The sequence below is a fragment of the Notamacropus eugenii genome, chromosome 7, assembly GCF_028372415.1.
Source record: "Notamacropus eugenii isolate mMacEug1 chromosome 7, mMacEug1.pri_v2, whole genome shotgun sequence".
Classification (NCBI taxonomy): domain Eukaryota; kingdom Metazoa; phylum Chordata; class Mammalia; order Diprotodontia; family Macropodidae; genus Notamacropus; species Notamacropus eugenii.
This window is the reverse complement of record NC_092878.1, coordinates 137,353,659-137,425,747: the sequence shown is the minus strand read 5'-3', so window position 1 is coordinate 137,425,747 and position 72,089 is coordinate 137,353,659. Positions and strand designations below refer to the sequence as shown.

The following is a 72,089-nucleotide window of genomic DNA, read 5'->3' as shown; positions in this document are numbered from 1 at the left end:
CTTTTGTTATCTTTGCTAAGAGAATAATAGATAAGCTTACCACTGACCTCTGGTACTTATGGGTTATAGTCCATATTTAGACTATTTGCAGATAAGTATTTCATGATGAGAGGCATGATGATGGCAAGGAAAGCATTTAGTTTGATTTTTCCTCTTTGCTCCAGGATTTAGACTTGAAAAACCCACCCAGAGACCCCAAAGCCTGATGTAGCTATGCATATGGAATCATTACTTTGACATTATTTTCAGGTATGAGTATAGCTGCTCATTATCATCATGGATACTATCTCCTCTCCTAACTGATTCTTAGATTCATAAAATGTTAGACTGGCAAGGAACATCGGATATTATTTAGTCTAAAACCCTCTCCAGATCATAAATTCTATCCAGTCTTTTCTTGAAGACTCCAGTGGTAGGGAGTTCACAATGCCATTCCCACCTTTCTCTCCCTCCTCTGAAACCTTCAGTTTACTGCCATTTCTCTTTCCTTCCTTCTTTTTCTTTTTGAGGTAATCAGGATTACGTAATTTGTCTAGGGTCACACAGCTAGTAAGTGACTGAGGTCAAATTTGAACTCAGGTCCTCCTGACTCCAGGGCCGATGCTCTATCCACTGTACCACCCAGCTGTTCTAACTGTCATTTTCAGTAGCTCTGATTTTTAAGAGAAAAGCACTGGAGTATGGCGAAAAGAACCAGCCTCAGCTTCAGGAAAACCTTAGTTCACAAATCCTGCTTTTGACCCAGGCAACTCGCCGAGACCGGAAGTCTCCAAAACAGATGTCAATCTACATTAGTAGAAGTTTTATCACTAGGAATTCTCCACACCAATGAAATCACAAGTTAGGTCCAAAGAATAGATTAGGAAACCTCCCTCCCTCCCTCCCTTCCTTCCTTCCTTCCTTTCTTCCTCCCTCCCCCCCTCAGTTTTTACTATCTGATTTCATGTTTGTCTTCTTGAGAACCCACCAGAACTTGAGAGGAAATTAAAGGAAAGAGTGCTGGATCTGAGACAACATAGGTTCAGATATCACCTGTGTTATATTTATGACCTTGGGCAGGTAACTTAATTCCTTCTGGGCCTCAGTTTCCTCATCTATTAAATGTCAAGGTTGGATTTATTGATGTAACATTACGCTGCATCTATGCTCCAGGGTTCCTAGTTCCATAGTATGATCCAATGATTCTAACACTAATCTTTCTTCCAACATATAAGCCTTTTACATATTTGAAGGCTGCTGCATTGCTTTCCCCTTCGCCTCTCCTCAATCCCTCTCAACTTTCTCTTTTCCAAGACAAATAGCACTAATTCCTTTCACATGTGACAATCTGGTGTGAATTGAATAGTAAGAGCACTGGTCTTGGAATCAGAAGAAATGAGTTCAAGTTCTATTATACTTAATAGCTGTGTAACTTTGGGCGAGTCATTTAATATCTCTAAGTTTATTTGCTCGCCTATAAAACTGAGATAATAACACTTTTATTGCTTACTTTGAAGGATTTTGGAAAGGAAAATGTTTTGGAAACCATTACAAGAGATATAGATTTGAATTATAATGTACCCTTTACAAATTATTAATAAATTTTGTTTCACACATTACAAAAAAACCCCCAGTATACTGCTAATTGACTCTTACAACAATATGTTCTCTCTCAAAATGGATAATTAAAAGAATATTAAAAAGTTATTGTGACTGATAGTACAGGTAATCTTAAGCTTTAATAGTTTTCCATCCCTTAAAAGGTTGTTCATTGTCCTTCCTTCTTGAAGAGGACCATGACATCAGGAAGGTGATGTCATGACTTGCAAGTGAATTGGATTTAAGTGAGGAAGGGAGGACTGTGCAAAGTCACCAGCCTCACTTCCTCCTCTGGAGCCATCTGGGTTCAGTGGTCAGATATAATCAAGATGACTGGAGATAACGGGAGAATTGGGCCTTTTTTAAGCTAAGGCCTTTCCCAGGTCTCATTTTGACTGAGGCAGCACCCATTCAGTGATTGACTATATAAGAAAATGAGAGAGAAAATGACCCCTTTTACGTAGTCAAAAAAAAAAAAAAATCAATCTGGGAGGGGAAGACTCTCAGGATTTCTGGCCAAAACAGAAATAATTGTTAGTTACACTCACTGAGCCATTAAACCCCAAATGATGACCAAGTGAGGCTTGGGCTGGGGACTATTGTTGGCCAATCAATGAGAGCCAAAGTGCAGGAGTGTTTTGGGTTTAAGGAATGACTGAGTAGCCAGGAGATCTGGGTTATACAGCCTGGGTTCCAATATTAAAACATTAAGACAGTGGTGTCAAACTGAAATAGAAATAGATACCTACAAGTAGCATATTAGTAAAATTAATATTATCTATCAATAAAATAATTAAATGTATTAATTAAAATAATTTTATTAATTAATTCACTGAAATTAATATGTATTAACAAATTAATATTATCCATTTTATTTATTTTGTGAAACAGTTCTTCTTTACATTTTCATCTGGATCTGTTCAAACCAAGGAGTATTAGTATCAATTTGACACCTCTGAAATAAGAGCTCTTAGCCAAGTCATTTATTGCTTTAGGCCTCAGATTCCTCATCTGTAGTATGAAAAGATGAGACTATTTCTAAGGTCCTTGCCACTTTAAATTTCTCACTACAGGAAAACGTGGACTATATGGAAGACTCAGGGAATTAGAATGTTCTATTTATCTCAACTTTCTTACTAATTGACTAAAGAATAATTTTATATAGGCAAATATAGGATCATAGAAAGTCACATCTATAAAAAAGAACTTAGAATAGGAGTTCTTAATGAGTCTATGGAGAGATTTCAGGAAATCCATGATCTTGGATGGAAAAAAATTGCATTTTTATTTTTTCACTAATCTCTATCTGAAATTTAACATTTCCTTCACTTATTTAAAAGCATTGCTCTGAGGAGGGGTCCAAATAGTGAAAAAAAAAAAAAAAGGTTGGGCACTCCAAGCTAAGAGGTTACCAATTCCAACACTCCCATTATATATATGAAGAAACTGAGATCCAGAAAAGTTAAAGCTCAAACGAATTTCATGATATCAGGTCTTGTAGTGCCCTAGAGTGGCCAATGAAAACAGCCCTCAGTTTTTAGGATTGTATATATGTACAATGTAATTGAATTGCATATGCCTACAAGTTCTCTTTTCTTTTGTTTTATTAAAATGGCTAACCTCAATTTATCTTATAATTTGTTCCTCTTTTCCTGAAATTTTATTAATGTCAATAAACATTTGTGAAAGAGGAAAAATATGAATAACTTAAGACTCAAATTAGCTGGAAATTTTATTTGCTCACAAGATGTAAAAAAATATTTACAATGGAAATTAAGCTTTAAAAAGTGCCACACATTTGCATCAATCCAGTCTATGTCTGCCGCTATTGGCTAAATTTTCTGCACATGTACTTTTATTTGAAATTGTATTAATGGAGAGAATTTGATCTTAGAGTGAGATTCCCATGGAAAAATAATTTTATTTTTGCAGCTATGGGAAGATAAAAAGGAAGCAGTTAGTTAAACCAGTCTCAGTAATTTTTTGAATAATATTGCCTCTTAGAAAAACCATGGTGGTATCTTCTGCATTTCTCATGCATAAAAAATAACACAGAAGACTCCTTATATACCTAAAATTTGCTATTTTATGATTCAGACATGTAGAGAAATATTTCGAGGTTTACATTTCACTTAGGTCAGAAAAATAAAATAAACCTTAGCATATCAGATACTCCTTGTGCTACAGATGACAGTATATTTATATGTATGTTTGTAATTCTTTGAAATGTTTCCATTTTTCAAAGAATAGTTCTTAATTCTTAGAAGCTAATAATTTCATCACGAAATGAGCAAAGAAATTTCCAATCCAAAACACTTGTTTTGGATAAATTATGAGTAGGAATATCCCTGTTTTATAGAGAAACTGATTTGTGTTAATTCTATTACAAAGTGACTACTCTTTTATACTCCCTTACATAAATCTTTTCCACATATTCCTTGAGATTTTGTTTTGTTTTATTTGAAGAGTGAAGAATCAGTTTTCAAAGAAACATAACGAAAGATATGAGAAGCATAATTTTATTGTAAGCAGAAATTTGCTGAATTTTATCCCTAAAAAGAAAGGATGACTGGTTGTTTTATCTGAATTTTGCTGCAATTTAAAGTTGTTTACATTTATTTCAATGGCACCTAGGAGGCATGGTGGATAGAGGGCCAGACCTGGAATCAGCAAGACTCTTCTTCTTTAGTTCAAATTTGACCTCAGACAATACTAACTTTGTGATGCTGAGCAAGTCACTTAAGCCTCAGTTTCCTCATCTGTAAAATGAGCTGGAGAAGAAATGATCTGGGGCAGCTAGGTCTGTGTTCATCCTTTGTTTTTGAAGTATACCATGACATTAGAGAAATGATGACATGACTTGTACTTGACTTGGCTTTGAGTGAGGGAGGGCTGTGCAAGGTCACCAACCTCACTTTCTCTTCCTGAGCCATCTGGGTCCACTGACCAGATAATCATCAGGAAGACTGGAGACGGCCCAGGATGCAATGGGAGACCTTGGCCTATTCAGGTACTCACTTAGAGTGAGGTAAGGCCATTCAGTGAATCAGCCTCTCGAAGAAGTAATCAGGGAATGACCCCTTTAATGAGGAAAAGAAAAAAATAAGTACATTAAGCTGGGAGGGAAAGAGCAACAGTTACTATTGATAATCACTCTGAAGTCAGGAGCGTCTGAGTCATTAAGTGGCGTTTGGGCAGGGACCTATTGGTGTGCAATCTATAGACTTCAGAGTGCAATGGGCTTAAGGTTTTGGAAAAGACGAGAAAGAAAAAGAGAAAGAGAGAGAAAGAGACAGAGGAAAAGGAAGGAAGGAAGGAAGGAAGCAAGGAAGGAAGGAAGGAAGGAAGGAAGGAAGGAAAGAAGGAAGGAAGGAAGGAAAGGAAGGAAATTTACCTTCCTTTGGAGAGGAGAAGGAAGGGGGGCTGGACAGAAGGGAGTGGATGAGCTGAGTTACCCAGGTAGCAGGGGCCCCATTCAGGCAGCTCAGTCTACTCACAGGTCTGTGTTCGTGCTTCTTTTTCAAAGAAGATCATGACATCAGAGAAATGATGACATGACTTGCACTTGACTAGGTGGTGTGGTGGATAGAGTGCTGGGCCTGGAGTCAAGCAGACCTGAGTTCAAATCCAGTTTCAGACATTTACTAGCTGTGTGATCCTGGGTTAAGTCACTTAATCCTGTTTGCCTCAGGTTCCTCATCTGTAAAATGAACTAGAGAAGGAAATAGCAAACTACTCCCGTATTTTTTGTCAAGAAAACCCCAAATGTGATCACATGACTGAAATGACTGAACTAACATTTATTTCATTTTAATAATTCTTTATATTGTTCCTTCAATTCTGCTTTTGAATGAATGAAGAAATGGGGAAAAAAAATTTATTAAATGCTTACCAGCATTGGGCTAAGTGCTAAGCATACAAATAGATAGCAAAGATAGTATACCATCTCAAAGAGCTTATAACATGCAAATGAAGAAAGATTATCAGGGAGGAATCCTTTGATATGGAAAGGTGTGTGTGTGTGTGTGTGTGTGTGTGTGTGCGGCGCGCGCGTGCACATGTGTATAAGAGTAAACTGACTCACCCCACCAATTGAAAGAGTTGTAGGCCAGGGAGAATAAGGAATGATGGGCAGCACAAGGGTTACCAAGGAAGGCATGGTCATAACATAGGGAGTGGAGTGAAGGCTGACTGAGACTTTTTTTTTTGTATTTAAATTTATTTATTTAAGTTTTCAACATTCATTTCTACAAAATTTTGGGTTCCAAATTTTCTCCCTATTTCTCCCCTCCCCCCACTCCAAAACACCAAGCATTCTAATTACTCCTATCACCAATCTGTTCTCCCTTCTAACATCCCTCCCTTCCCTTATCCCCATCTTCTCTTTTGTCCTGCAGGGCAAGATAAATTTCTATACCCCATTATCTGTATTTCTTCTTTCCTAGTTGCAAGAACAATACTCAACAGTTGTTCCTAAAACTTTGAGTTCCAGTTTCTCTTCCTCCCTCCCTCCCCACCCATTGCCTTTGGGAAGGCAAGCAATTCAATATAGGCCATATCTGTGTAGTTTTGCAAATAACTTCCATAATAGTCATGTTATGTAAGACTAACTATATTTCTCTCCATCCTATCCTGCCCCCTGTTTCTTCTATTCTCTCTTTTGATCCTATCCCTCCCCAAGAGTGCTACCTCCTCTCACTGCCCTCCCTTCCCTTATCCTCCCCACCCTGCTTATCCCCTTCTCCCCCACTATCCTGTATTGTAAGTTAGGTTTTCCTACCAAAATGAGTGTGCATTTTATTTCTTCCTTTAGTTGAATGTGATGAGAGTAAGCTTCATGTTTTTTCTCTCACCTCCCCCCTTTTTCCCTCTGCTGAAAAGTCTTTTACTTGCCTCTTTTATGAGAGATAATTTGCCCCATTCCATTTCTCCCTTTCTCTTCCCAATATATTTCTCTCTCACTGTTTAATTTCATTATTTTAAGATATGATCCCATCCTATTCAATTCACCCTGTGCTCTCTGTCTCCGTGTATGTGTGTGTGTGTGTGTGTGTGTGTGTGTTGTGTAATCTCACCAACTACTCAGATACTGAAAAAATTTTCAAGAGTTACAAATATTGTCTTTCCATGTAGGAATGTAAACAGTTCAACTTTTGTAAGTCCCTTATGACTTCTCTTTGCTGTTTACCTTTTCATTCTTCTCTTCATTCTTGTGTTTAAAAGTCAAATTTTCTTTTCAGCTCTGGTTTTTTCATCAAGAATGCTTGAAAGTCCTCTATTTCATTGAAAGACCATTCTTTCCCCTGATGTATTATACTCAGTTTTGCTGGGTAGGTGATTCTTGGTTTTAGTCCTAGTTCCTTTGACGTCTGGAATATCCTATTCCATGCCCTTCGATCCCTTGATGTAGAAGCTGCTAGATCTTGTGTTATCCTGATTGTATTTCCACAATACTTGAATTGTTTCTTTCTAGCTGCTTGCAATATTTTCTCCTTGACCAGGAAACTCTGGAATTTGGCCACAATGTTCCTAGGAGTTTCTCTTTTTGGATCTCTTTCAGGAAGTGATCGGTGGATTCTTTCAATATTTATTTTGCCCCCTGGTTCTAGAATACCAGGGCAGTTTTCCTTGATAATTTCATGAAGGATGATGTCTAGGCTCTTTTTTTGATCAAAGCTTTCAGATAGTCCCATAATTTTTAAATTGTCTCTCCTGGATCTATTTTCCAGGTCAGTCGTTTTTCCAATGAGATATTTCACATTATCTTCCATTTTGTCATTCTTTTGGTTTTGTTTTGTGATTTCTTGGTTTCTCATAAAGTCATTAGGCTCCATCTGTTCCATTCTAATTTTTAAAGAACTATTTTCTTCAGTGAGCTTTTGAACCTCCTTTTTCCATTTGGCTAATTCTAGTTTTTAAAGCATTCTTCTCCTCATTGTCTTTTTGAACCTCTTTTGCCATTGAGTTAGCCTATTAGGTTATTTTCTTCAGCATTTTTGGGGGTCTCCTTTAGAAAGGTGTTGACCTGCTTTTCATGCTTTTCTTGCATCTCTCTCATTTCTCTTCCCAATTTTTCCTCCACATCTCTTACTTGATTTTCAAAATCCTTTTTGAACTCTTCCATGGCCTGAACCCATTGAATATTTATTTTGGATGTTTGAGATACAGAAGCCTTGACTTTTATGTCTTTCCCTGATGGTAAGCATTGTTCTTCCTCATCAGAAAGGATGGGAGAAGATATCTGTTCACCAAGAAAATAACCTTCTATAGTCTTATTTTTTTCCCTGTTTTGGGCATATTCCCAACCAGTTACTTGACTTTTGGATCCTTTGTCAAGAGTAGGGTATACTCTGGGAATCTGTAAGATTTCAGTTCCTTCAAGGTGGCACAATCAAGTGTGTACTGGTCTGGGCGCAGAAAGGAATTTTTGTGCCCAGAATTTTAGCAAAGTTTCCTTTTCACATCCACCTGGCCTCCAGTTTTACCAAGTCAGCACTGGGGGTTGATTTTCAGATAAGCTGGATGGGCAAGGCCGCCATTCAGTGAGGGACAAAGACCAGCTCCCCCAGGGCCTCCACACAGGACCCAGGCAAGAGTCAGTTCCTCAGTGACCCCAGGACTTTTATGCTCCAACAATGGATCAGCTGCTGCGCCTGCCAATGTGGCCTCTTCGATGGCTACCTAAGGCCCGAGCTATGGGAAGGCCCTTCTCCCTTACTGGCTAGCTGAAAAGACCCCGTCACTGATCTTTGGCACCTGTGGGTTGAGGGATCTGTGAATCCACTGCTGCTGGGACTGGGGATTCCACGACTGGAGATTCTGCCCCCAAGGAATGTTCACTGAGTTGTGCACCATGGGGCCAAGGCTGGGCTGGGCTGCACTCTGCATCCAGTGCAACGTCATTTCCCATGGGCCTGTCAGGTCAGCCTGGGCTGGAAATCTCCTCCATTCTGTTGTTCTCCACTTCTGCTGCTCCAGAATTTGTTGAGAGTTCCTCTCTACAGGTATTTTATGGGCTGTGTGGGGAGACCCTGCGTATGTGTATCTTTCTACTCCACCATCTTGGCTTCGCCTCCCCTAAAACTTTCTTGAAACCAAAGTTCAGAAGAGATAGTCACATCTTTTCATGCAAATCTTCTCCTATTTCTTTGATTTCTTCACATTGTCATCTTTGATGGCACAATGATATGCTGCTGCACTAATGTAACTCCTTTTTTGTAGCTATTTTTCAGTTGTTGGGCTTTCTGGATCCTTGTCCTCTTCAGTATCTTTAAAAAAAAATAAACATTACCTAAGTTACCATCCCTTTACCCTTTCTGTTCTTCTGATATATAGTATAATATGATATATGATATAGTGTGATACAATTTAATGCAGTACAATTATAATATGATATAGATATGATATGACATGATATACTATAACACAACATAATATAGTAATATCATACAGGGCCTGAATATATACTAATATAATTACATTATGTTATATATTCTTTATGTTATATCATGTCATGTTTTATTTATATCATACTATATTATGTTGTTTTATATATATTATATATATATGTATATGTTATTCTTGTACATGAATATAAAGATTCTGTCAAAATGACCTATGGCTTATGATTGGCCCTAGCATTCTCTAGGCTTGTTCTCCCAACTCCCACAGAGAAAGGTTGGGATTAAAGGGACAGAAAATGAATCTTGTTTTGCCTTATGATGGGGATGATGGGCCAAAAGAGGGCCTTCCTTCAGTGGAACAGATTTATAATTAGGTGATATGTCCTGAAATTCTTCTAGTGAGTTCATCTACCCCTCCCACGTTATATAGCTGTTTCATAACATCCCACCTGCTTTGACCATTTTCCAGTAACGCTGCCTACAATTTTTTTTGGCATGATCTGACATGGAGATTGTTACATAGTCTTCTTTCCAAAATATTTTCCTTTCTTCCTTTCAGGTAAGCCTCTATCTTCTCCCACACCATCTTAGATAGGCTCTATTTACTCCAGTATCCTGGTCCCAGTCTATGCTCCTTGTTTCTCATCCCTGAATGCTACTCCTGTCCAACAGAAGTAAGAAGAACATTCAATCAGTCAGTCAATCATTGAGAATGTATTTAGCTCCACTAGCCAGCGCTCCTCCTCACTCCAGGTCCACCACTCAAGGCTGAGGTCCTTAAGCTCTAAAAACAGATGCTGCCACTACAGTGGTTGCTACTGACGGGGCCAAACCACGTTTGCTTCTCATCCAGGTGAAAGAACTTTTTCACTGACCTTTGAAGCTGTCTTTGACATTTGTGGGTTGAGCAGTCTGGGAACTGCTGATTGCAGTGGTGCACTGAAGTCTGTTCTGGTCCTGTCCCTGAAGCGTGGTCAAGGCCAGGCTGCACTCTGCTCCCAGCCTGGTGTGATAGACCTTTCCTGTTGGCCTTCCATGCTGTCTAGGGCTGGATATCTCTTCCATTCTGTTGTTTTGTGGCTTCTGCTGCTCTAGAATTTGTTTAGTCATTTTTACAGGTATTTTATGGGCTATGGGGGGAAGCTTCTACAGGTCATCCTTCTACTCCACCATCTTGGCTCTGCCCCTCAACTCTTGGCTTTTTCACTGGTTTTTCCCCATGCCTGTAATTCTCTTCCTTCTTGTCTCTGCTTCCTTGGCTTCTTTCAAGTCCCAGTTAAAATCCTACCTTCCCCAGGAAGCTTTTCCCAGTTTACTTTAAATCTTCATTTCTGCCCTCTGAGATCATCTCCAATTTACCCTGCATATATCTTGTTTGAACATAGCTGTTTTTATGTTCCTTAGACTGTGAGTTCCTTGAGAGCAAGGACTATCTTTTGCCTTTTTTTGTATCCCTAGCACTTATTATGCTTCCTGGCATATGGTATGTGGTTAATAAATGTTTGACTGACTTAATAGTATATTTGTTAGCCTTGACATCCACAATCAATAACAATGTCTTTGATTCTTCTTCATGGTAGACTCAGTGGTTCAGGAGAGCTTAATAATGCCATACTGATCAAGTGAGGAGACATAATGACTACCAGAATATGGGTTGGGCAATAAATTTGAATTTCATGAAGCCCAAAGTCAAGTTGTTGAAAGATCACAATATAGGGAAAGTCTGTACATTGCAATGGGGAAGAAAACATATTCTATCTTCCCCAAAGAGATCTGTAAGTCAGGATGCACCCAGTGCTGGAAAGGGTGACTAGGAATGTTGGGAGGGAGGGAATCTCAGCAAGTGTCACAACATGGAAAGAGGAAGAGAGAAAATGGTACAATTACCATTTAATATGAGAAATATTACTCTTAATATGAGAAGTTTGTAAATTATGAAGCAGATATTCCAGGGGGCATAGTGGGAGAGATGGGTAGAACCAAAGTGGCACATTGTGAGGGTGGGGTGAGGTGGATAGGAATAAGGGAGTGGGATGAAAGGAATAATCACAAAAAGAGAGTCAAAATCTTGTTATCCTGTCCTTTTTTTCACAGAGAAATTAGAGCACTCTAGGAGTATTTTAATTTTGTGGAGATGGTTTCCAAATCTTCTCCACCTGCCCCTTCTTGAATCACTTCTGGTCTTCGGAAAAATTTAAAGGAACAGGAAAATAAAGTTGAGTCCTGCCATGTTAGACTTCCAATAAGGGGGAACCTACCACCTCTCACAGCGCTCCATTCCACTTTTTTTAGAATATTTTACTTTTTCCCATGTCACAATTTTTTACATTCATCTTCAAAAATTTTGAGTTCCAAATTCTCTCACATGAGAATTTCCCCTCCATGAGATGGTAAGCAATTTGATATAGGTTGTACATGTATAATCATGCAAAACATACTTCTATATTAGTCATGTTGTGAAAAGAAACACCCTCCCCAAAACAAGCACCAAGAAAAAAATAAAATGAACAATAAAATGCTTCAATCTATGTTCAGACTTCTCTGGAGGTAGACTGCATTTTGTTTTTCATTATGAGCCCTTCATTATTGACTTGGATCATTGTGTTCATGAGAATAACTAAGTCAAAATGAGGCAGACTATTTTCCTTTGTATTATGTTTTGTTTTGTTTTCTGGTTTCTCCCATTCATTTTAATTCTTCTATTCAACATGACTAAGGTGAAAATGTATTTAATAAGAATGTATGTTTACTATATAAGATTGTATGCCATCTCAGGGAGGAAGTGGGGAGGGAGGGGGGAAGCCAGGGAGGGAGGAGAAAAAATCTAAGATATGTGGAAGTGATTGTAGAACACTGAAAACAAAGAAAATATTTTTTTTAAAAAAAGAGAATAACTAAGTCATTCATAGTTGATCATCATACAATCTTGCTGTTACTGTGCATAGGGTTACAACAGTTACAGCAAATGGAGAAGTTTTGAATGCTGTGGATAAGTTCACTTACCTTGGTAGTGTACTTTCCAGGGATGTATACATTGACAATGAGGTTGATGCATGCATTGCCAGAGCTAGATCAGTGTTTGGGAGACTCCAAAGAAAGGTTTGGGAGAGAAGAGGTATTAGACTGACTTGAAGGTCTACAGAACTGTTGTGCTGACCTCATTATTATATGTCTGTGAAACATGGACTATCTACGAGCGCCATGCCAGGAAACTGAATCGCTTCCATGTGAACTGTCTTAGGAAGATTCTGAGGATTTCCTGGCAGGATAAGGTACCAGACACTAAAGTTCTTGCTTGAGCTGAACTGCCAAGTATTCAAACTACGCTTCAGAGAGTGCAGCTCTGATGGGCTGGCCACATTGTTTGAATGCAAAATGTTTGCCTGCCAAAAAGACTGTTTTATAGAGAACTCACATAGGGCAGGTGATTACATGGTGGCCAGAAGAAGTGATACAAGGACACTCTCAAGGTCTCTCTTAAGAGCTTTGGATTTGACTGTGCAACATGAGAGACACTGGCACAGAACCACTCAACATACATAAGAAAAGATTCTGTACTCTTTGAGCAAAGCAGAATTGAGACAGCACAAAGTAAATGCAGGATGCACAAATTTGGCATATCCACCCCAAATATTCATATGGACTCTCTGTGCCCAACTTGTGGTAGAGCATTCTGAGATTATATTGGTCTCATTAGCCAGTCAGACACACTGAAATTTCACTTTACAAAGGTAATGTAGTTTTGGTCCTCTTTGAAGACAAAGGACAACAACCAATTAACAACCAACTACTGTGTACAATATTGTTCTGGTCCTGCTCACTTCACTTTGTATCAATTCATGTAAGTCATTCCAGGTTTTTCTGCAATCATCCTACTTGTCGTTTCTTATAGCTCAATAGTATTCCATTACATTACATTCATATACCACAACTTGTTCAGCCATTCCCCAGCTGATGGGCATCCCCTCAATTTTCAATTCTTGGCCACCACAAAAAGAGCTGCTATATTTATTTTTGTATATATGGGTTCTGTTCCTCTTTCTTTTGGATCTCTTTGGGATACAGACCTAGTAGTGGTATTGCTGGATCAAAGAGTATTCACAGTTTTTTAACTCTTTGGGTATAGTTCCAAATTACTCTCCAGAATAGTTGCATCAGTTCACAATTCCATCAAAGTGTATTAATGTCCCACTTTTCCCACATCCCTTCTCACATCTATCATCTTGTTTTTCTGTATATTAAGCAATCTCATAGGTGTGAGGTTGCACCTCAGAGTTGTTTTAATTTACATCTCTAATCAATAGTGATTTAGAATATTTTTTCCCATGTTACTATAGATAGCTGTGATTTCTTCATTTGAAAACTACCTGTTTAAATTTTTTGACCATTTATCAACTGGGGAATGAGTTTATTTTTATAAATTTGACTCAGTTCTGTATATATTTGAGAAATTAGGCCTTTACCAGAGAGATTTGCTGTAAAATTATTTCCCAGATTTCTATTTTCCTTCCAATCTTGATTGTGTTGGTCTTGTTTGTACAAAACCTCTTTAATTTAATATGACCATTCAATATATTATATGTAGTGTCAGCATAATTATATATTATATCATAATATAATAAAATTATCCACACTATTTGTAGTGCTTTCTATCTCTTGTTTGGTCATAAATTCTTCACTTCTCCATGGATCTGACAAGTAAACTATTAAATGCTCCCCTAATTTGCTTATGGTATCACCCTTTATGTCATGTACCCATTTTGACCTTATCTTGGTATATGGTGTAAGGTGCTGGTCTATAACTGTTTTCCAGTTTTCCTTGCAGTTTTTGTCAAATATTGAATTTTTATCTCAAAGTCTTTGGATTTATCGAACACTAGATAGTCATCTACTACTGCGTATTAATCACCTAATCTATTCCACCAATCTTAGCCGGTACCAGATTGCTTTTATAATTCTCGCTTTATAATACAATTTGAAAGCTGGTACAGCCCTATTCCACTTTTGAATAGCTTTCATTGTCAGAAAGGTTTTCCTTGCCTAACTCTTCCTCTCTTCAACATCTAATGATCCTAATTCTGCCCACTTGAGATGAACAGAACATGGTGAATCTTATTTTCTTATGACAACTGAGAACTTGACCACTGCTGTTATGCCCCTGAGTCTTCTCATCTTTAAGCTAAATATCCCCATTTCTTCTGGTCAATCCCAACGTTGCATGGACTCTACACCTTTCCCTATGCTGGTTGTCCTTTACTGGATTACCTTCAGATAATCAATGTCCTTCTTAAAATGAGCAGTTAGAACAGAACACAATCCTCTGAAAAGATATGGTCTGACCTTAGGAGAGTACAGAGAGACTATCATTTTTTTTTTAATTTCTGAAAGTTATGTCTCTTTGAATGACTGATCCAAAGAAGTCACATTTATTTGCTTTTATTTAGCTTCTCTTTCTATGACAAGGAAGTTGATAATTAAGTGGGTAGAAGAAAAATGACACATAGGAATTAAAGATAAGTAAAAAGAAGATAACAACCAACTTCTCCATAGGGATAGAATTAGATTTTCTTAGGCAGCAACACTTAGGGAAGGAACATTCCTTTACCTCCCAACCCAGAAGGGTGACAGATCCAACCTCTATCTTCCCTTGTTTCTGAAGCTGCTGTCGTGTGATGCTTTGTTACTTTCAGGACTTTCTTTTGAATTTCTTCTCAGTTAGGTCCCCAGGAATCCACACCAAGTAGCAGACATTCTCTTATTCCCCATGAATACCATTATGGCACCTGTACTCCAAAAGTTGACCTGTGAAGCAGCTCCTCCCTAGAGCACATCCTTCCTGAAATCTTCAATCATATTTTAAAGTAGTAGCTTTCAGAGTCAGGGTCATACACTGAAATGGTCCATGGTGTGATTCTAAGGAGCCCTGAGATCAATGAATCAGAGAATAGAAAGATGGGTTGCATCCTACCCTGCCCACAGCACCAAAAAGCCAGTCACGTGGCTTGACTCCAACACAGCCACACTCTTCCTTCACCCACTTCCTCCAATTCTCTCCCACTTCTCCCTCTCCCTGTTACTGTTCAGCCTCAGTCCTTTTGACTTAGAATGATTCCCTCAGGATAATTACAGCCTTATTATTGCCTGAACATCAACAGCAGCAGCTGCACATGCACCATTGGGAAATTTTCCTTTCCTACTGTATAGAACCCCAATGTCTGGATCACCTTGCAGTCTAGAGACAATAATTTTGGGGCCCTATGTTCCTGAATTGTGACCAGTGAGGCAGAGCTTTCCTTTTTCATTTTGGAAGGAACAAAGTGATTCACACAAGATAAACAGACATGAAGAGATTGTGATCTATCTGCAATAGAAGATATCATTACATTATCTTTCCTCCCCAAACTCAGCCTCCTTCTAAACACCATTTCTGTTTCTTTATTATCACCATGCTACTTGGTACCAAAGCTTAAAACCTCAGTGTCATTCTCAACTTCTCACTTTTACTCACCCAAAATATTCAAGTAGATGCTAAATTTTGTTATTTATATGTCTACCACATTTCTCAAATACATCCCTTTCTGTCCACTCGTGTCACCAGTCTGGCTGGTAGGCTAGTATAATGTCTCCACTGGATTATTGTCCTAGCCTCCTATTCTGTCTTCCTGGCTAACATCTTTTCCATCCTACCTCTACAATGTATTCTCTACCCAATTGCCCAACAGATTTTCCTTGAGTGTGAACCTATTAATTTATTTATTTATATTTCAAACTAAGTATGAAATCTCTTTAATTTTTTTAGATACATGTTTTCTTTTTTTTAATTATTTTTTAATGTTTAACAATCACTGCCATACAATTGAGATTTTATCCCCCCCACACCTATCCCCCACTACCCCCCTCCCTCCCCACAACTGCATACAGTTCTGTATAGGTTCTACATATACTTTCCTATTGAGTACATTTTCACTATAGTCATGCTATGTAGTTGGACTAAAATAAATGGAAGAAATCTTATAACAAATCAAAACATGATACACAAAAACATACACATACACAAACATGATCTGCTACATTCTGCGAATGACTTCCATATTTCTTTCTCTGAGTGTGGAAGGCATTTTGCCTTAGAGAACCACCATTGGGATTTTATTATTTTTTTAAAAGAAGTTCTTGCGTTATTACAAAATTCCAAGTCTACCAGAAAAAACTCTTGCACACTGTGGTCGTTGCTGTGCACAGAGTTCTCCTGGTTCTGCTCCTTTCACTCAGCATCAGGTCATATAAGTCCTTCCAGGCCTCTCTGAAGTCTTCTTGTTCATCATTTCTTATGGCACAATAGTACTCCATTACATTCTTATACCATAATTTATTCAGCCATTCCCCAATTGATGGACATCCCCTTGACTTCCAGTTTTTGGCAACTACAAAAAGTGCTGCTATAAATATTTTTGTACATGTGGGACCCTTTCCCATTTTTATGATCTCTTGGGGATACAGTCCTAGTAGCGATATTGCTGGGTCAAAGGGTATGCACATTTTTGTAGCCCTTTGGGCATAGTTCCAAATTGCTCTCCAGAATGGTTGGATGTGCTCGCAGCTCCACCAACAATGAATTAGTGTTCCAACTCTCCCACATTCTCTCCAGCATTTATCATTTTCTTGTTCTGTCATGTTTGCCAATCTTATAGGTGTGATGTGGTACCTCAGAGTTGTTTTGATTTGCATCTCTCTAATCAACAGTGATTTAGAGCATTTTTTCATATGATTGTAGATATCTTAAATTTCTTCTTCCGAAAATTGCCTGTTCATATCCTTTGACCATTTATCAATTGCAGAATGACTTATAAGATTATACATTTGAGTCAGTTCTCTACATATTCTAGAAATGAGGCCTTTATCCCCGAGCTTAGCTGTAAAAATTCTTTCCCAATTTACTACATCCCTCCGGATTTTGGTTGCATTGGGTTTGGTTGTGCAAAAACTTCTCAGTTTAATGTAATCAAAATTATCCATTTTGCATTTCATAATGCTTTCTATCTCTTCTTTAGTAAAAAATTCTTCCCTTCTCCATAAATCTGATAAATACACTATTCCTTGCTTCTCCAGTTTATTCATGGTATCAATCTTTATATCTGAATCATGTACCCATTTGGACTTTATTCTTGTGTGCGGTGTCAGGTATGGGTCTATGCTTAATTTCCGCCACACTGTTATCCAGTTTTCCCAGCAATTTTTGTCAAACAGTGAGTTCTTATCCCAGAAGCTGGGGTCCTTGGGTTTATCAAACAGAAGGTTGCTCTATTCCTTGCCTACTGCGTCTTGAGTGCCAAGTCTATTCCACTTGTCTACTTCTCTGTTTCTTAGCCAATACCAAATGGTTTGATAACTGCTGCTTTATAGTACAATTTGAGGTCTGGTAGGGCTAGGCCACCTTCCCAAGCATTTCTTTTCATTAGTCCCTTTGATATTCTGGACCTTTTGTTTTTCCAAACAAATTTTGATATTATTTTATCCAGCTCTAGAAAATAATTGTCTGATAGTTTAATTGGTATGGCACTAAATAAGTAAATCAATTTAGGTAGAATTGTCATTTTTATTATATTAGCATGGCCTACCCATGAGCAACTAATGTTTTTCCACTTACTTAAATCTGACTTTATTTGTGCAAAAAGTGTCTTGTAATTGTGTTCATATAATCCCTGGGTTTGTTTTGGCAGGTAAACTCCTAAGTATTTTACACTGTCTGCCCTAGCTTTAAATGGGATTTCTCTTTCTATCTCTTGCTGTTGGACTTTGTTGCTAATATGTAGGAATGAAGAAGATTTGTGTGGGTTTATTTCGTAACCTGCAACTTTGCCAAAGTTGTTTATTATTTCAAGTAATTTTTTACTTGAATCTCTGGGATTCTCTAAATAAATCATCATATCATCTGCAAAGAGTGATAACTTAGTTTCTTCTTTGGCTATTCTTATTACTTCAATATCTTTATCTTGTCTAATTGCTACAGCTAACATTTCTAGTACCATATTGAATAATAGTGGTGATAATGGGCATCTGTTGGGATTGGAAGTTCAAATCCGTGTGGACGGTCTCGGGCGGGTAAAAGTGGGACTTCTAAATCTTAGAGTCTTACGAGGCCCTCCATGAACAGCAGGGATTCGAGAAGGTCAGACTGAGCTAGCTCGGCCCCGGGAGATACGTGATGGGTGGAGTCTCCCTGCCCTCGAGGTCGTCCCGGATCTGGGCACACTATTGTTACCTAACAGCACGGTATTTAGATGCAAGCTGTGTGGCTGAAGGTTAAGTAGGATTGAGGAAGCCTGAAAACACTCTTAGCACATGAGGAGCCAAGAGGACAGTAGGCTCCGCTTTTCTCTTCTTTCCTCTCTCCCCTCCGCCTCTCTCCCCGCTTGTACTTCTACTTCCAATCCCTTAAGATCTTAGCCTCCTTAGGAAATCTCCCCCTCTTGCTCCTAAGGAAGACCCCCCTGCACTTGTAACTAGACCCTGAAATAAAGCTCAACCCTTGTTCGACTCTGGAACGTCCTTTCTCTCATATGAGCATCCGGTTTTGGCCAACCGAAGACCTCGGAGGTGAGGTAAGAAGACTCGGGTAGCCCACACAGGCCTCTAGGCCTGGCAGGCATCCTTGTTTCACCCCTGATCTTATTGGGAATACATCTAGCTTGTCCCCATTGCATATAATGCTTGCTGAAGGTTTTAGATAGATATTGCTTATTATTTTATGGAAAGTTGCCTTTATCCCTACGTTCTCCAGTGTTTTTAGTAGGAATGGGTGTTGTATTTTGTCAAAAGCTTTTTCTGCATCTATTGAGATAATCATGTGGTTTTTGTTAGCTTTGTTGTTGATGTGATCGATAATGCTAATAGTTTTCCTAATATTGAACCAGCCCTGTAATCCTGGTATGAATCCTACCTGATCATAATGTATTAATCTCGTGATAAGATGCTGTATGGATTTTGCTAAAATCTTATTTAAAATTTTTACATCTATATTCATTAGGGAAATTGGTCTATAATTTTCTTTCTCTGTTTTGTCTCTTCCTGGTTTGGGTATCAAAACCATATTTGTGTCATAGAAAGAATTTGGGAGGACTCCTTCTTCCCCAATTTTCAAAAATAGTCTATATAGTATTGGAATTAACTATTCTTTAAATGTTTGATAGAATTCACTTGTGAATCCATCTGGCCCTGGAGATTTTTTCCTAGGGAGTTCATTGATGGCTTGTTCAATTTCTTTTTCTGAGATGGGGTTGTTTAGGTATTCTACTTCCTCTTCTGTTAATCTGGGCAATTTGTATTTTTTAAAATATTCATCCATCTCGTTTAGATTATCGAATTTGTGGGCATAAAGTTGGGCAAAATAGTTTCTAATTATTGTTTTAAGTTCCTCCTCATTGGAGATGAGTTCACCCCTTTCATTTTTAATATTAGTAATTTGATTTTTTTTTCTTTTTTTTAATCAGATTGACCAAAGGTTTATCAATTTTATTAGTTTTTTCATAAAACCAACTATTTGTTTTATTTATCAATTCAATAGTTTTCTTTATTTCAATTTTATTAATCTCTCCTTTGGTTTTCAGTATTTCTAATTTGGTATTTACTTGGGGATTTTCAATTTGTTCTTTTTCTAGCTTTTTCAACTGCAAGCCCAAGTCATTGATCTCTTCTTTCTCTATTTTATTTATGTAAGCATTCAAAGATATAAAACTTCCCCTAATAACTGCTTTTTCAGTATCCCATAAGATTTGGTATATTGTCTCACTATTGTCATTCTCTTGAATGAAATTGTTGATTGTTTCTATGATTTCTTCTTTAACCCAACCCTTCTTTAGGATTAGATTATTTAGTTTCCAATTGATTTTTGGTTTGTCTTTCCATGGCCTTTTATTACATGTAATTTTTAATGCATTATGATCTGAGAAGGATGCATTGATTATCTCTACCTTTCTGCACTGGATTGTGAGATTTTTATGTCCTAGTACATGGTCAATTTTTGTAAATGTTCCATGTACCGCTGAGAAAAAGGTATATTCCTTTCTATTCCCATTCAATTTTCTCCAAAGATCTATCATATCTACCTTATCCAGAGTTTTATTTACCTTCTTAACCTCTTTCTTGTTTATTTTGAGGTTAGATTTATCAAGTTCAGAGAGGGGGAGGTTGAGGTCCCCCACTAGTATAGTTTTGCTGTCAGTTTCTTCCTTCAACTCCCCCAACCTCTCCTCTAAGAATTTGGATGCTATACCACTTGGAGCATACATGTTTAGTAATGATATTGCTTCATTGTCTATGGTGTCTTTTAGCAGGATATAGTTTCCATCCTTATCCCTTTTGATTAGATTTATTTCTGCTTTTGCTTTGTCTGAGATTAGGATTGCTACTCCTGCCTTTCTTACATGAGCTGAAGCACAATGTATTCTGCTCCATCCTTTGACCTTTATCCTATGTGTATCCCCCCGTTTCAAATGTGTTTCTTGTAAGCAGCATATTGTTGGATTATGGCTTTTAATCCATTCTGCTATCCATCTCCGTTTTATGGGAGAGTTCATTCCATTCACATTCACAGTTATGATTACAATCTGTGTATTTCCCTCCATCCTCTTTCCCACCATTTGTGCTTTTAGCTCTCCTGTCTCCCTTCTCCTCCTCAATAGTATTCACTTTTCACCCCTTCCTCCTGCAGCCTTCCCCTCCTTCTTTTAGCCCCCCTCCCTTTTACTCCCCTTTACTCTTATTGCTTCTTCCCTCCCTTTTAGCCTCCCTCCCCTTTCTTCCCTCTTCCCCTCCTACTACCTATAGAGCTAGTTAGGATTATCTACTTAAGATTATTGTTCCCTCCTTTAAACAAATCAGATGAGAGTACCTCTCAAACAATGTTCATCTCCCTCCCCTCCTTCCCTCTACTATAGTTTTGTACTTCTTCCTGTGATGTAATTTGCCATTTTCTGCTTCCCCCTTTTCACACCTCCTATTACAATCCCTTCTCATACTTAAATCATATTTTTGACATGACATCATTTACTTTATACCCGTTCCCTCTGTGTATATCCCTTTTATCATAATAGCTGCACAGTTCTCAAGATTAACAGGTATCATCTTCCCTTATAGGGAGGTAAACAGTTTGCCCTAATTGAGTAACAAGTTTTTGTTTTTGTTTTTTCACCCCTGTTTACCTTTTTATGATTCTCTTGAGACCTGCATTTGAAGATCAAATTGTCTACTGAGTTCTGGCGTTTTGGTCAGGAAGCTCTGGAAATCCCTTATTTCATTGAATGACTTTCTCCTTGCCTGAAATGTTATGCTGAGATTTGCTGGGTAGTTGATCCTTGGTTGAAGTCCCAACTCCTTTGCCTTATGGAATATTGGGTTCCAATTCTTTCGATCTTTTAATGTAGAAGCTGCAAGGTCCTGTGTGATCCTGACTGTATGTCCTTGATATTTGAATTGTTTCTTTCTGGCTGCTTGTAGTATTTTCTCCCTCACTTGATAGCTCTGGAATTTGGCAACGATATTTCTTGGGGTTTTGAGTGTGGGATCCCTTTCGGGAGGGGAACGGTGGTTTCTTTCGATGACTATTTTACCCTCTGAGTCTAGTACTTCTGGGCAGTTTTCCTTGATGATTTCCTGGAAGATATTGTCCAGACTCTTTTCTTCATCATGGGTTTCTGGCAGGCCAATAATTCTTAAATTTTCTCTCCTGGATCTATTTTCCAGGTCAGTTGTTTTTCCAATTAAATATTTTACATTTTCTTCTATCTTTTCATTCTTTAGATTTTGTTTGAGTGATTCTTGCTGCCTCATTGAGTCATTAGTTTCTACTTGCCCAATTCTAATCTTCATCGTATTGTTTTCTTCAGTTAACTTTTGCATCTCCTTTTCCATCTGACCAATTTTTCCCTTTAAGGAGCTATTTTCTCCATTTAATTTTTGTACTTCCTTTTCCATTCGACCAATTTTCCCAGTTAGGTTTTGTGTTTCCTTTTCCATTTGATCAATTCTCCCACTTAGGTTTTGGGTTTCCTTTTCTGTTTGATTAACTCTTTCTTTTAGGGAATTATTTTCTCCAGTTAACTTTTGAACTTCCTTTTCCGTTTGTTCAATTTTCCTTTTCAAAGTGATGTTCTCATCAGTGAATTCTTTTTTTATAATTTTAAAATTGTTGGCCAGGTTTTCTTCTATTTCCTTCTTCAGCTGTTCCAGTAAAGCTAGTTGTGCTTGTGAGAGGTTCATAGTCCCTTCTGAAGTTTCAGATGGAAGTACAGTCTGAGCTCTAACCTCTTTGGTGTTTGTGTTTTGGTCCTTATCCCCATAGAAAGATTCTATGGTTTTTTCTCCCTTCTGCTTTTTCCTATTCATGATGTTGGCTGAGTGTTGTAGCTTCTGGTTCTTTCAGTCAGAAGGTATAGAACTTTGTGTTGAGCTGATGTGTGAAAAAGCTAAAAGCAGGTTTTTGTTTTTTGTTTCCCAGATCAACCCTGGGGTTAGCTTGTTAAGTGTGTGGGAGGGGTGGTCTGGTCACAGGAGATCTCCTCAGCTGAACTGAGGCAAAGGCAAGCTCTGGGGATAGTGATCCCAGCTTCCCTATTGTCTTCCCTTTTCCCCTGGAGGGCTGAGGCATGCCTAGAAGCTAACGTGTGTTCCCACCCCTCCTGGGGCTCCTCTCCCAGGGCTGAGGCTTGCCTGCGTCTCAGTGCGAATTTTCTCTGCCGTGGGTCCTCTGTCCTTCCGGATCGCCTCCGCCACAGTAGGAAGAATCCCCCTTTGCTATTTTCCTAGCCTCTGGTATTATGAGACTATTTGCCCCCTTCTGCTCTTCCCGCTGATCCAGGATTTTTCTGGGGAAATATTTTCTGGTCCTTTCACGGCCATCAGGAGGGAGGAGAGAACATTTACTGATCACTCCACCATCCTGGCTCCCAGAAGTTCAAGTAGCAGTGTGAACCTATTTAATAAATTCCAGTGGTTCCCTATTAGTTATTTGACAGTATCAAATAGGACCCCTCTTACTGGCATACAAAACATTTCACAACTTGGTCTCAACCTATTTCTCCAAAATATTAGACATTGCTCTCTTTCTCACTACATCTCTACTTCCCATCCATCATCTCACAGGTACCTTGTTGCAGGAAGTTTTAACCCTTTAATTTCCAAAACTTCCCACCTGGGGCTCTATTAATTGTTGAATGCCTCTCCTAGTCCACTACTGCAGGAGGGTCCAAACCATCCTTCACTCCATCCTCCTCAGCCAGGTTCTCACTAGCCATGCTTCATACCCTGCCCCCTCCTCACTAGTTTTGAAGCCAGGATCAACTCTGCTCTTGCACCTGGAAGGGGTATGTTAATCATATCTCACTCAATTTTCCTGTAACTTTCTGGATCAACATGTCCCTCCCTAGCTACCCCTACACTATATAAAATGCCAACTCTGTGAAGGCAGGCACTATCTTTGCTTTCATATTTCTGTCATCAACATTTAGCACATAGCTTTGTCCATAGTAAGCACTTAATAAATCCTTTCCCATTCATTCACTCATTGTTTTGCTCCATGGTCCCACCAAACTCACCTCCTTACTGTTTCTCATATTCATATAAAGATAAACCTAAAATGCTTAAGACAATACATACAGAGATGGGAAGGATGAGTGGTGTCATGGGGCAACCAACAATGCTGGCACATAGTAGACATTTAATAAATGTTTACTGATTGAAAAAAAAAAGAATGACTTTGAGTGAATAAGTCATTTTAACTATTATAAATATCCAAATTAACTATACAGGACATATATAGAAAGACACTATTTTCATCCAGAGGAAGAACTGATAAATAGAAGTATTTGTGTCTAATGGTGGCCAAATTTAGGGTTGGGGAGGAGAGAAAAAAAAGCAATTTACACGACAACTTTATTTAAAAGTAATAATAAATTGTACGAAACAGATTTGCAATTTCATGTGCAATCATTTTTTTTATTATACTGTGTTATGGAAATGTTTATTTTATTCCATAAATTACAGATAAAATAAATTTAAACTTTTTTTAAAAAACTGAGTAAATGCTGACAGACTGGGGATGCATGCTTAGAACTTAAAAAAAAAATTTTAACCTATAGGGATGTTTAATCCAGAAAGTTTGGACATCACTTTCTTAAATGCTCTAAACTTAATGACTCTGTATCTTACTCCCTCAGAGCTCTGCTTTCTACTAGGGCTTATCTGATCAATTATTTGGAGCTAAGATATTAATGACCAATAATATCTTACTGTATTATCCTTCCTGAATGACATTTGCATATAGCAACAGCTTTTAGTGCCTTACTCCAAAGGAATGGGTAATGGAAGGAATTTTAGATCCATGAGGGAGATATTTTAACTGAAGAACAAATGACAACTATGCTTAATATTATTTGCAGAAGGAGGGTCACAATCTTTGTGCTGCTCACCTCCCAAGGATGTTGTGAGGAATCAGGTGAGGACTCACCTCAAAGTGCTACAGAGATGTGAATTATTAGAGAAAATTTGGCCTTATTAAGCAATGCTTAGAAGTCAATCTCTTCCTTGACCTCTGTGAAGAGTCCTGGGCCTTGTGCCCAATTGGGAGCATGAATCATGAGAAGGCTTGTGAGGAGAAGTTGGGAAACTTTCTGCTTGTTTTGGAATATTTGCTTTGGTTTTTCTGCATGGGCCAGGTTTGCATATCAAAGGAAGGTTTTTGAGGAATGTCAGAGTTTAAGCATAACCTTATGATTTGGATCTCAACATTGGCAGTCCTTTCTTAAAGCTGGATTAACAGAAATTTGACTGTTGGAGTAGAGCTTTACTGATTCCCTTTTGAATTTTGCCTTCTTAGTGAAGACAACCTTGTTTTGGGGTCATGGGGGAGAATAGCAGAGATCATGAGACTGTAACAGAGATATTTTAGTTCAGCCCCTCATTTTGTGCAGGAAGGAAGAAACAGGAACAAAGAGTTCAAATGACTTACAGTCATCACCAAATGTGAGATCTGAATGCAGGGCTAATGCTCTTTCCATGGTACCATGACATCAATCACAGGGAGCCATCTCCATTCATCCAGATCCATATTTGCCACTGGACTCAGATGACTCGAGAGGAGAAAGTGAGGCTGATGACCCTGCACAGCCCTCCCTCACTTAAATTCAATTCATGTGCAAGTCATGACATCACCTCCCCGATGTCATGATCCTCTTTGAGAAGGAAGGACAAACAACAGAAACAACCCGTGACATCAATCACAAATTACTAGATTTTTTCTTGGAAATTAGAGAATAAGACTAGCCCTGTGGTGGGAAATAGTTTTCTTTGGTGGCTCTCAATCATTTATTCTATGTCTTCCATTCAACAGTTGGATTCCCTCATGGGGAAGAAGGGAGGGAAAAAAAAAGACATTTGGAGCCAGTGCCAAGATGTCAACCCCACCCTCCCTCTGTGCCATTGTTGTTGCCATAGTCACAAAGTAGTTCTACAATTCTACCAAACTCAGACATTTCAGCAACATTATTGTTCAGAATGACTTATCAAAATTGTACCTAACCAACACTACTTTCATTGGGACAACAAAGGAGAGTCCTTTCTCATCAGCTTACCTTTAAAGATAATGTTTGTTGTGTGGGGATGGAGGATATAAGATAACATCTGACTAGGGGGCGGAGGAGAAGTAGGGAGAAATGGTGGATCGGTTTTAACTTCATATAAACAAATAGCAATTTTCGACATGCCCAGATTAGTTAAAATGAAGGCACTCTGTTTGACGTGAAGACATCTGGCTACCACATGGGTAGCAACAGTTTCTTTCCATTGGCTTAGTAGCCAGAATATATTGTCTTTAAAACTAAGAGAGTGAGATAGTGAATCTTTTTCCCCAATGATGTCCAGAAAGGTTGAAGATTCAAGTTCACGCACAGTATGGGTATCATGAACTGAGCTGGTGAAGTGAGATGGGATACCTTCCCTTTCCCCAAGAAATGGACTTAAGTTTGGAATTTTATTTTGGTCTGTTTCATGTGTCCTTTTAGGTGCTGGGCACAGATGGTGGAATTCCCACTGGACCTGGGAACCAGAGCTGTGGTTACTGTGGAGACAGGAATCCAGGTCAAATGTGTAGCCATCCAGCCCAGAGGAGCATAGTAGGATTGTGCTATATAGAAAAAGAACAAAGCCCTGAACTTAAACCCCTCTCCTCTGCCCCAGAGTATGAGGTACTTAAAAGAGAATTGAATGTAGAGAGAGAACAGTGTCATGGAAGCCAAGGGAGGAGAGAAACCATGGGAAGAGGGGGTGTTTGTCTATCAGAAGTGGGAAAAGGCTTAAGAAAAAAAACAACTAGATTTAAGGAAAATAAATATGCTACCTAAGGAAGCAGTGGGAGGTAGAACCTCATTTAAAAGCCTGCAAGCAAAGGCTTCATGACTAGTTGTTAGATGTGTGTGGGGGGGGGGGGCGGGGGGGGATTTCCTTTGGATATGGCTTCCCTTCCAACTGTGGATCACTGAAAAGGGAGAGAGATGCAAGAGAGTAGTTTGAGGGGATGACAAGAACAAGAGAAGTGTATTGTGTTGTTGATGGGTTTTGTTTGTTTGTTTAAGAAGACTGAGATCAAGGTGTGGGGTTGCGGGCAGTAGAAAAGGAGCCAGTAAGTAAAAAGTGATCAATAATGAGAGCCAAAGAGCCAATGACCAGAAAGGCAAGCTCCCAGAGGAGACAGGAAAGGATGAGAGAAGGACCTAGGTAGAAGAGTTGCCTTTGGCAATGAGAAAGACTGCCTCATTCTCAAAGACTAGAAATAAGGAGTAGAGAAGTGGGGTAGATTCAAAGAAAATTATTTTGATGTGTGGTGTAGGGATGAAGAAGGCATATGGAACGGAAACCCTCAATTTTCCTCGGTAAAGTACGAAGCAGAAGCTTCATCTGAGAGGGAGAGGAAAGAAGGGAAGTGGCGTGGCACAGGGTCTTCACAGGGAAAAAATCTAGAACTGCTGCAGCTGGTACTGTGATGGAGGCAGGAAAAAATGAAAGAATTGTCATGTAGCAAAAAGGGTCTTGGTGAGATTGGATAATGTGAATTTGTAGTGGATCAAGTTAGACAAGTTCCCTTGATTTTCGCCGGTGGTATTCTGCAGCATCAGAATAGGAGCAGAAAATATTTGTGGTACAATTACCACAGGCCTGAGATTTGGCAGACTTTGAGTGGTCATTGGCCAATGGTACAAATGACCGGAGGGCCCAGTAGAATATATAATTGAACCAGTCTTCTCTAAGGTCACAACAGGGAAGGGAAGCCAAGACAAGGATGGCTGGACAGAATGAACCTTTCACGTCTTTCAACCTAGCCTTTAACTGATTCTCTTAATGCAAGAGTTCTTATATTTTTTTGTGTCATGGAACTGTCTAGCAGTTTAGGAAAGCCTCTGGTCCCCTTATTTTCAAATGCATGAAATAAAATGTACAATAATACAAAGGAAACCAATTATATTGAAATACAGTTATTATATGTCATATAGATATATAGATAGAGATATCTCTACAGATAGATATCTCTATCTACATATCTTGGCAGTGTCAAATGGTACAACATTAGAAACTAATATGAACATGAAAGAAGAGACATTGCCATCAGCTTGCCTCCTGCACCCTAAGAACCATGAGATCTTTACATCTGACTTGCAGCTGGAATTCCCATACAACTGTCTCCCCCTGACCTCCCTGACATCAGGGATTCTCTGACTTTCTTATTTGTATCTCCAGCATTTAGCATAGCTCTACATACTAAGTGCTTAATTATTGTTTCAGTTATTAATTCATTCCCCAGATTTACAGGATATCCTTGTTAACAGAATAAATTATTGCAGTGTAGAAGAATTATTCTGTAGAAAGGCTAAATATTGTCTCTACACCATTCACCCCTCCCCATTTTTTGTATTTGACCTAAAGCCTTCAATGTGCTAGTTAGGTTTGTCAACAGAAAATATCTTAATTAAATCTTTCTTTGTTTGTGTTAGCAGCCACCCATGCTGGCACTACAGCACCTTTGCTCATAAACAAAGAATTTTCAGTTGCTAAGATTAATTTTTATTTCCAAGTTAGTAAAGTAACTCCCTTCTTGTATTTTTCTCTCTGTCTCTGTTTCTGTCTTTCTTTCTCCCTCTCTGTCTCTCTCCCTGTCTCTCTCTCACTCTGTCTGTCTCTCTCTGTCTTTGTCTCTCCCTCTCTCCCTGCAAGAAACTTTGGGCTTGGGCTGCCATTATTTTTAAAATATTGTTGCTCACACATAAAAGCAGCTAGTCTATTTCTACAAAATGCATGTAGCTTGGCTTAAGCATTAGTATGATCACATATGTAACACAAGAGTATAAGTTTCCTAAAGCTCAGGTCTGATCATTTCACTCTCCTAACGAAATAAACTCCAAGGAATAGGGAAGTAGATCATAAAGTTAAGAAGACTGAGGATTGGTAATAATTGAGAGAACACCAACAGGTACTTTGGGGTCCCCTAACATAAGGCAAGAGCTAGAGTGGAAAAGGAGGGCAGGCAGAATAGGCCTTGAACTCTTTTGAGGAGGTTCCTAGACTCAAGGGAGTTTGCTAGCAGAGTTTGTACTGATAAGATGTTGCTGTGTTGGCAGATAAGGCCTTGTAAACCTCAGTGTAACCCATCCTGAATATTTACCAATGGAGTCAAAAATCACAGAAGGTTTATCAGTGGATCCTAGCAATAATGTGGAGATGGCCTGAATTGTTGTTCAGTTGTTTTCAGACTCTTTGTGACCCCATTTCAGATTTTCTTTGCAAAAATGCTGGTCTGGTTGCCATTTTCTTCTCCAGTTCATTTTTCAGATGAGGAAACTGAGGCAAACAAGGTTAAGTGACTTGCTCAGGTCTGAGGTCAGATTTGAACTCAGAAAGCTGAATCTTCCTGACTTCAGTCCTGGTACTCTACCCACTGTGCCATCTAACTGCCAGAGCTAGATACCACCAAACAGATCTAAATTCCAGATGAGCCTCGATAATATATCATAGGGCATCCCACTGACTCTTTCTCCAACCCTAATGGGATTGGTGGCAGCTAGGTGGCACTGTAAATAGAGAACCAGCCTAGAGTCAGGTAGACCTGAGTTCAAATTTAACCTCAGACACTTACTAGCTGTGTGACCCTGGACAAGTCACTTAACCTTTGTCTCAGTTTGCTCACGTGTAAAATGGGGATAATATCATCTAACCTCCTAGGGTTGACACATATTGACCACTATATAAATATTAATTAGTTATTATTATTGTTATTTATTAGGTTCAAATGTGCAGACTTAAACAGAATCTTTTCTTTTTGACTGACATGTCTTCACACCTAAGTTTTACAAACTTAGGAAGACCTGAAGTGACATTACACGTTTGTGAGATTTACTTTGTAAGTCATGGGTACAGAAGAATACTGAACACTGAAATAGTCAAATATATAAACAGGGTAGGCATGGTTTATAAAGTTTCAGGAGGAACAGTATTGGCCCCCCCACACCTTCCTGAGTAAGCATGGTTTCAACTCCATTCCCCTCTATCCGGAGAATCATTTGAGAGACAAACTCATCCTTTACCACAATGGTGGACATGGCTTGGGGAATTCTTGATGTGCCTTAGGTCAAAAGAAATCCATTGTTCACACATCACTGGACACAGCACATCCATCTTGAAGATAACGGCTCTTATCTTTTTTCCAATTTAATCATCTTCCTCTGTTGAGCAGAATTTCCCTATGTGGTCCCCTTTTCCTATTTGGGAAAACATGTTATAGTCATATGTCCCCATATAGTTAGGTTCCATAGACCTATAGGTCCATATGTTATAGTCATGTGTTCACATATAGTTAGGTTCCATAGACCTATAGTTCCATGTGTTATAGCTGTATGTTCACGTCTAGTTATACGTTCATATCCTATGTAGATCTATATGTTATAGTCATGTGTTCACATACAGCTGTGTGTTTGTATAGTCATGTAGGTTCATATATAGTCATGTGTTCATATAGTCCATATATTACAGTCAATGGGGGCCACTGAAGAAAATGCCAGCATTTAAATTCTCAGGGTGTGGTCTGAACTGTTTTTGCTTTATGTAGCTACAAAGGCAAAAAGGATATGTCCACCATTGTCCACTATTGTGGTTAAAGACTCTGTTCCCTTAGATGCATCACATCTTTGTGGGTTTGTTTATTTCTTTCTTTTCAAAACTCCAACATTTCAAGGGGTGGGGCCAGATGGTGAAAGGAAGGGCTGCAAGGCTCTGAGTCATATTTTTGAAGGCGTTTCTTTGAAACAGGATGTTTATCTGAAGGAGTGCTAGCTCACGCACAACGGAGTGGAGACTTTGGTCAGAGGACTTCAGAAGGCCAGAACGAAGACAGCGGAATGAGCACCACAGGAAAAGTAAGCAAAATATTTCTGTATCTTCATCACCAACCAGGGAGATGAGTAACTCTGCAACCTTCCAGCATCTAAATTATTTATTTAGGGAAGTAAATTTTCAGGAGAAGAAAGGTTTGCCAAGGCAGGCAAACACTTAGCATGTATATGATGTGATACGATATGACATGATATATCATATTATATCCTATTATAATGGTATATGTGTTTTATATATACATATACACACACATGTATCTGTATATGTGTATATATACACATACATACATATACATATATGACAGAACTTTGCATTGCTACAAGATGAAAATGGAAACTATAAACAGAATGACCTTGGGGAAGGCAGTTTTTCCTCTAGAACTTTGGCAGTGACTGAGGGAACATACTTTAAGTTGTTTTCACTAGAATGTCAACATCTTCTGCTCTGACTGTTGTATTTTGATCCAGTTAAGTGATGGAATGCGAAAAGTAGAGATAAAATCTATAACAGCACCAAAAGACTGGGCATGCCCATTCAGTTACTTAAGAATATGATTTTTGTCAATTGCTTATGTAAGGATAAGAAGTAAGGATAGCTCTCATTAAAGACTTGTTTATGTGGACAAAAAAAATAGCTGAGTCTGGATAGAGAAGAGGTTCTTAAGCTTTTTTGTGTATCATGGACACTTTAGCTGTCCAAGAACTTCTCAAAATGATGTTTTAAAATGTATAACGTATGTTATATGTTATATATGTGTAACATATATTATGGGATGTTTTTAAATGCACAGCATAAAAATGCAAAGAAAAACAAAGGAAACCAATTAGTTTGTAATACAGTTATTGAAATACAAAATAAAAACCATGATTACAGATGCCCAAATTGAGAACCATTGGTAGAGTTTTAAAGTTTGCAAAGCTTTCTTGGACATCAAATATAGATCTAAAAACGACCATGTAAAGCCAGTAGGGAAAGTTCTATTTATCTCACTTCACACGTGTGCAGCTCAGGGAGTTTAAGTGACTTTTCTAAAGCAAGGTTGGATGTTTTTTCTACCATCCTATGCTGCTGCTTGCACATTTCTTATAATTGAAGAAAAAGGTGCTTAAAATTCTTTAAATATCAGAGATTGGGTCCAGTTTAAGATTTCCTTCATTTGGCAAAATGACTCAAAGAGGTGTAGAAGAACCAGAACATAAAAATACCTCAAAGGACCTAATAATTTTGTATGCATTATTTTAACACCCATTTTTATCACCAAAGCTATAATTAAAGCACAATCAGCATAATTAAATTATTTTCTCATTTTGACATGGATCTATTATTTGCAAAAGTAACTTTTATTTCTTCACGAATGCTTTTTATGTTATAGATGACGTTTGAAATTCAGACATATTGGCAAATATAATCCTAACCTTAGGGTCTGAAATGTTGATAATGGCTTTAAATGGAGGATGTACTGGGAGCATTTGAATTTGGTTAATTTTGAGACAAGCTGGTTCATGTAAAGATTAAATGAATCTGGCAACTGCACCCTTAACTCCTATGCTAACTTTCATGAGTTAACTTAAGATGTTCTGAATTCCATTTTTCTGTTAATGAATGACTAACATGAAGTCTATGGACTTGTGAGCAGATCTCGTGATGGCCCTTAAATCTCACGTAATCTTAAACATTGGTCACTTCTGCCCAAGGTTACATACAAACTAATGAGACATTTTTCCCCAGAGTACAGGTGATAAGGTTCCCATGGGCTTAGCTCCCTAGGGGCCAGCGCAGAAAGCAAATCATGGTGATTGCTGAGACTTCCTCCCATGAGGAATATTTATGTGAATCCTTAAGATGCCCATTTTTTCCACATTTTGCTATCTACCACTAAGGTGGATCCAATATACATGGTTCATAACCTCTGCTTTCTCCTTCCACTCTCTTTCATTTCTTTGGGAAATTTCCTTCCAGGGGCTCTGAATTATGAAGGATTGTTTCTTGTTTGTTTGTTTTTGTTCATTTATTTGTCTTTATAGCCCAAAATTTCCTTGTAGCTCCTTCCCTATAAAAACTAGTCTGAAGGGCACTAAAATTGGGCCTAAGGATTCTTTAGTACACCTGCAATTTCCCCTATATTTTTCCAGGAATGTATCTTCTTGTGGTCACTCAGCACAACTTGTCTCTTTATGTATGTCTCACTGCATACATTTCATGGGAACAAATATCACTTATGGCAGGAAGAGACCAGGGGACAAATTGGAGGGGGCCTTATTTAAGTGGATCAGGGGACTGAAGAAGTAGAAAAAATAGATGAAGTTGAGGACCAGAGATTTAGACTTCTACCAACACTACTCAGCCCACCATCTCAAGGACAAGAAAGGAGAATTAGTATATTAAGTGACCAGCTATCTGCCCTAACATCAGCCAGATTGCACCAGATTCTGGCTTCAAAATAGTGTGATAATCATCATTTTTCCTCTAGAGCCTATGCCAGGGGCACTTCCCACACTCGACCAGGCTGGCCTTGGTAGAATTCCAAAGCAGACAAAGCAGATGAGACTCCTGTAACCATTTCTCTCACATTGCTGACCTTATGTACCCAAAAGAGTAACCCATCTAGGTCACCCTATACTACACAATGTTCCAGGGTGCAAAAGCAGTCATCAATGATCTGCAATCCAAAACCCAGTTCCTTCGAGGCTGCTGACCTTAACTGGGAGCTAGGAGGCAAGAAAGCTGATTGAGTGAATTCACTGCACTACACTATATTGGGACTTCTCTGACTTTACCCCAAGGGCCCAAGAAGCTCATTTTGATGATGCAAGATCCTGTCAGCCTTGGGATTCCACCTCACTATCATCCTCTGTCCCTCTTATTGGGGAGTAGAGCCATGAACTTTTAGCCTTCCATTTAAAGAGGGTGGTACAGTTTAGAACATTTCTTCATTTCTCATCTAGCTGCACTATCTTTGAACTTCTCTTGACTTTTCCAGCTCACCCCACCCAACTTGCTTTTCAGCTCCTTTTATGTGTTTTCTTCCCTCCCACCCCACGCTCCATAAGGGCAGATACTGTCTTTCTTTTTTTCTTATTTCTATCCCTAGTATTTACCACAGCACTGGACACATGGTAGGCACTTAAATGCTTATTGACTGGCCAACTCTAATATGAGTGACCGAAGGTCAGAATTTGCACTTTAAAAAGTAGTTTCCACTTAACCCAGTTGAATCCCTAATTGGTGAAATACTATATCAGGTAAGAGGACTCAAAAAAGCGAGAAAATGCTGGCTCTGTGGGGGCAAAGGGTGGAGGTGGCCAGCTGGTAAACCAGTCCCCCTTGGGAGTCAGCTCATGCTTCCTATCCTCTAAGGCATTTCTGATTTGTGTAATCTCTTTCTCTACTCTACTTCTGGACCCAGAATTTCACTGAAATCTACAAGTTCATTTTTCCTTTCTTCCAATGTTTTTCTTGACAATGTCTCCAGTCTTCAGAGGGACAGGTATTTCTACAAACGTAGTAGTTTTTCAACTTAAACTTGCAAATGCATGGAAAAAGTCCTGATCTTAGAGAAGATTAGATGAGTAACCCACCCTCATAGAATGCTTCTTTTACAATTTTTAAAAAGTTTTTTTAAATTTTAAATTTATGAAATAAAACAAGCATTTCCATAACATAGTATAAGAAAAAAAGATGTGCATAAAACCACTAATCTATCATGGACAACTTGCTGTTCTTTTAAACTCTATAACAAAGTTATTATATAAATTTCTTCTTTTTTCCTTCCTCCCCTGGAAATGGTTACATTAGACACAGATGTGTGTATGTGCATGTTCATGTATATATATATATATATATATATATACATATATATATGCATACACATACATATATGTAAAATCATTCTATACAAACTTCTATTTACTAGTTCTTTCTCTGGATGCAGATAGCTCATATCTTCCTCCATATGTCATTTGTAGTTAATATGGGTATTGATGATAGTCAAAATGGCTTAGTCACTCAAAGTTCTTAAAGCAATATTGCTGTTACTACACACAACATTCTCTGGTTTTGCTCATTTCACTCTTTGCTTTGTACAAGGCTATCCATGCCTTTCTAAGATCACTGAGATCATCATTTCTTATAGCATGGCAGGATTTCATCACAACCACATACCACAATTTCTTCAGCCATGTGCTTCTTGCAGTAAAGTTTCCCATGCTTCTATTAGATGCCAAGGTTTATGGGTTCATTTGTCACATGAATATGTCCTTGTTCTCTCTCCAGGTGATAAAATGCAAAGCTGCAGTGTTATGGGGTCTGAAGCAACCCTTTTCCATTGAGGAGGTGGAAGTTGCCCCACCAAAAGCCTATGAAGTTCGAATTAAGGTACTGACATTCCTAATGTTTTTTTTTTTTTTTTTTTTTTTTTTTTTTTTTAAGGAAGGCCTGAGATTTATTTCTTATGGGGAACTGTCAAAGAAGAAACTCTTCAAATGTAGATCAACACCTGTTCTGCAACCTAGAGACTTAGAGTTGGCTGGCACCATTAATCAGTTCAGTTACCTGCCCTGACTCAAATAGTCAATATGGGTCAAAGGTGGAACTTGACTCCAAGTCAGTCATATGTGTGTGTGTGTGCATACACATATATGTATATATGTATGTATGTATGTATGTGTATATGTGTGTATATATGTATATGTAAAAATTTATTTTCAGTTTTCAACATTCACTTCCACAAGATTTTAAATTCCAAATTTTCTCTCCATCTCTCCCCACCCACCCTCCAAGACAGCGTACACTCCATCCACCCCTTTCCCCAATCTGTCCTCCCTTCCATCACCACCTCTTTCTCCCATCCTCTTCCTCTCTATTTTTCTATAGGGCAAGATAGATTTCTATACTCCATTGCCTGTATGTCTTATTTCTCAGTTGTATGCAAAAACAATTTGATTCCAAGTCTTGTGATATTTTATCAGTGAACACTTAAGTTAGCACCCTTTTAAACACTTACTCTGTCTATAATCCCATGATGATAAGAGGTCCCAGATGTAAAGGAACAGCTACACCACTGGCATTGCTAATCAGTTGAATAGCTCAGAGACACATTCTTTCCTTCATGACATTAGCTATGACCTCAATTATAGAAGCTGTTGTTTCTACTCAAGGTGCTTTTCAAAGACTCCTTTCTGTACAGTTCCCTTAGAAAACTGTGTAGAACTCCAGAGCTGAATACAGAAAACCAGAACCTATGGCATCATCACTCCCACAAGGACTATTGTAGAAGTGCATTAGGAAGAGAATGCAAGGATCACCCAGAGCTAGACGTCTTTGATATTGTATCATCTCTAGATAGTCACATTCAGAAGGCTCTAGATGAGTGCCTCCTAACCTATTAATTCTATGCCAATTTCATTTTATGTCAATTTGTAGTTTTGTAAGATTTATCTTTGGAATTCTGACTCCCAGTTAGGTGCTCCCTTCACTTCCCTTCCCATCCCTTCCCTTCCCTTCCCTTGCCTTGCCTTCCCTTCCCTTGCCTTGCCTTGCCTTGCCTTGCCTTCCCTTCCCTTCCCTTCCCTTCCCTTCCCTTCCCTTCCCTTCCCTTCCCTTCCCTTCCCTTCTCTTCTCTTCTCTTTTCTCTTCTCTTCTCTTCTCTCCTCTCCTCCTCCTCTTCTTCTTCTTCTCCTCTTCTTTCTCTCTCTCTCTCTCACTCACAATGCAGTCTTATCATTAATATCAAGTAGACCATAAAACAGACAGATGTATGCTTCCCAAGAGTGATGGTTGTTGTCACAATGGAGATCCTGTATGTTGCTCAAGTCGAAGGTTCAAGGAAATGTCTGAAGATGATAAAGTCTTCCAAATGTTTGTCTCTCTCTGTCTGTCTCTCTGTCTCTGTCTTTCTCTGTCTCTCTATATCTGTCTCTCTCTGTGTCTCTCTGTGTCTCTTTGTCTGTATCTCTCCCTCTCTGTATTTCTGTCTCTGTGTCTGTCTCTGTATCTATTTCTCTGTCTCTGTCTCTCTGTCTCTGTCTCTGTCTCTGTCTCTGTCTCTGTCTCTCCTCCTTTTCATAGTCTGTTGACATTTGTTGTTTCCATTTCCTCATCTCCTTCTTATTTCAGTTCTTCACACTCTGACTCCAGTACAGTACCAACGATCTTTTTTAAAAAAAAACTTTGTTTTTCAATATTGATCTTCTATTTTCAAATAGATTTCATTAATGTTGTTTGTTTCTATAACACCTTCATTTCTCCTGTATCCCTTTCTGCTGGGGATGGAAGCTCAATTCCATGTGGACAGTCTCGGGTGGGTAAAGGTGGGAACTTCTAAATCTTAGAGTTCTCATGAGGCCCCCCAGATAACAGCAGGGAATCGAGGAGTGAGACCCAGCAATCTCGTGTATTTCTGCCTCTTCCCGTGAGAAACGTGATGGGAGGAGCATCCCCCTCGAGACTGTCCCGGATCTGGGCACACCTATTGTTATCTAACAAACAGGCACGGTATTCAGGTGCAAACTATGCGGCCGGAGAGCTTAATTAGGATCAGGAAAGCCTGAAGGCTCTCTTAGCTCGGGAGGGGTCATTACAGGACAGAAGGCTCCATTTTTCCTCTCTTCGCTCTCCCCTCCCCCTCTCTCCCCACTTACACTTCTGCTTCCAATCTCTTATTATAAGATCTTTACCTCCTTGGGAGATTTTCTCTCTCCCTCCTAAGGAAGAATTCCCCCTGCACTTGTAACCAGGACCCTGAATAAAGCTTAACCCTTGTTCGACTCCAGAAAGTCTCTTCTCTCATACGTTTATCCGTTTTGGCCAGCCGAAGAGCTGCGATACAGGTAAGGTAAGACTCGGGTAGCCCACAGGCCTCTAGGCCTGGCACCTTTCTTCACTGTACAAGAATGCTTTCTTATTGCAAAGAATTTTTTAAAAATAGCAAGAGAAAGTATTTAGCAGAACAGATTCATCTTTGAAAAAAATTCAATCATACATGCAATGTTCTACATTCAAGGAGCCCCCAACTCTGCAAAGGAATTGGGGGTAGGAGGGAGATGTTTATTCATATCTCTTTTCACCAAGCTTGTCCTTTATTATTTTGTCATGTTAATTTTCTATTATTCAAAGGTGGTTAGTCTCTTTACTAATAAATCGAGTTGTCGCTTCTGGTCCCTAGTTTTCGTGACTTCTCAGTAATATTTGATACCGCTGACCACCTCTACATTCTGGATACATTCTCTCTTCCTGGGTTTTCCTGATGATTGCTTCCTCCTGATTCCCCTGTAATTGCTCCTGATCAGTCTTCTGTGGAAGTTCATTACTCATTCTCACTCTGGATCTAGGAGCTGTACTCTATCATAACTCTACTCTAGGACCTGTTCCCTCATTTCTCTACAACCTCATTCTGTGACTTCATCACCTCCTGTGTGTTCAGTTATCATCTGTTCACAAATCTGTGTGCAAATCATGTGAAAACTCATTTACTGTACTCACTCTCATTTCACTTCTGAGCTCCATTCCTATAGACCAATGACATCTCTCCATTTGGATATCACGTTAACCTCTGAAATTCAACATGTCCAAATCTAAATCCAAATCTATTATCTCCCCCCATCCTAATACCATCCCTCTTCTTAATGCGTTTTTTTCTAACAAGGACACCACCTTCCTTCCAGTCATTCAGAGGTGCAAACTCAAAGACATGCACATTCCTCCCTTTTCCTTATCCCTTATGAACAAGCCTCAATTTTCCCTCAATAACATCCCTCAAAATTATCCCCTTGTCTCCTTTCACATGCACCACATAATTGTTCAGGCTTTTTTCACCTTCTGCTTGTACTATTTCTATAGTCTCGTTCTAGAGACAGTTTCTCCCTTGTCTTGTTCATCCACCAAACAGATGCTGAATCTACATTTCTACAGTCTAACTATATCACTGTCTTGAAGAAGTTTTAGCCTTTATGATAAAATATAGCATTCTTCTGATTGACATTTGAATCCCTTCATCATTTGGTTCCAAACAATCAATCCAGATTGATTTTCCATTGTTATCTTCAATATATGCTATGTTTCAGCCAGAGTGACATACTTTCTGTCCTCTTTACATAATATTACATCTCTACCATGTATTTGCACTGGACCTAGATCTGAAATACCCTTCTTCCTCATCTCCTCCTTTTGGAATCTTAAGCCCCCTTCAAGATTCAGCTCAAGTATTACCTTTCCTGATCACCCCTCCCCAGTTAATGTTGGCCTCTCCATCACCTTAAATATTTTATATTCACTTTGTGTTTTGTTTTCACTCATTTATATTTACTCATTTCCTCTCAGTGGAGTGTAAGCTCCTTGAGACCAGGGACAGTTTGGTTTTATTTTTATATCCCTAGTACTTGGCATTTTGTCTTGCATACCTTAATAAATTCTTATTGATTGAATTGGAATTTATAAAATAATAAAATAAATTTGCCCTTATAGTTAAAGATATTTGCATTTTTACAGTAAAAAGAAATTGAAATACAATCATATGAATTTATACTATTTTTCTCATATATAAAATATTTCAGAATCCTGTGAGTCTTGAGTAATGACCAATTTCCTAAAAGCTTTTCTTATTTCCTTTCCTGGCCACTTCCCAGGTTCATTCTCCAATAATCAAATCCAAGCCCTTTGAATTTTCTCTAGTGTTTAGAATCACTGTAAATTTCAATTTAACTTTTTTGTTACCTTAAAACAATGTATGAGGTCAAAGAATTTTTTGTAACTTGCAAATTTTGTGACAAACAGCTCCTCATGCCTAGCACTGGGGTAAGTGATACTTGTAGGAACTTTTAGGAAAAGCTTACTTTCCTCTGACCTATCTCTTGAGATCACCCCAAGGGAAAATATTTTGTGAGATGTAAAAAGCTAAAAAACTTCCAAATCATGTACCTTTGGTGAGAAGATCACACCTGCTTTGGTTCTTTCATCTGAGCCCTGTGTGTCACTTCATATGATATGTCTCTGACCAGCTGGGTCATACTGCCTCATGATGAAAGCTCCCTCAGGACCAGACCCTTAGACTTTGCAACACACCCAACACAATGGAAAGCACTGATGTGTGTGTGTATATATATATATATATATATATATATATATATATATATATATATATATATATATATATATATATATACACATATATATATGTATGTGTGTATGGATATGGATATGTATATGTGTATATATATATGATATATATTATAATAAAAGCATCATGTTTAAATATAAACTGCATTTCATTTAAGAGTGATCTAAGTCATCCCTTCCAAGATGTCCTGTTACCCCCAGGATTCAGTCTTCTTTGTCTTTCCATGTAGATCTTGGCCACAGGAATCTGTCGTACAGATGAACATGTCATCAGTGGAGCAATAAGTACTAAGTTTCCAGTCATTGTGGGACATGAAGCAAGTGGGATTGTAGAGAGTATTGGAGAAGGGGTAACGACAGTGAAACCAGGTGAGACAAGAGTCTTTAATCAAGACCTATGAATTTGTTTTTCAAAAATGATTTTTAGAACTATATTTCTTTTCTTTTCTTCTTAACTTGTGGAATAAAACTAGCATTTCCCTAACATAGTATAGTTTAAAAAGGGTTGCACATGAAACTGTATTTCATTATAATTGGTTTCCTTCATAATCCTACATGTATTTTATTTTATGCACTTTAGAATACTATTCTGAGAAGAGACCCACGGGCTTTATCAGACTACTCAAGAGATCCAAGATAGATAAAAAGATTAAGAGCCTTCTGAGGTAGAGGAATATTGAGAAAGGCAACTACTCAAATGTCAGAGCAAGAAAAGTTAATATAATATATCCTTCCTCAGCCAGTAAACCTGGGGAACACTTTCATGAATAGACACAGTGCTGTCCATGGTAACAGAGGGTTCTATATATAATGCAGATAGATAGATAGATAGATAGATAGATAGATAGATAGATAGATAGATAGATAGATATAATAGCAATGAGGCACACATATAGGATGAACATGTGACAAAGTCAGTTCTTAACTCTTGACACTGTAGAACCTGGAAGGCCTTTCTTCATGGTCCTCATACACTTCCTTTTGTGTTCTCACCTTTGTTGGGCAGATAATTTGGCTTGGTTCTCAGGGACTGGTTCTCATCTTGCTCCTCTTTTCTTTTTCCTGCTGATGGGGTCACAATCCTTGAAACTGCTCTCTCCCTACCCCACCTAGGTGACTATATCCCTGTATCCACATCTGTTGAGAATGTGTGTCTCTTCAGAGACAGACTCAGGCAATTCTCTTTCTTCTTTTTTCTCCACCCACTAGTATCTACTCCTTAAGCAACTTCTGGCTAAGGAGAAGGAAGGAAGGAAGAAAGGAAGGAAGGAGGGAGAGAGGGAAGAAGGAAAGAAGGGAGGGAAGGAGGAAGAAAGGAAGGAGGGAGGGAGAAAAGAGGGAAGAGAGAAAGGAAAAGAGGGAGGAAGGGAAGAAGGAAGGAAAGCAAAGGGAAGGAAGGAAGGGAGGGAGGAAGCAAGGAAAGGAAAGGGAAGGAACAAGGAGGGAAGGAATGGAGGGAGAGAGGAGAAGAAGAGAGGGTGAAAGGGAATAACCATTTGTTAAGCACTTACTACGAACCAGGATCTGTGATTAGTGCTTTACAAATATTATCTCATTTGATCCTTGAAGGGTAGAGTCTATTATTATCCATTTTAAAGCTGAGGAAATATAGACAAATTAAAGTTAATTGATCCATTTCAATATCTCTCCGCCTCAGTGTGATGGATTTGTTTGTTCATTCAGTCACTTTATTCCCCTCTAGACTCAGTAAGACATGTGTTCACGTATCATAAAGAGATTAGGGTGTAGACTCATCTCTAAAGTCTAGGCAACATATCATTAACACTTTGTAATTACATTCTGAGCCATCAGCTGAGGTTTGGGGGTTTTTTGGTGTTATTTTCTTGAGGAGGAGATTCCCTTCTCTCACATAGATGTTTCCATTTTTTTCTAAATCCCTCATATCCTCACTTCTTGAAGCATTATTAAGTTTCATTATATTCACATACCATACTTTGCTTAACCGCCACAATCAAAGGATATAGAATTTGTGCCAGTTTTTTTTGCTATGACAAAAAGTGCTACTATCCCTATGAGAAATGGTAGATAGAAGTGTAGTTGATAGATGGCCAGCCCCTGCATCAGGATGTCCTGCATTCACATCCTGTCTCTGATATATATTTGCTGTGTGATCCTATGTAGATAACTTAACCTCCCAAATTCTCTAAAAATATAAGTCGTAGAATAGTTTTCTCTAATTGTGTAACATCCCTCAGGACTACTCTCCAAACTCACATTCGCATGTAATTTCAGATGCTCAGAGTATGTTTATCTATCTATCTATCTATCTATCTATCTATCTATCTATCTATCTATCTATCTATCTAATCATCTATCTGCCTGAATACATTTTATTATTTAGCTGATTAAGCCACACATTAGTTATTAGAGCATTGTTTAAAAGTTATTTCCATTATTGGAAATACTATATATATACATACATATATATCTCCCAAATATAAAAATATATATGTTATATATATAGACATATATGTGTATATATGTCTCTCTATATACATATACATATATGTATATATATGAAGAGAGAGAAAGCATTTTTGATCATTTGTATTTAAGCATTTGTTTATATGCTTTGTTCTATGGAATGACCAGGACCCTGTGGTTCAGAGCATCAGGTCAGAGGACCTGAGTGTTAAATACAAGTTCTGCTGATTACCTAAATTTTATTTATTTTATCCCAAACTTAAAGAAATAAAATAAGCATTTTCCATAACATAGTAGCATGGTCTATACACAGAGTAGGGTTTTTTATAGACAGAGCCCACATTTTGTACTTCTTTATATCATACCAAACACAAACACACAATCCTCAAGCACCTAAAATGGGTGTCTGGCATATGGTTTATCCCCCAATACACACACACACACACACACACACACACACACACACACACACACATATACAGAGAGAGGGAGACAGACAGAGAGAGACAGAGAGAGAGAGAGGCAATCAAGTTTAGTGCCTTGCATAGGGGTCATACAGCTAGTGAATGTCAAGTGTCAGAGGTCAGATTTGAACTCAGTACTCTTGTCTGGAGTCCTCCTGATTCCAGAGCTGGTGCTACATCCACCCCTGTGCCACCTAGCTGTGCCTCCCACCACATTTCTTAATTTGGCTGTCTAAAAAGGTGGTTCCTATGCCGCGTTTCGTATCATAATCTTTTCTCTTCTAGGAGATAAAGTCATTCCCCTCTTACTGCCACAGTGTGGAAAATGCTCCTCCTGCATAAATCCAAATGCCAATTGCTGTGTGAAGGCAGAGTGAGTGTCCTTTCTACTGAGATTTCATTTTAATTGTCCCATTACTAATGAATAGTTAAGCTGCATTCATTTACTGGTGCCTTTAATGTCTTGAATAGTTTGACCGGTAAGGGCGTATTGTCTGATGGCACTACCAGATTTACCTGCAAAGGGCAGCCCATCTACCACTTCGTGAACGTCAGTAGCTTCAGTGAGTACACAGTGGTGGAAGAAACTTCAGTAGCTAAAATCGATGCTGCTGCTCCTCTGGAGAAGGTGTGTTTGATGGGTTGTGGATTCTCCACTGGCTATGGAGCTGCCATGAAGACTGCCAAGGTGAGGGTATCAGTGACTTAGTTCTCATGAAAGATGCTTTTCTTAGCAGAGTAAAGATTTGGACAGATGCTAAAAGTTTCAAAACACAAGCTACATTCAGGTACTGTCTATATCACACCAGACACCTGAAAGAACAATGAAATATTCAGTTCATTATCCAAAAGCCTCTGTTTCTAGAAATACAAAGCAATAAAGACAAAAACTTTCAGGCAATCTGAAATTCTTATTCTTTATTCAGATGATTTTGGCATTAGGAACAGTATCTAATATGCTATATCAATGATTTGGATGAATTCCCATTTGTCACAAAAACAAAACAAAACTCATGCATGCATGGGAGAATGAAGGAGTGAATAAATGAAAATAATATTTATTAAGCAGTCTCTATGAACAAAATATGGGGAACAAAGAGAAAAGAAAGCTAATTCCTGTCCCACAGGAGCTCGTATTCTAATGGGGGAGTCAACAAATTTCTGTAACTCAGAAATACGGCTTAGAAAACGAAAAGAATACACAATAAAATCTCCTCTATTTGGGTCTCACTAAGCTATATTTTGTGTAGATCAGGCACAGTGGGCATAAATTTTTTAAACAAAATTTCTTCCACCAAGACTCTTCCAAGATTTCTCCTTAATTTGGAGGTGACTGTAGGTTTCAGCAGAACCCAAGGTCTAGTAGGTTTTGTCATAGAGGAAACGTTTCTAGTATGGTTCTAGCAACACATTGATTATCCTTTCAAAAACCTGCCCATCTAGGTACAGAAAAATCTCCTCATCAGTAGGCTGACCATTTGCCCTAGTAAAAACTGAAAAACAATTAATACAAAATGGTGATTATCCTAGTATGGTAGCTATCTGTTTTCTGTAGTGATGGTGTGACAGTGCTGAATACTAGAACAGAGGGTGCTGAGCAACACATAGCTTTTAAATACCCTAAAAATCTCAATTTGGAAATTGGTATATGACATTCTGATTAAATGAACAATAAAGAAAGCATTTTGAAGCACCTACTATGTGCTAGACATCATTCTAAGCACTTTACAAATATTATTTAATCCTTGCAACAACTCAGAGAGGTGGGTGCTATGATGATCCCTATTTTACAGTTGGGAAAACTGAGACAGACAGTGGTTAAATGACTTGCCTAGGTTCACACAGCTAGTAAGTGTCTGAGGTCAGATGTGAGCTCAGATCTTCCTGACTCCAGGCCCAGGGCTCTAACTACTGCTCCACCTAGCTGCCTTAGTTAGGATAAATGGATATACTACTAGACTTACTGAATCTGAACTTTTCAGTGTCAATGAAACCAGAAAAAGAAGAAAGCTCCCTCTAAATAGAAGAATGAATTTCGCATTCTCCTTGGAAAGACAAATGAAGGAATTTGTGGAGTTGGTTCTAGAGTGAATCCAAAGGCAGCATGAAACATCACTTTGGGGTATCCTGATTTTAAAAATATTTCTGTGTTTGCCTAGTGCAATATCAGTGGATATTCATAGTCTGATGAGGAAATGGCAGAGAGAAGCTTACTTCTTTACTAGGAGGTATGAAATTTGAGGAGTGGTGCCATTCAGAGCACTGCAAAATGGAATTGCCTCAACTTCAAAGTAGCAAATTAGGTACCTCATGAAGTTCTCATTGGGGTAAGAAGATGGATGGCCCTGGATATTCTTGTTTGTTTTTGTTTATAAAATATAAAAAGTATTTTTTTTAATAACATTCGAGTAAGTGTCAAATCCTCAGGATGTTGCTTTTGGCATCCGGACAACCTTTTCAACATATTTATCAGTGTGTTGTACTGTGCCTTTCTTAGAAATATATATGTCATCCAGAAGTTTTCTGATATCCTTATTTTTTTTTTTTTTTTTGCTGTTATGACCTGTTAGAACAGGGCAGCTGAGTTTGAAACAAATTCAATATCATTTCCTTCATGAGTTAACTCATCTTTTGGGAATTGAGAAACAGTACAAACCAAACCTAGTCTCAAGAAAATTCTGATTTCAAGAAGTGAGCCATTACCTTGAATAATAGTTTGAATGAGGAAGCATTTAGAGCTCATTTAGGGTTAGGGTTGTTTATCAGTCACTCAGGGTAGTGCCTTTGATTGCGTTTTGCACATGACAACCGATGTTGCAAAGTGTGGAGAGTTCTTTCCCAACATTTGTCCATCTGGAGCAATTTTTATTCTTTTTTCCAAGGATACAGGACTCAACATTGTTATGGTTGGAATCGCTTTGTAGGATGTTTCATTCCTCTGGAGTCCTTCACAATAACGGCCCAGCTTTGCAGAAAGAAGTCTAGGATGTTGACTGTGTGATTGCTTAAAATAATCTTCATTCTGGCCATGAATGGGCCAAAGATCTAACACTGGTTTTTCAAAGTCCATGCCACAAACCCTAGAAGTTTCGGGTCTGAACCAAATCTGTGACAGGGTGTGTTCAGGACTGGAATGAAATAGGACACTTGCAGAACATCTAACAGTTAACAAAAAGAGGTTTATTAAGCCAGAACAGGGAAAAACTAGTTTTTCAAGGATACAGCATGGTTCAATTGGGTATTGCTTCCCTCTTCCTATCTGCTAATCAGAACCACAAGGGAAGGGCTGGTAAGTGCTTATGCCTTCTTTATTTTGTGCCTTCTGTAGGACACCAAGAATCTGTTAGCTGTCTCAGGCTTAATCTCCTGAATTAATTAACTCTTAAAGTCATATTCAATATCTTTTAAATAATAGCTGTCCCAGTCTGCATGGGATAAAACTTTAAGATATTTCTCCTATCACACAGGTCCTACCAATGAAACTCCACCTTTTAAAATATTCTGTAATTATTATTTGCATTCATTCAGATGGGACTTCTTCTCTCCTCCTCTATACATTTAAAGTAATAAGGCTATGAAGCATATTAATGAAGTAGAACATTATGGTGAATGATAGTAGCTAGTATGTAATCCACTGAACTGGGGTCTTGACCTGGTTGGTGTTCGGGAATGAGGTTCGAAAGAACTGTATTTTGTGGGTTTCTCAGCACATCTCCTCTGGCCAGTGATCCAGTTTGGCCAGACCAGCACAAACTGCAGCCTGTGGGCAGTAAGTGGCCTGTGGGCACACCAAAGGATTTTGCGCTGCCCACAAAAAAATTTAGAAAATACTTTCCTCTACATTTTTCTCAGGCCATCCACAATCCTTTGGTGAGCCACAGGTTGTGCAGTCCCAAGTTAGGCTAAGACAGTGCCAGCAGAAAATGACTTCTGAGGTACAATTTTGTTTCAAAACTTCCTGAAATACATTCTAAAAAGTATAATATATGGTTAAGAATTTTTTTTTAAATTCCCATTTATTAGGTTTTTTTGGAGCTGTTCTCAAAATTTTTGGTCCTATACATATATTAATTGTTATTTCAAAACCGTCTTTTATGAACGGTCCAATGTTAATGTCTATTCACTCCTTAATTCTATAAAGAACAGCTTGAAAATCATCTTAGAATAACGAAACTCCCTTGCTTTCCATTTTCCCAAATTGTCTCTTTGTTGCCTTCCATGTAATCGATGCTTAATTAATGTTAGTTGTATTTGAATTTGTTGGATTTTGTTCAGTTATGTCCAATACCAGCGTAAAAAGATGACAATGAGAACATTTATGATTGGCAAAGAAGGTAGTTCAGTTACATGATGAGAATGGTTGATTACAGACAATTGAAGAATGAGTCTCCACTAAATGTGAAGAGACCTAGAAACAATCCTTTAGAGCACTGGGTAGATTTTTCCATACAGACTCTGAAAAAATATGGGCAAGAACATGGCAGAATGATCACAGCTCTGCTGTGATTTGCACCATAAGAGTACCATTATGACTGAGTTCATGGATCCATTGAAATATTGGGACAAGTAGGAATCATTCAATCAATCAGTAATCATCTATTTTAAGGCCTACTGTATGCCAGGCACCAAGTTAGAGCCTGGGGATATAAAGAGAAGTGAAATTATCCCTGCCTTGAAGGAGTTTACCTTCTATTAGGAGAAATAATATATTCAGAGGAAATATCAAGGTTTGGATGGGGGAGGGGCAGGGAAACATTGGGATAGGGGAATCAAGGAATGTCTGATAAAGATATAAGTAAAGTTACTTGTGATAACAATATGGCTATGAATTCTTCCTCCATAAGCACCAACATGTGTTCCCTTTCATGAAAGTTTCTGAGGTGTCAGAAGACAGCAGAGTGCTCTGTCTCTGAAATTTAAACTTCCTATGTTTTTAATCCTTTCAAAGTATCAGTTTACTAGTGGCTACAATAAGCTAGTTGTGCTCGAGAGTTTATGTTTCCCAAGATTCCAGACTTACTACAATCCCACTTTTCTGGGTACAATTGCTAATGGCTAAGGCCCTATATTTTTTTCATCACCATAGGTCACCCCTGGATCTACTTGTGTTGTCTTTGGGCTGGGAGGAGTTGGCCTCTCTGTTATAATGGGCTGTAAATCAGCTGGTGCTTCCCGGATCATTGGAATTGACCTTAACAAAGACAAATTTGATAAAGCCAAGTCTGTAGGAGCCACTGAATGCATCAACCCTAAGGACTACACAAAGCCCATCCATGAAGTATTGAGTGAAATGACTGACAATTCTGTTGGGTATACCTTCGAGGTTGTTGGGAGCCTTGAAACCATGGTAAGTAGTAAGCAGGTATAAAGGATTTGGTGGGAGCCACAGCTAAATGGCCAATAATCATAGAATTCGCCTTTCAATAATCTGACTTATTTAAGCGTGATTTATTACCTAGACAAAAGCTATAACTGTAGAAACCAGTTTCGATTATCCAATGAGAATTGAGTAAATATGCACAAGTATTGGATTAGTTTCTAGAATTCTAAATCCAGAAGTGAGACAGTGTCTGTCCTCAAGGAACTTATATTCTACTAGAAGCAGATAAGACACATGTATAAGAGTGAGAGAAATCATAAGGATTAAGAATGGAGCCATAGATTGTCACACCATTTCCAGTGCCAATAGTAGTATTGATACGATGGCTGTTCTTAGAACAAGAGGCTTAAAGCTGGAGATATGGGTAAGGGTGGATTCTTGGGGGCAGGGCAAATGCCAGGATACCTGTGCCAAATGGCCCTTGGTGTCCTGGTGAGGGTTTCATACAATTTGAAGCATGGTCTGAGGCTGACTAAGATATAGTAGTGTAGGGTCATTTTCATTCATTTTACCCGACAGAGGCTATTTGAAGTGTAAGAACAGGTTTATATTACTGAAGTTAAATAGAGAGCTACAACATTATCTTCTTTTTAAAAATTAAATTAAATTTATTTTGATGGAAATAGTATTTTATTTTTCTAATTACATGGAAAATTAGTTTTCAACATTCATTTTTCAGAAGATTTTGAGTTCTAAAGACAACGAGCAATCTGATATAGATTATATATGTGCAATCATGTAAATATATTTCCACATTAGTCTTGCTACATTATTTTATATGAGTTAGAGGAGACATTAGTCATCAGTAATTCAACGAAAATATGTACTTTGTTGAATAACCATAATAGCTAACATTTATATAGTGTTTACTATGTATCAGGTACTGCGCTAAGCACTTTACAATTACTATGTCATTTGATCCTCACAACAACCCTAGGAGGTAGGTGGTATTATCATCTCTATTTTATAGAAAGGAAATTGAGCCAGCCAGGTTAAGTGACTTGTGCTGGATCACACAGCTAATAAATGTCAGAGGCTAAATTTGAACTCAGGTCTTTCTGACTCAAGGACCAATACAAATAACTTTTAAAATACTATTGCCTCCTTTTATCCTCACAACCACCCTGCCAAGAAGGTGCTATTTCATTCCCATTTTACAGATGAGGAAACTGAGGCTGAGAGATTAAGTGATTTTTTTTTCCTGGGTCACACAGCTAGTAACAGGCTAGATTTGAACTCAAGTCGTCCTCACTTCAGGTGCAGCAATCTATCAATTGTACCATAAAACTATCTAATGAGGAGAGAAGCAGAGCCATTCATGTGACTTGAAAGAGCTCAACCTGCCCCTGTGTTCTACCTAAAAGGCAGAGGAGGGGACAGGGGAAGCCAGGGGGCCCCCAAAGACTATTTTGGTGGTAACCTATTTTTCCCAAGGAATCCTTGCCCTTTCACTCCTCCTTACTTTCCTTATTTTCTGAGATTTCTGCTTGTTGTGTAAATCAGCCTCAGGAAACAGACCTTCAGATGAGCACAGTGGGCCCTGCCCTCACATTACCAAGAAGAAACTGAAACCTCCTTGAAGTTCTTCAGCAAATATGTGTGTTATGACTCTAGTGAAGGGGCTACAGTGTTGGACGAAAGGTAGAATTTAAAGGGAAGACAGGAATTTAGAGGAGGTGAGCTAAAGTCCCTACTGGTTATTGTTGGCTAGGGAATCAATTTGCAGTCTCACTTGTTGAGGCCTTTCATTGACCTAGGTGTAAGTAACTTCTAATTAATGATGATTGCCTGTCATCGATGGACTTTGCTTCAATCATACCTAATATCATGTAGTTTTATTGTGAGGGCAACCAATAGCATGCTTAATTGAACTTTTACAATAGTAATATGTTTGCACTAGGTATTATTAGTATTGAAAATAAATCTAAACAAAACTTCTGCATAGTCCCTAATGAGCACTGAAAAGGATGATATTACTAAGCTCAGTAACCTAGATTTGGCAAACACCTGGAGAGAGAGAGAGAGAGAGAGAGAGAGAGAGAGAGAGAGAGAGAGAGAGGCAGAGACAGACACAGAGGAGACAGAGACAGAGAGAGAGAGAGAGAGAGAGAAGCAGAGACTGACACAGAGGAGACAGAGAGAGAGAGAGACAGATGGATGAAGAGGAGAAGAAGAAGAATGAAGAAGATAAAGAAGAAGGAGAAGAAGAAAGGGAGGAATAAAGCAAAACAAAGGAAGGAAGAAAGGAGAGAATGCAGGAAGGAAGGAAGGAAGGAAGGAAGGAAGGAAGGAAGGAAGGAAGGAAGGAAGGAAGGAAGGAAGGAAGGAAGGAAGGAAGAAAAAAGGGAAAAAGAACTAATAAATGGTCTACATTAATCTCAGTTTCTTTATAGAAAGCAAGAAATTTCCTCTCTCAGGCACATATTGCTTCCTATTTCTTTTAAAATCTTGCATGAAAAATCAACAGTGAGTATTACTCAGTTTCAGCACTACTTTACTGTTGGTTCCTCTTAGGCATTGTGATTAGTGGTGCTTGTCTGAGAATATTTCAGTGCTGAAACTACCGTGAAAATGAAATATTTTTTAAAAATCCCAGCCCAGTGATACAGAAAAAGGACCAAACTTTGGTCCACCACACCTGAGTTTAAATCCTGGCTGTGCCACTTGCTGCCTTTGGACCTTGAGAGAGCTGCTTCCCTCTCTGAACCTCAGTCTCTTCATCTGTAAAATGAAGAGCTTACTCTCAAATGATCTAAAAGTCTTTTCTAGTTCTAAATCATATGACTCTACTTTCTTTTTCCTGCCTTCGGGGGAAAGTGTCTATATCAAGAAGACCAAGAACTGTGAGTTCTTTACAATATTAAAAATGGTATTCATTACACAAGAAATCAAAGTTATGTAAGCACGAGGGGGCATGCCTCAATTTTTTAACAGATGATTCCTTATGCCTGGTACAAGCTTCCTCTTTGCCTCTGCCTCATAGAAATGCAAGTTTCCCTTAAATATCAGCTTAATTGCATCATTTTTCATGTAGCTTTTCCTGATCCCCCAGCTACTAGCTCCTTTTCCCTCCCCACACATGGAAATTATCTCAAATTACTGAGTTTCTAGATTTTTTATGCTTATAAGTGAACATGTCAACCAACCCCCTCTGCCACACACATACTCTTCATCCCCACACATGCACCTTGAATGTAGGATCCTGAAAGGCAGGCACCATTTCATGTTTGGTATAATCATTTTTAGCACTGCACCTGGCCAGTAGTGAGCTCTGAAAAGAAACTTGTAGAGTCATAAATTTGGGGGACTGCGCTTATTGGTGGTGAAGGAATAAGTCACAGAGCCCTTTCCATTCTAATAGATACTACATTGTCACTTTCATTTGAAAATCAGATTGATGCCCTGACTTCCTGTCATCCGAGCTATGGGACCAGTGTAGTTGTAGGAGCTCCTCCATCCTCTAAAATGCTCACCTATGATCCCATGCTGCTGTTCACTGGACGCACCTGGAAAGGATGTATTTTGGGAGGTATGTGGTCAAGAAATGGGAGGTATTCATTCAGACATGTGTCAGAACTTTACTGAGCACTGGGATACAAATACAAGGAGAAAAGGGAAGAGAAGGGAAGACAGTACCTTCTCTCAAGGAATTTATATTCTAATAGGAACCCTTCCCTTATCTTTTAATTTTTATTGAATTCTTTTACGTGTGGTTGGGAAATTCACCAAATTCTCCAGTGGATCAAGGCAAACAGAGGTTAAGTGATGTGCCAACAATCACACAGCTGGTAAGTATCTGAGGCCAGATTTGAACTCAAATCTTCCTGATTTCAGCCTCAACACTCTATCCACTGAGCCATCTAGCTCTCTCAATACCCATAGTCCACTACAAAGAGGAAAGAGAGCTATGTTTTCACACCTTTCTTTTGGAACCAAGCTTAAGCATTTTAATTATAAGGTATTCCATTTTGTGTGTGTATATCTGGGATGGAGTGAAGGGCATTCTTTTTATTTATGTTTTATCATTGTATATTGTTTTCTTGGTTTTGCTTATTTTACATTAGTTTATATAAGTCTTGACATGATTCTCTATAGTCTTCATATTTATGATTTCTTACAGTGCTGTAACATTTCATTGCATTTATGTTCATAGCTGGAAGTTCTGGTTTACTCTAACATTCTGTGCAATGTCTACAGGGTCATGCATATATATTTCCTAGACTGTTAAACAGCACTTTCAGTTCCTGAATTAATATAAATAAGAAATTACAAGATCCCAAAAGGAAAATTCCTAGGAATATTGTAGCCAAATTCCAGAGTTCCCTGGTCAAGGAGAAAATATTACAAGCAGCCAGAAAGAAACAATTCAAGTATTGTGGAAATACAATCAGGGTAACACAGAATCTAGCAGCTTCTACACTAAAGGATTGGAAGGCTTGCAATATGAAATTATAGATGTCAAAGGAGATAGGATTAAAACCAAGAATCACCTACCCAGAAAAACTGAGTATAATACTTCAGGGAAAAAATGGAATTTCAATGAAATAGAGGACTTCCAAACATTCTTGTTGAAAACAGCAGAGCTGAATAGAAATTTTGACTTTCAAATACAAGAATCAAGAGAAACATGAAAATGTAAACAGGAAATAGAAGTCATAAGGAACTCATTAAGGTTGAACTGTTTACATTCCTACATGAAAAGATGACATTTGTAGCCCATTAAACCTTTCTAGGTATTGAGTAGTTAGAGGGAATATATATGTACATGTGGTTATCTATGTGTATGCATGTGCATATTATATATGTGTAGGTGTATGTGTATGTGTGTATATGTATATATATGTGTGTGTGCATATGTATGTATATAGATATACACAGACGGCACAAGGTGATCAGAATATGAAGGGAGGATACTTAAAAAGTAAAATTAAGTGTTGAGAGGAATGTACTGGGAGAAAGAGAAAGGGAGAAGCATAGTGTAGTAAATCATCTCACATAAAAGAGGCAAGAAAGAGTTTTACAATGGAGGGGAAGAGGGGGAAAGTGAAAGGGAATAAGTGAGCTTTACTCTCATCAGCATCCCTTGACTTAAGGAGAGAATAATACACATTCAGTTGGATATGGAAATCTATTTTACCTTGCAGGAAGGGAAGGGGATAGGAGAAGTAGGATAATAGAAGGGACAGCAGATTGGGGGAGGGGGTAGTCAGTAGCAAACACTATTGTGGGGATACAGGTCAAGGGAGAGAATGGAATAAATGGAGGGCAAGATAGGACAGAAGGAAATGTGGTTAATCTTTTGCAGCATGACTATTATGAAAGTATTTTGCAAGGCTTTACATGTATAACCTATGCTGAATTGCTTGCTGCTCAATGAGGGTGGGTGGGGAGCAAGGAAGGGAGAGAATGTGGAACTCAAAGCTTTAAAAATGAATGTTAAAAATTATTTTTGCATGCAAGTGGGAAATACATTGTATAGGCAATGGGGTATTGACATCTGTCTTGCCTTACAGAAAAATAGAGGGAAGGGAGAGGGGAGAAAGGGGGTGATAGAAGGGGAGGGCAGATTTGGGGAAAGGTGTAGTTGGGGTGCACACTGTCCTGTGGTAGGGAGAGGGGAGGGATGGGAAGAAAATTTGGAATTAAAAATCTTGTGGAAGTGAATGTTGAAAACAGGAAATAAATAAATTATACTAAATTGGGAGGGAAAAAAAGAAATTACAGAAGGCTATAAATTCATACTAAGGGAGCTGGGTTGACCTTCACAATATTAACTCTTGGTTTTACAGTGTTTAAAAGTTGCAAATCACGATCCCATGAGAGAACTAATATTAGCTTTATTGACTTTTTTAAAATGACACAATTGTAGGTCACAGAGGTTAAGCAACTGGTCCATTGTTATTTTCATAAATAATAGGTCCTATGTTCAAAACTAGTCTTCTGTCTCAAAGACTACAATTTTTTTTCTACTTTTCTCTTCTGTTGTTCTCTGATAGAGCAGTACAGGCTAAACTTTACATTGCTTCTGGTGAAAGGGGCAGGAGGGTAGGGTGGGACTGAGAGGAGGTGTCATTTCAGAAGGAGCAGGCCACATTATAAAGTCCCTAAGTTCGTGATCTCTGTTAAGTACAGTTATCATTATCTCCCTCATCAAAGGTACCACCTCTCCTATCTTCTCTATTTCTATTAATTAATTTCTATTAATATAGGTAATAACCCTCACTTGAAGTCTCAGAGAGGCAACTTCATGTAGGGGATGAAACACTGCACCTATTTTGAAAAGATTTTGGTCCCAGTTCTTACTTTTCTAATAATTAGTCAAGTCATTTTCACCTTTAACCTCCAAGAGGCCCCAGTTTTTGTTTTTTTTTTTGTTTTTGTTTTTGTTTTTGTTTTGTTTTGTTTTTTTAGCTTTTACAAAGGGATGTTTATTAAGAAGATATGGCAACAACACAAGTACAGAAACGACTACTACAAATATTCCTCCCACCGAGTTCAACTCCAAATGTGATGTAGACAATGGAGATCACTTCTTTTTTCCCAGAAATTGATGACTTGGCTGCCAGGTTGATTGATTGCTGGGCTGAGTCATGGTGGCCAGTCATCAGGGATGCTCTGGCTTTTTCTCTGGCTCAGCTATAGTGGCTATTGAAATGTCTTGTTTTTGTTTTTGTTTTTAATAGGATATAGCTACTTTTTTTTCTTTTTTATTATTTTGTTTGTTTTCAGTGTTCTACAATCACTTCCATATATCTTAGATTTTTACCCTTTCCCTACCTTCCCCCCTCCCTCCCCATTCCCTCCATGAGATGGCATACAGATTTATATAGGTTCTACACATACATTCCCATTAAATACATTTTCACCTTAGTCAAGTTGTATAGAAGAATTAAAATGAATGGGAGAAATCATAAAACAAATCAAAACATAATAGAAAAGAAAATGATCTGCTTCATTCTGCAATTGAATTTCATAGTTCTTTCTCTGGATGTGGAAGGCATTTTGCCTTAAGAGACCATTGGGAATTATTTAAGTCCTTGCATTGCAATGAAGTACTAAGTCTACCACAAAAATTCCTTATGCACTGTGGTTGTTAGAGTGTACAAAGTTCTTCTGGTTCTGCTCCTTTCACTCAGCATCAGTTCATATAAGTCTTTCCAGGCTTCTCTGAAGTCTTCCTGTTCATCATTTCTTATAGCAAAATAGTATTCCATTCCATTCATATTTTATTTATTCAGCCATTCCCCAATTGATGGGCATCCCCTTGATTTCCAGGTTTTGGCCACCATAAAGAGAGCTGCTATAAATATTTTTGTACATGTGGGACCCCTTCCCATTTTTATGATCTCTTGGCAATACAGTCCTAGAAGTGGCATTGCTGGGTCAAAGGGTATGCACATTTTTGTAACCCTTTGGGCATAGTTCCAAAATTGCTCTCCAGAATGGTTGGATCAACTCACAGCTCCACCAACAATGAATTAGTGTTCCAACTCTCCCACATGTTCTAAAAAATTTATCATCTTCCTGTTGTTAGTCAATCTGATAGGTGTGATGTGGTATCTCAGAGTTGTTTTGATTTACATCTCTCTAATCAATAGTGATTTAGAGCATTTTTTCATTTGACTATAGATAGCTTTAATTTCTTCCTCTGTGAGCTGCTCGTTCATATCCTTTGACCATTTATCAATTGGGGAATGACTTGTATTCTTGTACATTTGATTCAGTTCTCTATATATTTTAGAAATAAGGCCTTTATCACAGACATTAGCTGCAAAAATATTGTCCCAGTTTTCTGCTTCCCTCCTAATTTTGGTTGCATTGGATCTGTTTGTGCAAAAACTTTTCAATTTAGTGTAATGAAAATTATCCATTTTCACTTCATAATGTTCTCTATCTCTGGTTGGGTCATAAATTTCTCCATTCTCCATAAATCTGACTAATATACTATTCCTTGCCCCCTTAATTGGTTTACAGTATCAATCTTTATACCTAGATCATGTATCCATTTGGACTTTATTCTTGTGTACATTGTCACTCATTGATCTATGCCTAGTTTCCACCACATTGTTATCCAATTTTCCCAGCAATTTTTGTCAGACACTGAGTTCTTATCCCAGAAGTTGGGATCCTTGGGTTTATCAAACAGTAGATTGCTATATTCATTGACTACTGTCTTGAGTACCTAACCTATTCCACTGGTCTACCCTTCTGTTTCTTAGCCAGTACGAAGTGGTTTTGCTAATTGCTGCTTTATAATACAATTTGAGATCTGGTAGAGCTAGACCACCTTCCCTGGCATTTCTTTTCATTAGTTCCCTTGATATTCTGGATCTTTTGTTCTTCCAGATGAATTTTGATATTATTTTTTCTATCTTTAGAAAATAATTATCTGATAAGTTTGATTGGTATGACACTGAATAAGTAAATTAATTTAGGTAGAATTGTCATTTTTATTATATTGGCTCAACCTACCCACTAGTAACTGATGTTTTTTCTACTTACTTGAATCTGACTTTATTTGTGCTAGAAGTGTTTTGTAATTGTGTTCATATAGTCCCTGGATTTGTTTTGGCAGGTAGACTCCCAAATATTTTATAGTGTTTACCCTTACGTTAAATGGGATTTCTCTATCACTTGCTGTTGGGCTTTGTTAGTAATATGTAGAGATGCAAAAGATTTGTGTGGGTTTATTTTGTAACCTGCAACTTTGTGAAAGCTGTTTATTATTTCAAGTAGTATTTTACTTGAATCTCTGGAATTCTCTAAGTATATATTATCATATCCTCTGCAAAGAGTGATAAGTTAGTTTCTTCTTTGCCTATTCTAATTCCTTCAATTTCTTTTTCTTCTCTTATTGCCACAGCTAATATTTCTAGTACCATATTGAATAACGGTGGTGATAATGGACACCCTTGTTTCACCCCTGATCTTATTGGAAATGCATCTAGTTTATCTCCATTACATATAATGCTTCCTGAAGGTTTTAGGTAGATGCTGCTTATTATTTTATGGAAAGTTCCATTTATTCCTATGCTCCCCAGTGTTTTCAATAGGAATGGGTGTTGTACTTTGTCAAAAGCTTTTCCTGCATCTATTGAGGTAAATCATGTGGTTTCTGTTAGTTTTGTTGTTCATATGATCGATAATGCTAATAATTTTCCTAATACTGAACCAGCCCTGCATTCTTGGTATAAATCCTACCTGATCATAATGTATTATTCTCATGATAAATTGCTGTATTCTTTTTGCTAAAATCTTATTTAAAATTTTTGCATCTATATTCATTAGAGAAATTGGTCTATACTTTTCTTTCTGTTTTGGCTCTTCCTGGTTTAGGTATCAAAGCCATATTTGTATCATAAAAAGAATTTGGGAGGACTCCTTCTTCCCCAATTTTCCCAAATAGTCCATATATTATTGAAATTAACGGTTCTTTAAATGTTTGATAGAATTTACTTGTAAATCCATCCAGCCCTGGAGATTTTTTCCTAAGGAGTCCAATGATGGTTTCTTCAGTCTTTTTTTCTGCGATGGGGTTATTTAAGTATTCAAATTCCTCTTCTGTTAATCTGGGCAATTTATATTTTTTAAAATAATCATCCATCTCATTTGGATTGTCGAATTTATGGGCATACAGTTAGGCAAAGTAATTCCTAATTATTGTTTTAATTTCCTCCTCATTGGAGGTAAGTTCACCCTTTTCATGTTTGATATTGGTAATTTGGTTTTCTTCTTTCTTTTTTTAAATCAAATTGACCAAAGGTTTATCAATTTCATTGCTTTTTTCATAAAACTAACTCTTAGTTTTATTAGTTCAATGGTTTTCTTAATTTAAATTTTATTAATCTCTCCTTTGGTTTTCAGTATTCCTAATTTGGCATTTACTTAGGGATTTTCAATTTGTTCTTTTTCTAGCTTTTTCAGCTGCATGCCCAATTCATTGATATCATCTTTCTCTATTTTATTTAAGTAGGCATTTAAAGATATAAAACTTCCTCTAAGAGCTGCTTTTACAGTATCTCATAAGATTTGGTAGTTGTCTCATTATTGTCATTCTCTTGAATGAAGTTGTTGATTGTTTCTATGATTTATTGTTTAACTCACTCATTCTTTAGGATTAGATTATTTAGTTTCCAATTAATTTTTGGTCTGTCTTTCCATGACTTTTTATTACATATAATTTTTATTGCATTATGATCTGAGAAGGATGCATTCACTATCTCTGCCTTTCTGCACTGGATTGTGAGGTTTTTATACCATAGTACATGGTCAATTTTTGCATATGTGCCATGTACCACTGAGAAAAATGTATATTCCTTTCTATGTCCATTCAGTTTTCTCCAGAAATCTATCATATCTACCTAATCCAGAGTTTTATTCACCTCTTTAACTTCTTGTTTATTTTGAGGTTAGATTTATCAAGTTCATAGAGGGGGAGGTTGAGGTCCCCCACTAGTATAGTTCTGTTGTCTATTTCTTCCTGTAACTCCCTTAACTTCTCCTCTAAGGATTTGTATGCTATACTACTTGGAGCATATATGTTTAGTAATGATATTGCTTCATTTTCTATGGTGCCTTTTAGCAGGATATAGTTTCCTTCCTTATCTGTTTTGATTAGATCTATTTCTGCTCTTGCTTTGTCTGAGATTAAGATTGCTACCCCTACTTTTTTTACATCAGATGAAGCACAATACATTCTGCTCCAATCTTTTACCTTTACCCTTTGTGTATGCCCTTGTTTCAGATGTGTTTCTTGTAAGCAATGTGTGATTGGATTATAGCTTTTAATCCATTCTGCTATCCATCTCCATTTCATGGGAGAGTTCATCCCATTCACATTGACAGTTATGATTACTATCTGTGTCTTTCCCTCCACCCTCTTTCCTACCATTTGTGCTTTTAGTTCTCCCTTCTCCCTTCCCCTCCACAATAGAGTTTTAATTTTTGACCACCACCCCCTGCAGTCTTCCCTTCCTTCTTTCATCCTTTCTCCCTTTTACTCCCCTTTACCCTTACTACTTCTTCCCTCCCTTTTAGCCTCCCCTCCCTTTCTTTTCCCCCTTCCCCTCCTACTGCTTGTAGAGCTAGTTAGATTTATATATTTAATTAAGTTTGTTGTTCCCTCCTTGAACCAAATCAGGTGAGAGTAAATATCAAACAATGCTCACCTTCCTCTCCTCTTTCCCTCTACTGTAATATAATTTTATGTCTCTTCCTGTGATGTAGTTTACCATTTTCTGCCTCCTCCTTTTCACATCTCCTGTTATAATCTTTTCACATCCTTAAATCACATTTTTATCCTCACATTGTTTACTTTATACCAACTCCCTCTGTCTATGTATATCACTTTTATATTTCATAATAATTAAACAGTTCTCAAGATTACCAAGTATCATCTTCCCTTATGGAGATGTAAACAGTTTGCCCATATTGAATAACAAGTTTCCTCCCCCTCCCCCTGTTTACCTTTTTATGCCTTTCTTGAGACCTGAATTTGAAGATCTAATTTTCTACTGAGTTCTGGCCTTTTCATCAGAAAGGTCTGAAATCCCTTATTTCATTGAATGTCCATCTTCTTGTCTGAAATATTATGCTCAGTTTTGCTGGGTAATTGATCCTTGGTTGTAGTCACAGCTCCTTTGCCTTATGGAATATCATATTCCAATTCCTTTGATCTTTTAATGTAGAAGCTGCAAGGTCCTGTGTGATCCTGAGCATAGCTCCTCAATATTTGAATGGTTTCTTTCTGACTGCCTGTAGTATTTTTTCCTTCACTTGTTAGTTCTGAAATGTGACAACAATATTCGTTGCTGTTTCTAGTTTGGGATCCCTTTCAGGAGGTGAATGGTGAATTCTTTCAATGATTATTTCACCCTCTGGGTCTAGGACTTCTGGGCTGATTTCCTTGATGATTTCTTGGAAGATATTTTCCAGGCTCTTTTTTTTTCATCATGGCTTTCTGCTAGGCCAATAATTCTTAGGTCTTTTTCCACTGGATCTATTCTTCAGGTCAGTTGCTTTTCCAATCAGATATTTTGCATTTTCTTCTATTTTTTCATTCTTTAGATTTTGTTTGACTGATTCTTGATGTCTCATAGAGTCATTAGCTTCTACTTGCCCAATTCTAATTTTTATCAATTTGTTTTCTTCAGGTAAATTTTGCATTTCCTTTTCCATCTGTCCAATTATTCCTTTTAAAGAATTATTTCCTCCAGTTAGTTTTTGTACTTCCTTTTCCATTTTTCCAATTTTCCCAGTTAGGTCTTGTGCTTCCTTTTCTGTTTATCCAATTTTCCCATTTAGGTTTTGTGCTTCCTTTTCCATTTCTCCAATTTTTCTTTTTAACGAGTTGTTCAGTGAATTGTTTTTTCATACTTTTAAGATCATTGGCCAGTTTTTCTTGTGTTTCTCTAAGTTGGTTTTTAAAATCCTTCTTCAGCTCTTCCAAGAGTTGTTCTTTGTGGTAGTGACCAATTCATATTCCCTTCTGAAATTTCAGATGGGAGTACAGTCTCAATGCTGACCTCTTTGGCATTCATATTTTTGGTCCTTGTCCACATAGAAAGATTCTATGGTCTTTTCTTTCCTGCTTTGCTTCTTACTCATGATGATGAGGCTTTGTGTGTTGTGGCCTCTGATTCTTTCAGCTAGAAGCTAAAAAATCTAGTGCTGAGCTGGCTGATATGAGAAAGCAGAGGCCAAACGAAGTCTTTTTGTGTTTCCCTGGCTTTCCCCTGGAGCTAGCTTGTTATGTGTGGGGGAGGAGTGGTCTGGCCACAGTAGGTCTCCTCAGCTGAGCTGGAGCAAAGGTAAGCTCAGTGGTTGGTGATCCAGGCTGCCCTAGTGTCTTCCTGTTTCGCCTGGAGTTCTGAGGCACGCCTGTTGGTGGTTGTGAGGCTCCACCCCTCTGTTCACTGAGGTGGGGTTGTCTGGGATAGCTTCAGTCCTGTACTGGTCCCCTTTAGCCACAGTAAGAGGAATCTTCCTTAGCAATCTTCTTAGCCTCACATGCTAAGAGATGCTTTGCTCCTTCTGCTGATCCCACTGATCCAGGATTTTTCTGGGGAAATATTTTATGAGTCTTTTAAGGTCAACATGGGAGGGGGAGAGAGCATTTACTGATCACTCTGCCATTTTGGCTTCGGGAAGTTCAAGTAGGTGACTTACAGACATTTAATATGCGAGCTGATAGTCTCAGTAGCAGGCACTGCAGATACCTGGGGCTCCATGGCTCAGTGTGGCCTCTGCCTCAGGGCACCTGGAGCTTCCTGTTCAGCCCTGCTGCACTTGTGCTGTGTGCTGTGTGCACCTTTACCCCTGCATAATAGATCCTTTCCAGCGACCTTTCAGTCTGTCCTGGGCTGTGAATCTGCCACAGTCTGTCTCCTATTGGATTCTGCCCCTCCAAAATTTGGTCAGATTCTCTTTCTAGAAGTATCTGAAGGAATTTGTCTAAGAGCTTAGGTGAGTAATTGCTCTCACTCTGCCATCTTGGCTCCACCCCAAGGCCCCAGTTTCTTTGTCAGTAAAATGAGAGAGATGACCTCTCAATTCTGTTTAATTTTTTAGAAACTCTATGATTCTACTCAATATTTTGTACCATACATAAAAAGTTTCCAAAAATTTTTTTTACTTCCTTGAAATAAACTATAAAATGGAAAAGTAAAATACATGAAATTTTAGCCAACAATACTCCTTAATTAATTACCTGTCCTTGTTATTAAGGGTCTGACATCTCTGAGTTCAATATATAGCAAAGTGAAACATTTATGGCATTCAAATCCTTGAGAAACTTACCAATTCAACTTGTATCAATTTCCCTAGACACAAGGTTCCTGGTGATCCTGGTCCTGGTCCTTCAGGGCTCTCTGTGACTCAACTCACCACCTGAATACTCTGGAAATTTAGCATATGATATGCCCAAAGGGTAAAGTCACATAGGTTTGCAAACTTCAGACATTAATAATTTTGCTTGTTTTTTACAAATCAATGAAAATTTAAGGACTTGCATCTGAGACCAAAGAGTAGAACCAAAGTGCATAATCTTCTCCCTTAAGAGATTTGTATAGCTCTGTACTCAGCCAGGATCACCAGTAACTTCTTTCCATCAGTGTTTCCAGCTTCTGTCTTTCTGTTGCAGCTCTCCTAAGCTTCCAGCAGGTAACAGTCATTTCATCATTGGTGCATAGTTCCTAGTGCTTAGTTTTCATTCTATTAGCTCACTACCCTCTATAGTTTAGCAGGTCTGTTGTGTTTCAGCAGATGGCACTGGTCTCCTTTCCTAGGGGATCAACTCTACAACATTGGCTTGCAAAAAATGTCTTAAAATTTGACTTAACAGCTCAAAAAACTCTTGCCCTCCATTATTCTTAAGTTTTCATTTTTACTCAGTTTCCATAGTGCTAAATATCACATAAGAAAGCTCTGGTGATTGTAACTGATAGAAGAACTCTTTATTCTTCTGTTTCATGAGTGCATCTTTACCTTCAGCCCCCAGGTAGACTTACTAAAACAGTTACTGCTGTTTGATTCCTCTCTCCTTTATCATCCAAGCAATGTCTCTCCTCATCCTGTTTGCATTTCTTACTTGGATTTCAAGGTTTAGGGTAGTATCTTACTTTCTCCCCAATTGACCCTATATTTTCCCACCTTTTAGGTTAGCTGGTGGCATAGTGAATTAAAACACCAGACCTAGAGACAAAGATCTGCATTCAAATATGGCCTCAGATACTTACTAACTCTATGACCCTGGGTAAATCATTTAACTTCTGGTTGCCTCAATTCCTCAACAATAAAATGAATAGCACAATAGCACCTGCCTCACAGGATTATTGTAAGGATCAAATGAGACAGCATTTGTAAAAAGCACTTAGTACAGTGCCTGACACATAGTGGGTTTAGTCTAAGTCATAGAAATGCTTAGTATCCTCCTCTTCTCTTCCTAGTTGTTCAAATTACCCAGGGAAACTTTTAAAAATAGCTACAAAAATGCAAGGAAGAATTCCTCCTGGTGATCACACAGGAATGAGAGATTTGAGTTGTAGTCTCTGTTATCTAATTTGGATAGAGAGAAAAGAAAAAAGTTAATTTCCATCTCCAGTAAATGGTGATGATATTGCCCTAACTTACAAGATTGTTGTGAAGATCACACAAGATGATTTATGTAAAGCATTTTGTAAATGATAATGCACTCTCTAAAGCACTACATAAAAAGTAAATGGAGACAAAAGGCACCCAAATAATGTCAGTTCATAAGAGTATAGTGTGGTGTAAAGAATATAGGATGGAGTCTTGATTCTGAAATCGACCAGTTAAGTGACTCAGCAAGGCATTTATCTTTCCTATACCTTAGTTTTCTCAACATTAAAATACATGTACTATCAATTAGTCAGCCAATAACCTTATTAAGTGCCTACTATATGCCAGGCACTGTGCTAAAAGCTGAGGAAGCAAAAAAAAAAAAAAAAAGCAAAAAATAGTGTCTACTCAAGGAGGTTGCAGTTTATGCAAAATAAGTTGGAGTTATTCAATAAAAGAAAGGAACTAGCATAAAGAACAGTATGAATGTGAATCAGGAAAGACTTCTCACAGAAGATGAGATTCTATGTGGTAAATTAAAGAAGCCAGAAAAGTCAGGAAGCAGATGGGAGGAGAGAGAATACCCCAGGCATGGGGAAAGGTGAGTGGAAAATAACCAGATGGAATGTCTTCTGTGAGGAACACCAAGGAGGGCAGTGTTTCAGGAACACACAATGGGGGTGAATGGGTGAGAGGGCGTAATAACTGAATACATTATCAAGTTGTTTTAATATAAGCATTTTGTAAATTATAAAGATCTATGTAAATTGAGCTGCTATTTCTATTACTTACGTTACAAAAGGATATGGTTAGTACGGAGTGAGGTTTCTTGGAATAAAACTTTTGTTAGTTGGTAAAGGACATTATGGTCATGAAAGAGCTTGATCCCCCCTCATTTTGTCCTTCTCTTGCCAAAAGACATCTTATATACTTCAAGAATGTCATTAGATATTTTTTATTAAAAAAGATATCATACAAAATAAAGTTTATATTTAAATCTAAAGAGAAATACACTTAGAAGTGCAATAGGTTGTTAGTTTCATTCATTTGAGTACAAATACAAATGGCAATCCCATCCCTTCCCCTGCAACACGCACACATACACACATTCTCATCCTATGTAGTTCTAATCCATTTAATTCTGTAAGTTTTGTCTAGCCAAGTCAGTTTCACATAGAGCTCTGAAGGACAATGGAAACATGAAGTTTTGTGTAAAAACTCGTTGCTTTCCTTTGTATCTCACCCCCCTCCCCATGCCTGGTGCTTCCTTAGTAAGCACTTAATTAATATTTGTTTGCTGAATTTTAAAAAGTGTATATATATGTATGTATGTATGTATGTATGTATGTATGTATGTATGTATGTGTGTGTGTGTGTGTGTGTATAAATACTGGTACTTATTTTTTTTTTAGGTTGGAAGACCAGAGATGACATCCCAAAACTAGTGTGTGATTTCATGGCAAAGAAATTTGACTTGGATCCATTAATAACCCATGTTTTACCTTTTAACAAAATCAGTGAAGGATTTGATCTACTCTGCAAAGGAGAGAGGTATGTGTTTTATATGTTGGTCATACCAAAAAATGCAATTTGTATAATACAGCATTTATAAATTTGATCATCTTGTACACATATTTTTTATTTGAGGCTTTCACAAAATAAAAAATCCTTGTAAGATTAACATTACACTAACTCAGATGAACATATATTTTCTTTGGTATTTTATACCTTTTTTTTATTAAGTGGGTCTATTAAGTCCTATTTCTTTCACAAAATTGGAGTTTACTTTGATGATGTCACCTGGGTTCAGTGTAGAAGAAAGGATGCTAGATATACATTCAAATTATCTGGATTCAAATGTCAGTCCTACCCCTTGCCAATCATGTGACTTCATGATTAGTGAGTCACTTCATGGCTCTGGATATCACTTTCTCTGTAGAGTGATGAGGATGGCCTTGATAATAAGATAACTTCTGATGTGTGTACTAACTCTTAGAAATATTGATGTTAAACCCTGATACTCCTGGGAAGATGAAAGTGAGTGTGGATACAAGTGGTGAATGACTTGGATTTTATTTAAATTTTAAAAAATTAACTCAGATCTGCTTTTTCTCCTTTTTATCTCCCCACCCAAAATTGAAAAAGAAAAGTAAAACAAAATCCTAGCAACAAACGTGTAGGATCAACCAAAATCATTTTTTCTATTGGCCATGTCTACAAAATTTGTCTCAATCATTTGTACTCTGAGTTTATCACCTCTGTCAGGAAATGGGTAACATGTTTCATTATGAGTCCTCTGGAATTGTCTTGATCACAGTTTTTAAGTCTTTCAAAGTTGTCTTATGATATTGCTGTTATTATATGAATTGGTTTCTTTTTTGGTTCTGCTTATTTCCCTATATGTCAATTCACAGAAGTGTCCCCAATTTCTCAGAAACCATTCCCTTTCATTGTTTCTTACAGCATGAGCCTATTCCACAATGTTCCTGTATCATAACTTGCCATTCCCTGATTAATGGGTTCCCATTTCTTTCCCAATTCTTTGTTATTAGAAAAAGTGCTGTTATAAATATTTTTGTACATAAGGGACCTTTTCCTCTCTTTGGAGTATAGATTTATTAGTGATGTCACTGGGTCAAATAGTATGCACAGTTGAATAACTTTTCCCAGTCCCTTCATTTCACAGAAGAGGAAATTGAGACCCTGGGAGACCAGGAGAGTGCTGAGTCTGGTCTTTCTAGTCTAGTTAAAAGGCAGCCTCTCTGGGGACAGAGGTTCCCATTTCGAATGTTAGCATTCCACCCTGCATTTAATGGCATCTCATATAAAAAAGACTATAATCTCTTATTTGAATGAGAGAAGAGGAAACTAATTTTTATAAGAAAAATCTACTAATCTGTCCTAATTCCTCTTCCTTGCCAAGAACATTGTAGCTTCGAATTGTATTTTCCTGGAGAGCAAAGTCTCAGTGGGATGGTATATTTAGATACGGGACAAACTCTAAAACTCATCTGTTCCGACCCCTTCATTTTACACGTGTGAAAACTGAGCCCTAGTTTTGAATCTAAAATGTATCATTCATAATAGATCTTGAGACCAGTAGAAATGCCATCAGACCTCACTGATCCCCATGTCTCTCAGGCTTCTAAAACTTCCTACTGATCTTTGGCAGTTGATCTTTCAGGTTCACCATTTATTTAAAGAAATATTACATTTACTGTCTATGTACTATATTATGCTGGGGCAACTAGGTGCTGCAGTGGATAGAGCACCAGTGCAGGAATCAGGAGGACCTGAGTTCAAATCTCACTTCAGACACTTGACACTCACTAGCTGTGTGACCTTGGGTAAGTCACTTAACCCCAATTGCCTCATCTTGGGTCATCTCCAGTCCCTGATGAATATCTGGTCACTGGATTCAGATGGCTCTGGAGGAGAAGTGAGGCTGGTGACCTGCACAACCCTCCCTCACTCAGAAACAAAGTTAAGTGCAAGTCATGTCATTATTTCTCTGATGGCATGGTCTTCTTTGGCAACGAAGGACAAACACACACACTATACTATACTAGTTAGAAAGACACACCATAGTTTCAATCAGGACCTTGTACTAAATTATTCTTTTTTAGAAGATATAGAAACAAGATATTAATAGAATCTTTCCATTTTCTATTTCAGCATTCGATCAGTTCTTCTAATGTGAGCTCCTAAGCGATAGAAGGTACATGTGGATTCATCAGCAGCTGATTCTTTCTCTGATATTTCACTTTCATATAATTATGATGGGATATATGTGTTATCTCTTATGAGTTGAACACAAAATTGAAACTAAGTACCATGGAATCAATACACTTTTCCAAAATAAAATATTGACATTGTCACTGACAATTTATCTGGGGTAGTAGCAAGGTAATAATGTTAATTTTTTTTAATTTGGAGAAAGTAGGTTGTCCTGGATTGGAACATCAGTAAAAAGGTGTAAGTTCATTACTTTTGATTGAAGTAGGAATTTTAAGTGGAATCCCAATTTTCTTGGGTAAAAAGCAATAAGAGCTTAAAAGACTCCTCCTTCAGGGATTTCCATCATATACTTCCAGGAAACTAGGCTAGATATTGAATGAAGTTGGATGGTGTTACAATAAAACTCTGGAAAGATTTTTCTTTTTTCTTTCTGGAAAGACTTTTCAAGTTATATTTACTCCACAGAAAGCCTATACCTGACCTCTCCTTTCTTTTTTCCTTTCATGTATCAAAGAATATGGATCCTTTTTGAATATACTTTTTACAAATAAATTTAATCTGTTAAGTAAAATTGTCTTATCACATGATAGTTTATTTGCTTCCATTTGAAATATATGGGTGTATGTATATATATGCATATATACATAATGCATACACAGATATATGTATGTTTTAATTTAAGGAAAGTATATGATACAATTCAATTCAATTCAACATGCCCTTATTAAAGTCCATTCTTTGTGCCAGGTGTTACACTAGGTACTAGAGAAACAAAAGCAAAAATGAAATAATTCCCACCCTCAAGGAGCTGGATTCATATGCATTGCATACTTTCCCAATTCACTCCAAAAGCTATTGTGAAATAATCTGACGGAATTAGAGAAAAGAAAATGTTTCTACAAGGACTGACTGTCACAAAAAAACCTAGATGCCTTTTCACCATTTTGAAATGTGTGTTTAAAATAGAATTTCATTCTGACAATTTCCAAATTAATATATGCATACAAGTTCTTCTGGATGGAAAATTAACCATAATATTTTTGCAGGTCCCTGCTCATATAAAAGTTAATTCACCCTAACACCTTTTGGGTACAGTGCCTATGTGTCCTAAATGACTTTGAGTCCCTTCTTGCTCTTATATTTTGAGAGATATGGCATTCTATTCATGTACACACTTCTGTCACTGATGTGGAGCACACACCCTACATTTATTGGTTTCCAGGGACTACAGCTCCTTTGATGATGAGCTTCCTTGTGCTTAGCTAGAATGGTCCTCAGTTGATAGCCACAGAGTTTGACGCCTAGGGCAGACTTTCCATCTTGGTGAGACCTACTAGGGAAGAAACAGTTATAGAATCCCGAGTCATTTTTGCACTGGAGTGAAGCACTTAAGGGGGGTTCAGTATATACAGTTATCCCTTCCACATCGCAGGAGTTAGGGTCTCAATGCCCCCACAATCTGAAAAATCTGTGTAAAATTTTTTAGCTCTCCCTTTGTAACAGAGAAGAATTCTGAACTTTTTTTTTAATGGGGTGTTTACAGTCCCTTGTTGTGAAATTTTGGTTATGTATTTGGTCATAGGCTACATGTAGGTCAATGTCAAGTAGAAAGGCATTTTCTATGTTGTCTGATGGCCTTTGCATTGTGACTTCTGCAAAACTTCTCCAAAATTTCTATTTAAATTTTTCAGCTGACCCCAGAGATAGCAAACATGTGATGGGGAAAGTCACAGTGTGGAAGGGATAAGTATAACATACCTTTTTCTGTCATTGTCAGAGAGAGGGGACAGGATTTTCCCTAGATTTAAGATTTAATCAAAATAGGAGATTGACAACGTAGAAAATTCTGCAGTTTACAAATTCGGGAGATTTGCCTGGCGCACTTAATGAAAGAACCAGTCTTCCAAAATATGTCATTGGTAATTGGAGGGTTGTGTTTGGCTGTGAACCTGAGACTTCACCAAAGTGAGGAGTCCCTTGGTGTAGAAATTTCCTCTTTTGATGTAGATAATAATTAATTCATTACTTACTCTATCTTCTTTGTAGATTTTCATGAATGTCCTTCTCTTCCTTTCTCTCTGACAGCAACTTTTGAGTAATTTACTGGATTACTACCCGTATTTTTTTTCTTCTTTTTTCTTCTTTATATTTTCTGTGTTGACTTTAGCAGTTCCTACAAGTTTAATTAATATCTCCAATGAATATGACTTCCTTTTTTTTCTTTTTGGAGGCAACCAGGATTAAATGACTCCACCAGGGTCATGCAACTAATAAGTATCTGAGGCTGGATTTGAACTCAGGTCCTCCTGACTCTAGAGTCAGTGTTCTGTCCACTGTACCACCTAACTGCCCTGACTCACTTTAGCCAAAGCTAAATTGGTCCTTATTCCCTTTATCCTGGACCAGTAGCTCACTAACTGTCCTTACCTCATGTCTTACCCCTCCCTCCCTAACCCATCCTCTGCCTAGCTGTTAAAGGGATTTTTCTAAAGCAATAATCTGACCATGGCACTCTCCTACTCACATAATTTTCAATGGCTTACTATTAACTCTAGGATTAAATGTAAACTCTATTTATCACTTGAGTTTTTTACCGCCTGACCTCTTCTACTTTTCTAGCTTTACACATTGTAGTTAGGTGGCTTAGTGGATATAAGTTTGGATCTGAAGTCAACAAGACATGAATTCAAATCCATCCCTTGACACTTACTAGCTGTATGACCTTGTGTAAGTCACTCAGTCATGATCAACTCAGTTTTTTCATCTGTAAAATGAGCTAGAAAAGGAGATGGCAAACCACTCCAGTGTCTTTGCCAAGAAAACCTCAAATGGGGTCCTGAAGAGTCAGACATGACTGAACTAACTGAAGAACAACAAACAGAAGCCTTGCATATCACTCCTTTTCACATGCACTTTGGGCCCATCAAACTGGCCTTTTTTGTTGTTCTTCACATACAGGACTCCATTTCCCATCTGTGTGGCTTTTCCTTGGTCCCCTAAGCTTGTAATGCACTCCTTCCTCATCTCAGCCTATCAGAACCATTTCTTTTCTTTGTTATGCTACCTCTCAGAATGAAGGATTGGGGGAAGATTATAATTCTTTTAAAATTTTACTTTGATATAGACAAATTGCCATCAAAATGCAAATTTTACTTTGCAGGAAGATGTAAAATGGGTATAGCAAGGATCTGAAAAAATGCCAGTGGTGTTGGATAAGGTGAACCAAGTGAGATGGGACATTCAGGTTTCATCTGGTCTATTAATATTGATCAAAGCCCTGAAATTGTTCATGTTTATCAGGGTAAACTTCTTTATCAGTCAATAAACTTACTATGTCCCAACCACTGGCATGAGAAGAAAGGAAAAAAGATTGGGAAGCTCGCCCTTTACTGGGGATGACAATATGGGTATAACTGAATAAATGCAAGATATGTACCATGTCAATGGAAGGCAGTCTCAGAGAGAAGTCACTAGAAATGGGGGTAGAGAGACTTGGAAATATCTCATGCAGAAGGTGGGATTTGAGCTGAGTTTTGAAGGAGGTCAGAGAAGCCAGCAGGTAGTGTGATAGGGGAGAGCTTATATTCTTAAGGAGTAGCCTAGAGCAGTAAGAGGTTAAGTGACTCACCCAGAGTAATGCATACAGACAGAATGTGTTAGAGTTGAGACTCCAGTCTGAGTCTGGCAGGCTTTGGAGCTGACTATCCACCCTGCCATTTTGCTACACTGTTGGGACAGAAGAGATGTCAGGACACCATAGCCTTTAGCTCCTCAGGAATCTCTGATGTTGAAAAGAATCTGATACCTTCCTTGTTCTCAGTTTTTTCATCTATATTAAACTTACTACCTTTTGTGTTTTCTCAAAAAATATTTTTTTCTGTGATAGAATCCTTGTGATCAATTTAATAAACATCTCATAAACACCTGTGATTATGTTGGAAAAGGTGACCCAAGTGGGATGGGACTGTGTCCTTATGTTGCAGGTGTCTGTGTTTTTATTTTTTTCTTTGTTCATCCAATTTATTGTTTTACAGATAGGGAAATTAGGGCAATGAAATTGTGCAATTATACCTGGTAGAAGTTAGTGTTATAGCTAAAATTAGAACATATGATATTGGCAGCCCTGCATTCACATATAATAACGTTGATGCAAAATATAATCTGTATATAATGATGGACTGTATATAATGATGGAATATGGGCCATTTTCTGGATTTGGTTATTTTCTTTTTTTAATGTTTCTATTTAAAGTTTTGAGCTCCAAATTCTATCCCTCCCTCTCTCCCTTCCCTCCCTGAGACAGAAAGCAACCAGATAGAAGATATACATGTGCAATTATGTAAAATATTAGTCATTTTGTATAAGAAGACTTGAATAAAATCAGTCTGTATTCAGTCAATATCTGTTCTCTCTCTGGAGGCTCATAATATGCTGAATTTGGGATTTTCCTTTGGGATTTGTCTTGAATCTAAGAACAGCTAAGTCATTCACAGATCTTCATTGAACTTTGCTGTTATTATGTACAATGTTTTCCTGGTTCTGTTCACTTCCCTATGCATCAGTTCTTGTAAATCTTTCCAAATTTTTCTAAAATCATCCTGCTTGTCATTTCTAATAGCATAATACTATTCCATTACAATCATATACCACAGCTTGTTTAGCCATTCCCCAAATCTTTGATTTCCAGCTCTTAGCCACCAAAAAAAGCTGCTATAAGTATTTTTGTATGAATAGGTCCTTTTCTCCTTTTTTGGATGTCTTTGGGTTATAGACCTAGAAGTGCTACTATTGGATTAAAGGGTATACACAGCTTTATCAACCTTTGGTCATAGTTCCAAATTGCTCTCCAGAATGGTTGGATCAGCTTACAAAGCTACCAAGAAGGCACCTCACAGTTGTTTTAATTTGCATTTCTCTGAGTCAAGGGATGGCCCCCCCTTTAATCAAAATCTTAAATCTTTGTCTGAAGAAATTGCATGTTTTGGGGAATGACTTGTATTTTTATAAATTTGTTGTTTTTCTTGTTTTTTTAATAGTTGCAAGGCCAGTTCATTGATCTGTTTTTTCTCTATTTTCTTGATGCAATCAATTTTCCCTTATGTACCATTTTGGCTGCATCCCATAAATTTTGGTTTGTTGTCTCGTTGTAATTTTCTTTAATTAAATTATCAATTGTTTCTATGATTTGTTCTTTGACCCACTTGTTTTTAGGATTAAATGATTTCATCTCCAATTAATTTTTAATTTCTCCATTTTCTGTTACTGAATATAATTTTTGTTACACTATGATCTGAAAATGATACATTTACTATTTCTGCTTTTTTGCATTTGGTTGTGAGGTTTTTATGTCCTAATACATGGTCAGTTTTTGTGTAAGTTCCATGTAATACTGAGGAAAAGGTATGTTCCTTTCTAATCACATTCGGTTTTCTCCAGAGATCTAATCTAACTTTTTCAGAATTTTAT

At 37.9% G+C, this 72,089-nt stretch overlaps 1 protein-coding gene across 2 annotated transcripts; it reads left to right on the top strand.

Annotated features, from left to right (window-relative positions):
* Positions 1 to 25,531: 25,531 nt before the first annotated feature.
* LOC140513869 (all-trans-retinol dehydrogenase [NAD(+)] ADH7-like) lies at positions 25,532 to 71,804 on the top strand. Of its 2 annotated transcripts, XM_072623849.1 has the most exons (11): positions 25,532 to 25,616; positions 26,033 to 26,215; positions 30,324 to 30,430; positions 34,680 to 34,781; positions 39,749 to 39,887; positions 42,713 to 42,800; positions 42,899 to 43,115; positions 47,514 to 47,774; positions 51,201 to 51,336; positions 64,298 to 64,436; positions 66,561 to 71,804. In XM_072623849.1, exons 3-11 carry the CDS (start codon positions 30,413 to 30,415, stop codon positions 66,583 to 66,585), a joined length of 1,125 nt encoding a protein of 374 aa, XP_072479950.1. In that variant the 5' UTR covers positions 25,532 to 25,616; positions 26,033 to 26,215; positions 30,324 to 30,412; the 3' UTR covers positions 66,586 to 71,804. The 2 variants fall into 2 exon arrangements, with proteins under 2 accessions (XP_072479950.1, XP_072479949.1); XM_072623848.1 differs by lacking the exons at positions 25,532 to 25,616; positions 26,033 to 26,215; positions 30,324 to 30,430 and having other exon boundaries at positions 34,653 to 34,781.
* The last annotated feature ends 285 nt before the right edge of the window (positions 71,805 to 72,089 follow it).

Excerpts from the sequence above, each read along its gene's own strand:
- LOC140513869 (XM_072623848.1), top strand. The coding sequence starts at position 34,653 with ATGAATATGTCCTTGTTCTCTCTCCAGGTGATAAAATGCAAAGCTGCA. Across the intron at positions 43,116-47,513 it reads CTGCCATGAAGACTGCCAAG|GTCACCCCTGGATCTACTTG; the intron begins GTGAGGGTATCA and ends TCATCACCATAG. Across the intron at positions 51,337-64,297 it reads GAAAGGATGTATTTTGGGAG|GTTGGAAGACCAGAGATGAC; the intron begins GTATGTGGTCAA and ends TTTTTTTTTTAG.